The sequence below is a fragment of the Lissotriton vulgaris genome, chromosome 11, assembly GCF_964263255.1.
Source record: "Lissotriton vulgaris chromosome 11, aLisVul1.2, whole genome shotgun sequence".
Taxonomy (NCBI): domain Eukaryota; kingdom Metazoa; phylum Chordata; class Amphibia; order Caudata; family Salamandridae; genus Lissotriton; species Lissotriton vulgaris.
Window position 1 is genome coordinate 120,650,485 of NC_141699.1, and position 59,450 is coordinate 120,709,934.

General features: G+C 45.6%; 21 non-coding genes across 21 annotated transcripts; all 21 read right to left on the bottom strand.

The window, feature by feature from the left end:
• Window positions 1-10,562: 10,562 nt before the first annotated feature.
• On the bottom strand, window positions 10,563-10,702 carry LOC147679216 (U4 spliceosomal RNA). Its single transcript, XR_015301720.1, has one exon. It is a non-coding gene; the product is annotated as a U4 spliceosomal RNA (small nuclear RNA).
• Window positions 10,703-12,632: 1,930 nt separating this feature from the next.
• LOC147679217 (U4 spliceosomal RNA) lies at window positions 12,633-12,772 on the bottom strand. Its single transcript, XR_015301823.1, has one exon. It is a non-coding gene; the product is annotated as a U4 spliceosomal RNA (small nuclear RNA).
• A 1,930-nt stretch (window positions 12,773-14,702) lies between these two features.
• LOC147679218 (U4 spliceosomal RNA) lies at window positions 14,703-14,842 on the bottom strand. The gene has a single exon (XR_015301837.1). It is a non-coding gene; the product is annotated as a U4 spliceosomal RNA (small nuclear RNA).
• Window positions 14,843-23,968: 9,126 nt separating this feature from the next.
• LOC147679219 (U4 spliceosomal RNA) lies at window positions 23,969-24,108 on the bottom strand. The gene has a single exon (XR_015301868.1). It is a non-coding gene; the product is annotated as a U4 spliceosomal RNA (small nuclear RNA).
• A 1,930-nt stretch (window positions 24,109-26,038) lies between these two features.
• On the bottom strand, window positions 26,039-26,178 carry LOC147679220 (U4 spliceosomal RNA). The gene has a single exon (XR_015301721.1). It is a non-coding gene; the product is annotated as a U4 spliceosomal RNA (small nuclear RNA).
• Window positions 26,179-28,107: 1,929 nt separating this feature from the next.
• On the bottom strand, window positions 28,108-28,247 carry LOC147679221 (U4 spliceosomal RNA). Its single transcript, XR_015301811.1, has one exon. It is a non-coding gene; the product is annotated as a U4 spliceosomal RNA (small nuclear RNA).
• Window positions 28,248-30,177: 1,930 nt separating this feature from the next.
• LOC147679222 (U4 spliceosomal RNA) lies at window positions 30,178-30,317 on the bottom strand. Its single transcript, XR_015301793.1, has one exon. It is a non-coding gene; the product is annotated as a U4 spliceosomal RNA (small nuclear RNA).
• A 1,929-nt stretch (window positions 30,318-32,246) lies between these two features.
• LOC147679223 (U4 spliceosomal RNA) lies at window positions 32,247-32,386 on the bottom strand. Its single transcript, XR_015301691.1, has one exon. It is a non-coding gene; the product is annotated as a U4 spliceosomal RNA (small nuclear RNA).
• Window positions 32,387-34,316: 1,930 nt separating this feature from the next.
• On the bottom strand, window positions 34,317-34,456 carry LOC147679224 (U4 spliceosomal RNA). The gene has a single exon (XR_015301692.1). It is a non-coding gene; the product is annotated as a U4 spliceosomal RNA (small nuclear RNA).
• Window positions 34,457-36,387: 1,931 nt separating this feature from the next.
• LOC147679225 (U4 spliceosomal RNA) lies at window positions 36,388-36,527 on the bottom strand. Its single transcript, XR_015301800.1, has one exon. It is a non-coding gene; the product is annotated as a U4 spliceosomal RNA (small nuclear RNA).
• A 1,930-nt stretch (window positions 36,528-38,457) lies between these two features.
• On the bottom strand, window positions 38,458-38,597 carry LOC147679226 (U4 spliceosomal RNA). The gene has a single exon (XR_015301845.1). It is a non-coding gene; the product is annotated as a U4 spliceosomal RNA (small nuclear RNA).
• Window positions 38,598-40,527: 1,930 nt separating this feature from the next.
• LOC147679227 (U4 spliceosomal RNA) lies at window positions 40,528-40,667 on the bottom strand. Its single transcript, XR_015301660.1, has one exon. It is a non-coding gene; the product is annotated as a U4 spliceosomal RNA (small nuclear RNA).
• Window positions 40,668-42,597: 1,930 nt separating this feature from the next.
• On the bottom strand, window positions 42,598-42,737 carry LOC147679228 (U4 spliceosomal RNA). The gene has a single exon (XR_015301801.1). It is a non-coding gene; the product is annotated as a U4 spliceosomal RNA (small nuclear RNA).
• Window positions 42,738-44,667: 1,930 nt separating this feature from the next.
• LOC147679229 (U4 spliceosomal RNA) lies at window positions 44,668-44,807 on the bottom strand. The gene has a single exon (XR_015301826.1). It is a non-coding gene; the product is annotated as a U4 spliceosomal RNA (small nuclear RNA).
• A 1,931-nt stretch (window positions 44,808-46,738) lies between these two features.
• On the bottom strand, window positions 46,739-46,878 carry LOC147679230 (U4 spliceosomal RNA). The gene has a single exon (XR_015301802.1). It is a non-coding gene; the product is annotated as a U4 spliceosomal RNA (small nuclear RNA).
• Window positions 46,879-48,807: 1,929 nt separating this feature from the next.
• Window positions 48,808-48,947, bottom strand: LOC147679231 (U4 spliceosomal RNA). The gene has a single exon (XR_015301736.1). It is a non-coding gene; the product is annotated as a U4 spliceosomal RNA (small nuclear RNA).
• A 1,930-nt stretch (window positions 48,948-50,877) lies between these two features.
• On the bottom strand, window positions 50,878-51,017 carry LOC147679232 (U4 spliceosomal RNA). Its single transcript, XR_015301693.1, has one exon. It is a non-coding gene; the product is annotated as a U4 spliceosomal RNA (small nuclear RNA).
• A 1,931-nt stretch (window positions 51,018-52,948) lies between these two features.
• LOC147679233 (U4 spliceosomal RNA) lies at window positions 52,949-53,088 on the bottom strand. The gene has a single exon (XR_015301803.1). It is a non-coding gene; the product is annotated as a U4 spliceosomal RNA (small nuclear RNA).
• A 1,930-nt stretch (window positions 53,089-55,018) lies between these two features.
• LOC147679234 (U4 spliceosomal RNA) lies at window positions 55,019-55,158 on the bottom strand. Its single transcript, XR_015301846.1, has one exon. It is a non-coding gene; the product is annotated as a U4 spliceosomal RNA (small nuclear RNA).
• A 1,930-nt stretch (window positions 55,159-57,088) lies between these two features.
• Window positions 57,089-57,228, bottom strand: LOC147679235 (U4 spliceosomal RNA). The gene has a single exon (XR_015301661.1). It is a non-coding gene; the product is annotated as a U4 spliceosomal RNA (small nuclear RNA).
• A 1,930-nt stretch (window positions 57,229-59,158) lies between these two features.
• On the bottom strand, window positions 59,159-59,298 carry LOC147679236 (U4 spliceosomal RNA). The gene has a single exon (XR_015301804.1). It is a non-coding gene; the product is annotated as a U4 spliceosomal RNA (small nuclear RNA).
• Window positions 59,299-59,450: the final 152 nt, after the last annotated feature.

The window sequence follows — 59,450 nt, forward strand, 5'->3', positions numbered from 1 at the left end:
TCTACTGACCAGCACCTGACTATCTCTGTCATCATCTGACTCACTGCTTTCCACCTCCTCCTCTTCTTCTTCTTCCTCTTCCTCTACATCTACTTGAGGAGCTCCAGTGGTGGAGGCTTCCTCATCTACTAGGATGATAGGGGTAGGGGTGTCTACAGTGTCATCCTCTGAAGGATGGCCTCCTTCAGCATTCCCTGTGGGGTTTGCTTTAGAGGTCTTTAGAGCTTCAGACTGATCCAAAAGCTCTCTTAGGTGGTCTGCAGTAGGGGAAGGCCCTGTCTTCAGACCCCTTAAGACACAAAGCTGTCTTAGTTCCTTAAAAGGAAAAATAGCAAACTGGGATGGTGCCCTTGGAGGGTCACTCTCAACAGGAGTAAGTCCACTGGACCCCTCTGTTCCAGACATTGCTCTAGTGTGGGTGGATGTGTTGCAATCTACCTACACTGGTGTTTACCTACTAAACCTATCTAGTAGTTGTAGCTAGGGTGTGCTACTCCCTTTGCTCTACAACAACTAAGTTCAGTAGAACTTAAGTATACTAGTCTTGTTTTATATGTACCTAGCAGGTACCTGTGTGATCTTTCAGATGATAATCTCAAAGATTGTAATGGTAAAACAACAGCAAGCTCAGATCCCAATCCGCTGCTCACCAATGTGAGAAGTTGGCCTGGTATATAATGCTCACTAATTCTAGTGATCACTTTGTACCATGCCAAGCAACCCTTATGATGATGGTTGTAATTCAACCTTGTAGACCAGTTATCCTAGTGGTAACGTGGACAAAGCAGTCTTAGGCTAAACTCTGAAAGGCATGTGAAGCCAGCTGTTATACCATACACAACCCCCTTGAATACCAAATGAAAGGGACACCACACAGATATATATTGAAAATATATATTGATTTATTAACTATTAAAATCCCCTGGACTCTTTATGAGCACAGAAGCACAAGCGTTAAATCACAAGACAGTTTAAAATACACAAAAGTTGCACAATATGGATGAGCCCTAGGGGCCACCTAAACCATATACTAAATAAGTGGTATAAGAGATACCAGGAGGAAAGTGAGGAGGCCTAGGGCCTTGGGAATCGCTGGAGCTATTCGAGACTGGAGTTAACTAAGTCGGGAAAGGCCCACGGGACTCGGGTGCAGTGTTCAAAGTGCACGCACTTTACAATACAAAGTCTATGGTGCGTAAAAAGCACAAAGTTAGAAAGTTAGGAACCTTCCGAGTGACCTACGGAGCTGAAACTTAAAACACAGGCCCTTGGGATGTGTACCAGTGCAGGAGCACCGGCGGAGCTGAGTTACCTCACCCACAGGAAGCGGGTGCACAGGGTCGAAGATGTGTCGGGTTTCGTCACGCTGGTCGATGGTGCTTGGAGCTGAAGAGGCTGCAGGCGGCTCGATGAGAAGAGTTCCGGTGGATCCAAGGGTGGATCTGAAGAGTTGAAGACCTGAAAGCAGAGGGGACAGTGTTCAAAGTCACTAGCCAGTGACTGCCGTGGAACCAGAGTGGAACCAGGTGATGTCGGGTGCAAACAGGCGTTGTCGGGTAGCTTCTTTCCGCAGCCACGTGGATACCCGGGGTCGAGGACGTCCAGGAGTCGGTCACGAGCTGTCCCACGTAGGCTTCTCGCTGTTGGCGGTGTCGGCGACCTGATCGGAGCAAACAGGCCTTGGCAAATGCAAGCCACGCAGAAGTTGAAAGATGCTGTTCACTCGGACCAGCAAGGTCAGAGCGGGTGCTCCTTTTTACAGGAGCTTGGGTAGGTCTGGAGCAACCAGACCTGCTGTTTAAATCTTCGGGTTCGTCGCCAAGATGGCCGCTGGCCGCGTGGCTAGTGGCCGGGATGGCGCGTCGAGTGGCACAGTGCAAAAGGGCCCCACGCAGATCGTGGAGATGCTGGGGGGCTGATCTTCGGTGCAAGGGCTGCTCGGTGGTGGGGGTTCTCAATCCCCAAAGCACAACGTCGAGGATGCCTCAGAAGCTGCGCAGTCAGCTTTTCGGGTGTCTTTCAAGAGGTCCGGTCCCACGTCACTCGGTGCCTCCACGGGTCCCTTCTTTGCAGGGACTGTGGATCGGGCTCTGAGAGGTCTGGGAATCTGGTTCTTGTCGGGCTCTGGGCTCGGGCTCCGGCGGGAGGCGGCGGCAAAGCAGACGTCGAGTTGCTGGTTGGTACCTGTGTTCACAGGGTGGTCACTCCTTGGCCACAAGGGAGATTCTTCTTCAGTCTTCTGTGCAGCAGAATGTCGAAGTCCAGTCTTCTTCTTAGTTTTAAGTTGATTTCGGGATGATCTGCTGTGCAATGGCACTGCTCCCCCTCTTATTCCAATCTAGGGGGTGGATCACCTACTAGGTCCCTCCTCTGGGAGGAACCAGGAAGGGGGGCGGTTACACCCCCTTTCCTTTGTCCAGCTCCGCGCCAGGACTGGGGCTGGAAGGCCCCAGAACCGGTTTGGGCTGGCCTATGCACGGGGACACCTTGTGTGCCCCGGGCATGTCTGATTCTATTCAGCCCTGTCCTACCCAATACACAAAATCCTGTCTGGGGTGGTGCTCGCACCTCCCAAGGCAGGAAACCCTTTGTCCAGGCCACCATCTGCCGAGTTTCGGTCAGCAGCAGGAGGCCAGACTTGTGTCTGTGGTGGCAGCGTCCATTTTGTGAAGCTGAGGCTCTGTTTAACTTTAACCGGGGTTAAGGCTACACACATGTCGTGTCCCTCTAGAAGGGTGGAATGCTATCCCCGTCGCCAGAATTGGCGAGGGGATAGTATTCCAATTCGTATGACACCTTACTCGACATGTTTTGATAAAGCCAAACCAAAGATAGCATTTAACCGCGAGGATTATAATGCACTTAAGAGTATATGGTATGGCAATATCCCGGAACAGCTTAGGGAGTTGTTCCCGACAGCTGCAGACAGGCTCAGCTCATGCTAGAGCACCATCTCACATATTTCCAAGCACTCTGCCTCCAGGATTGATGAGGCCTTCCATAGGAGTGGCTGATAGGAACATATGTGTCCAGTTTAGGGTTAGGCACAGACATACTGTACCTAAGTAAGAGGTGGTTACACCGACTTACCCCAGCTGAGTGATCAGCCAGTTGTGTCAAATATGGAGGCCAGGCCAGGGGTGGCATAATATATGCTGCAGCCCCTGGTAGGCCGTGGATACACCTATGCCCTGGGCACCTAGGGTGCACTTATACAGGGGCTCATAAGGTGAACCAGTTCCAATTCGTAATGCACCTAAAGTGCATTGGCAGTAATTTAGAGAGAGAACAGCAGGCTGTGGGTCTGATTAGCAGGCCCACAGCCACATTAAGTCAGAAACCAGTGAAGCAAAAAGCAAAAATTTGGGGTGACCATAGGATAGCAGACCCTACTCTCCTACAGAAGGTGAGAACAAAGAGGAAGAAATACAAGAATTATGGAAAGGGGCGACCACTCGTTCCCCCCGAACGTATGGCGGAGTACCACGATCCCCCCGGGAAGCCATCTTGGGCGGGAGGCGAGTCTCGGCTGGTATGCCCGAAGCGGCGTAGCCGGGGCGCGCCTTTTCCCGCCCTAGAGTGGGTTGGCCTAGACACTGACGCGGCTGGCCACGCCCTTGGGGCAGGCAGGGGCGGGTTTACGCCCGCCCTGAAGACGGATAAAAGGCGAAGCAAGATCAGAAGGCATCCTCTTGTTCCTGTGCTCTGAAGCTGCACCTCCTCGCTGCAGGTGAGCTCGAGACGGAACGAAGAGCCAATTTTGAGCGTTGTAATCGTTCTTGTTTGTTTTTCAGATACTCTGTTGGAGAATGCCGAAGAAGGCGGGAAAGCGCATGACTACTGACCAGATGCTGCGCGTTCTCATGAAAGAGATGACCGAACTAAAGAGGCGAATGGATAAAAACGAGGAAGGGGGACCGAAACGTCCTTTGGCGGGAGCAGCCCCGGGAGGGAAAAACAAGAGGCCCAGGAGGGGAGCAGCTGGGGAGGACATCCCGGATCCCAGTACCCCGCTCGAGGCACCCACTCCCGTGCCGGAGGAAGGGAATCCGATTCCCGTTGTGGTCACCCCCGTGTCCGGGGAAGATATGCCGCCCGAGCTGGCAGCACAATTAGCAGCGTGGTTGGGTAAAGGTAGCGAGGGCGCCACGGCTGTCGACGCACAGGTGCTGATGAAGCAACTGCGTGAGTCACGGGAAGCAGCGAAGGTGTCCACGCCGGCTGCAGCTGTAGAGAAGCCACAGGGGAGGGGTTCAGTAGCAGAGGCAGCGTCCGGTTCAGGTAAGCGGCCATTGCCGATTGCGAGGGATGAGTCAGCACCCTCTCGTAGGGAAAAGTTGGGTCAGCATGTTCCTTTGGCTATTAAAGAGAAGATATGGGCAGGGGAGTACGTAAACATCTTCTCGTTGCTTACTGATCACTATGAGATGGAGCATGTTAAGGGCCAGAAGGATCTCATGCATCCGAGTGTTTGGCGCGCAAAAATGGCCGCCTTTAAGGTAAATGAAAACATTGGCAATTGGGGCAAAGCGTGGGGGGTTTTTACATCGATCTTGGGGGAACGAAGGCCCGATCTGTTACCCGAATTGCCGATTTATCAGTCACGAATCATGGGGTACTCGGTATCACACGAGGGTAATCATTGGTTCTGCTATGATAATCTGTTTAGAAAGGCTAAAGAACATGATAAAAACTTAACGTGGGACTGTTATGATTCTGTGTCATGGTCCAAAATGGAGGATACTGGTATGTTAAAATTGCCGTTAGTAGGGAGTAACGTTGGCGAATCCTCCCGCCAGTATGCGGGGACGCCCTTTCGATCAGGTGCGGGTACCGACAATTACTCGAGGCCTGCCGGCAATACAGGAAAAAGGGGGGTTTGTTGGAACTTCAACAGGGGTAAATGTACTAGGCCCCAGGGATCGTGCAAATTTAGACACGAATGTAGTGGGTGTGGGCAATCATCCCATCCTGAGTCCACGTGCAGAGCCAAAACGGGTGATAACGGGGGTAGAGGAGGCGCCAAACAGGTCTAACATAGTCCGAGGGGCGCCTTTACCTACCCCGATTGATACCTTGGCAATGATTCCCTGGCTCAGTGAATACCCGGATCGTACTTCTGCTGGGGTGTTGCGGAACGGGTTTTCCTATGGTTTCCGCATCCCAGTGGGGGACTTTCAAGGTGTAGAGAAATGTAAAAATCAGCTATCGGTCTTCCAGCATACGACCGTGGTACAGGATAAGATCAGGAAGGAGGTTACTCGGGGTCGAGTCGCCGGTCCGTTTAGTGTACCACCGGTTCTTAACTTTGTTTGTTCCCCGTTAGGTGTGGTCCCAAAGAAGGACCCGGGTGAGTTTCGGCTGATACATAATTTATCAGCCCCACGTGGTCTTTCCGTAAACGAAGCGATAGACCCGGAAGTGTGTTCGGTGCGGTACGCATCCTTCGATGAGGCCGTAGCCATTTTGAATCGCCTGGGGCCCGGGGCGCTGATGGCAAAATCTGATATCGAGTCAGCATTCCGGTTGCTCCCGGTACATCCAGACGATCAGCGTCTCCTTGGTTTCATGTTTCAGGGTCATTATTACATGGATAGGTGTATGCCGATGGGGTGCTCTATATCTTGTGCCTATTTCGAAAAATTCAGTAGTTTTCTACAATGGGTCTTCACAAGGAAGACGGGTTTCCAGCATGTGATGCATTACCTTGATGATTTTTTGTTCCTGGGGGCAGCCGGGGATCCGGAATGTGGGCAGGCTTTGGCGCAATTTTGTGTCTTGATGAAGCAGTTTGGCGTGCCATTGGCACCAGGTAAGACTGTGGGGCCTTCCACTTGCCTCGAGTTTCTGGGGATCGAGTTAGACTCCGGAGAAGGTTGTTTTCGTTTACCAGCTGACAAAGTGTTAAAATTCAGGACATCCCTGCAAATGTGTATAAGGGGACCTAAAGTTAAGCTGCATCAATTACAGCAGTTAGTTGGCCAGTTGAATTTTGCCCTGAGGGTTATACCAATGGCCCGCCCCTTTTCCCGTTCGATTGCTCAAGCCATGGTCGGCCTGAAGGAGGGCCATCATCGCACAAGGCTCTCGGCAGAGGTCCGCCAGGACATGCGCATTTGGTTGGCATTTCTGGCGGATTTCAATGGTCGAGTCGTCTGGAACAAACCGGCCGTGTCCTCTGAGGAGCTGGGGCTGTGGACAGATTCGGCAGGGAGCATAGGTTTTGGTGCCATCTTCGGCACAAGATGGTCTGCACAAAAGTGGCCGACATGGTGGCATGACAATGGACTGACAAGTAACATTGCTTTCCTGGAACTTTTCCCCATTTTAGTGGCCCTGAGAACTTGGCCCGAAGGGTTCAAAGATCACTCTGTGGTATTTTGGTCTGACAATATGACCGTGGTCGAGTGTATCAATAGCCAGGCAGCACGATGCAAATGGATTTTGAGACTGCTCAAGGAAATTGTTTTACTGTGTATGCAATTGAATGTGCTATTCAGAGCAAGACATGTCCCAGGGGTAATGAACCAGGCGGCTGATGCACTGTCTCGTTTTCGTATGCAGGCTTTCTGGGGTTTTCTTCCCACAGCGGACCCGGAGCCGGCACCCTTTCCCGAAGCTCTCTGGTCTCTCGGTGCCCCGAACTTCGTAACCTCGTGGGAGAGAGTTTAGCACCCAGGACGAGGAAGGCATATGAAGGGGCGTTCCGGTCCTATTTAGCCTTTTTGGGGACTGATAGAGAGGAGCTTTGGGGCCAGGAGGAGTGGGTGGTAAATTTTCTGATGTCCTTACATCTGGTCGGGAAATCGGTGGCCACGGCTCAGAGGCACCGGGCTGCCATTTCCTTTGTTGCTAGGGCTCATGGGCTCCATGACCCGACAGCGTCTTTCGTAGTACAGAAAGCGCTACGGGGGTGGCAACGCCTTGAGGGTCGCAGAGTAGACGATAGGCGCCCGATAGGTTTGGATAGGCTGGCCCAGTTATTATCCAGACTCCCTGCTACGTGTTCATCTCAGTTTGAGACAGTGTTATTCCGAGCCGCTTTTACGCTGGCATTCCATGGGGCTATGCGGGTAAGCGAACTAGTGGCGAGGAACAAGCAGGATGTGACAGGAGGATTGTGCCAGGAGCACGTCCAGATCAGAGGGGAGACAATGACGGTCTCATTTGTCAGGTCCAAGACCGATCAAAGTGGGATGGGCGACTGCGTAATCATACGCAGGATTCCCGGGTCCTCCATGTGCCCGGTAAAGTGTTTAGAAGATTATTTAGCACGAAGGGTGGCATCATGGGGGGGGACCTTGTTGAGACACGCTGACGCCACCCCACTGACAAAGTTTCAGTTTCAGCGGGTGCTTGCGATGTCGATTGCCGCTGCGGGCTTGAACCCGGGCGAGTTTGGGACCCATTCCTTTCGGATAGGGGCTGCTACAGAAGCTACAGCCAGGGGTCTGAATGTGGAACAAGTTAAACGGGTGGGGCGTTGGTCCTCCAATTGTTATAAAAGGTATGTGCGGTTGCACATGTTGTGAAGCTGTAACGATGTACTCACGCTTCTTGTTTTTGTTTGGTTTTCAGTTGCGCAAGCCTACGAGGCGGGGCGGACTTTGCAGTCGACCCAACACCGGGCCAGCGGTCAGACATTACCGGCTGTGAAAAAGGAAGTGTGGGTCGTGGGCCACTCATACGTGAGACGTGCCGCAGACGTATTCAAGGCAGGTGACATGATTCACGTAGCTGGGGAATACGGGTACAGTGTGTCCTTCTACGGAAGAGGCGGTCTCTGTATTGACCAGTTTCAATCATTTTTTGAGGGTTTGCTAGGGCGGACGAGGTCACCGCCGTCTGTAGTCATAGTACATCTTGGGGGTAATGATTTGGTCACCACTGGTAGACGACTTCTTCTTGAGGCGATGCTTTCCACAGTAAGTTGGTTGGCAAGGAGAGTTCCAGGGTGCACAATTGCGTGGTCCCATATGATCCCACGAAAAGTGTGGCGGGGGGCTATTTCGGTTCCTGCTTTAAATCATTCTGTTAGAAAGCTTAATAACAAAGTGAGTAGGTTGTTCCGTTCCAAGACACTGCATTCTATTTCGCATGGGTGTATTAATGATGACAGTATGTATTTGGGGGATGGAGTGCATTTGTCTCGGGTGGGGAATGAGTTACTCATAGGAGACTTCTTAGCATGGCTAAAAACGTTATACCATGACCTTTAGGTAGGAGTGTTGTGGGGGGTCCGGATAGCCGGTCAACTATCCGGCCTGTGGCGGTAAGGTCATGATCGGTGAGCACTAATTGGAAGATCCCTATGAGTGGGCGTCACCCAGCACGGATGGGAGCGCTCGGGGGAGGTGGCCATTGGCCCCTCAACGGGGAGGCGGTCCCTTCTAAGGATGGGTCGCCGAAAGAAAAGGAAAGGCGGTCAAGGCCCCTTCCTGGGTAGGAGGGGTTACAGCCCCCTCCTGGGGAATTTCCCGGGGCCAGGACGTCTGCGACGGCAGATGTGGTAAGTTGTGTGGGGTTTGGGGGGGGGTCTACGTTACCTTCTAGATACCTCACACGAGTCCTCGTACGACCTCTAAGTGGCGTCGAGTTTTATTGGGGCCCCCGTCAAGTCAAGGGAAATTGGTAATTGCACTTGAGGTACGCCTCTGGGCCGCCCCTCACAAGTGAGGGCGATATTTCTGGGTTAGGGATCTTGACACCGGTTACGACCTTGCCGTTGGCCCTTAAACGTTAGGATGTACAATTTCAAAATTTCAAGTAAATGTTTTGTAGGATGTTAGTTCGGCTAGGAGAACCTTTGTATTAGAGAATCTGTTAAGGTTAGCCAAACATCGCAATGTGGTAATGAAATTGTACATAATATGAAACTGTTTATTTAATGTTTTAATTTTGTTTCATATTTTAATAAATACGGCCGGGAGGGTCACTCCCTCCCGTCTTCCAAAAACTTCAGAACTGTTTCCGGTTTCCCATCCTTGGGGATTGTGTTGAGAGGGGGTGGCGGGTATCTCAGCCATATGGAAAGGGGCGACCACTCGGTCCCCCCGAACGTATGGCGGAGTACCACGATCCCCCCGGGAAGCCATCTTGGGCGGGAGGCGAGTCTCGGCTGGTATGCCCGAAGCGGCGTAGCCGGAGCGCGCCTTTTCCCGCCCTAGAGTGGGTTGGCCTAGACACTGACGCGGCTGGCCACGCCCTTGGGGCAGGCAGGGGCGGGTTTACGCCCGCCCTGAAGACGGATAAAAGGCGAAGCAAGATCAGAAGGCATCCTCTTGTTCCTGTGCTCTGAAGCTGCACCTCCTCGCTGCACGTGAGCTCGAGACGGAACGAAAAGCCAATTTTGACCCACCCACCAGCCCCTGAGGACAGCAAGTGGTTTTTTTGAATAAAGTTGATGGATAACTCTGATTTTCGTTTACAGGTTGTGGTATTATTGTGATGATTTTGAGTATGTAATAAAGAATGGTCGATTTGTGTTACGTTTCGCAAATAAAGAAATTCTGCTTTAGTGTTCATTGGTAAGCATGCTTGTAATAAAATTGTAGTTGCTACTGTCTTTTTTAGTTTAGTCATTTAGTTAGCATTGTCGTATTTATTTTGGTCGGGCGGTAAGGTCATGATCGGTGAGCACTAATTGGAAGATCCCTATGAGTGGGCGTCACCCAGCACGGATGGGAGCGCTCGGGGGAGGTGGCCATTGGCCCCTCAACGGGGAGGCGGTCCCTTCTAAGGATGGGTCGCCGAAAGAAAAGGAAAGGCGGTCAAGGCCCCTTCCTGGGTAGGAGGGGTTACAGCCCCCTCCTGGGGAATTTCCCGGGGCCAGGACGTCTGCGACGGCAGATGTGGTAAGTTGTGTGGGGTTTGGGGGGGGGTCTACGTTACCTTCTAGATACCTCACACGAGTCCTCGTACGACCTCTAAGTGGCGTCGAGTTTTATTGGGGCCCCCGTCAAGTCAAGGGAAATTGGTAATTGCACTTGAGGTACGCCTCTGGGCTGCCCCTCACAAGTGAGGGCGATATTTCTGGGTTAGGGATCTTGACACCGGTTACGACCTTGCCGTTGGCCCTTAAACGTTAGGATGTACAATTTCAAAATTTCAAGTAAATGTTTTGTAGGATGTTAGTTCGGCTAGGAGAACCTTTGTATTAGAGAATCTGTTAAGGTTAGCCAAACATCGCAATGTGGTAATGAAATTGTACATAATATGAAACTGTTTATTTAATGTTTTAATTTTGTTTCATATTTTAATAAATACGGCCGGGAGGGTCACTCCCTCCCGTCTTCCAAAAACTTCAGAACTGTTTCCGGTTTCCCATCCTTGGGGATTGTGTTGAGAGGGGGTGGCGGGTATCTCAGCCATATGAAAACTGATCAAGGAGAAAAAATCTCTAAGTTACTGCCGTATTTAAAAAGCTGAGAAAACAAAAAGAACGTAAAGAGTAAACTGAAGCCAAATAAAGTCACAGTTTTCTCCTTGTCACAGATACCAATTATGCAAGTAAATCGCATTGAAAAATAAACTATCTTATTTTTTTATTACATATTCTCCAGTCTCCGAAGAGACTGTCAAAAATTGTCATTTCAACTATATTTCAAGTCTCCATGACGGGGTATTGGGTAAAGTTTTCAATAAGCAATAATCACGCCTCGGTTAAACCTCATTGGCTACGATACTGCCACTGCGCAAAGCTAACCAATTATAGTGTGAATTTCATGCCCACTCGCCCTAGCACCTCATGTTACAAAGAACATGAACCCTTTTCAAAAGATTTTATCTATTTATGCATAACTACACCTCCACTGCTTCTGACAGGCAATGTAAGACATATGTTGGCGTTGTTTTACTAATTTCCATCAGCTCTCTGCCCCAAACCGTCGCTAGCCACACGCAGAGAATTCTGGGAAATTGTATGCTAAATAGCTCTTCAGGTAAGCAGCACCCTCCCTAGGTATGGATTTGATGCTCAGACAGATATCCCTTCACACAAAGATGAGATCTAGGCTGCTAGCCATGGGTTGTGGAAAATATAAGAAGCACAAATTCATAATAGCATCCTCATAGGGCCCACTGTCTTCAAATGTTTACTAGAGGAGGAACAGCAATAATTTAAAGGAAAATAAATCATAGCTACATTTTTCCATTTTCCATACTGCAAGTCTGCCATTTCATTGCACTACATAGTTGCATTTGCTGCATTTCATTTTTAGCTTTAGGGGGTACAATATACTGGTTTCCTGGTTTTCAAAACATTCCAGGGGAAGATTCACAAGGATCTGACGCATCTGCATAGATGCATACTTTTCCTTGCGTCAGTGCTGAATGTCCTTGTGCCACTATGGATGTGCTGTATTTACAATACAGTGCTCCATGGTGCAAGGATTAACAGATGCATCAAAAATTCTGACACATGTGTTGGCACAAAAGTGACGCATTGCTGAAGTTGATCATGAAAGTGAAGCAAAAAGCCATGAGTCATTCCAAACGCTTGGTCTGTGCAGGCGTAGGGATTTTGCCGCAGTGAAGGCGTAAAGTGACGCAGTGAAATCTTGTAGATTTCAGTGCGTGAGTTCTACAAGGCTTTTTTTCGTGGAAACGCCCACCCTGCATACATTATGCCTGACGCAGGTATAATGTGATGCAGGGCTTTATAATGTGACGCATCTCCCTAGATGCGTCACATTGTAAAAGGGCCGCAACATTTACGCCGCAGCTGCGCCACAATACAGATTTTTATATGTGCCCTGTAAATGGCTGTGTGTACGTTGTGTGTCTCCGTCGGCATGCAGCATACAAATTTTCCCGGATCATGTAGCCCAGTTGGGCTGATGCAGCCACGCAAGACCTCTTTGCGTGACCTCATTGTCACCGATTCAAATCAGGGAGGATCCACGCAGCCTTTCATGGCTCTCAGGTGAAAAAATGGGCCTTAGGGCAAGGAAGGAAATAGGACCCCTTATTCATGTTTGAAATATAAAATACCGCAATAATCGGGGTTCAGTGGGTCCCGCAGGTCTGTGGGCGCCAGTGCCACTGCACCTGCTGCAACAATGGAAGCTACGCCCCTGTCATACAGCTGGGTAACATCAATTAGTCAGTGACTAAAAGAGCATTAAAAATACACTTTACATAATGTTAAATGACAAAAACAACAGCTTTGTCAGTTCTTGTTCTGTTTCAAGCACTCCATACAATCTGTATGAACCCTCTCCGCATTTCCCTACTGATAACAAACGCCTTTGCCACCAGAAATAAACTTTCTAGGTGGTTTGTGTACATTTGAATGGGAGATGAGACCTCGAAAGAGCCCAGCTCTGCAACGGACTGCGAGTCAACTCAGAGAGCGGAAACAAAGCCCGTACTCTGGCCATCAACTACCCGAGCGAATCCGGGGATCGAAGGTGAGAACAAAGAGGAAGAAATTCAAGAATTATGAAAACTGATCAAGGAGAAAAAATCCCTAAGTTACTGCCGCATTTAAAAAGCTGAGAAAACAAAAAGAACGTAAAGAGTAAACTGAAGCCAAATAAAGTCACAGTTTTCTCCTTGTCACAGATAACAATTATGCAAGTAAATCGCATTGAAAAATAAACTATCTTATTTTTTTATTACATATTCTCCAGTCTCCGAAGAGACTGTCAAAAATTGTCATTTCAACTATATTTCAAGTCTCCATGACGGGGTATTGGGTAAAGTATTCAATAAGCAATAATCGCGCCTCGGTTAAACCTCATCGGCTACAATACTGCCACTGCGCAAAGCTAACCAAGTATAGTGTGAATTTCATGCCCACTCGCCCTAGTACCTCATGTTACAAAGAACATGAACCCTTTTCAAAAGATTTTATCTGTTTATGCATAACTACACCTCCACTGCTTCTGACAGGCAATGTAAGACATATGTTGGCGTTGTTTTACTAATTTCCATCAGCTCTCTGCCCCAAACCGTCGCTAGCCACACGCAGAGAATTCTGGGAAATTGTATGCTAAATAGCTCTTCAGGTAAGCAGCACCCTCCCTAGGTATGGATTTGATGCTCAGACAGATATCCCTTCACACAAAGATGAGATCTAGGCTGCTAGCCATGGGTTGTGGAAAATATAAGAAGCACAAATTCATAATAGCATCCTCATAGGGCCCACTGTCTTCAAATGTATACTAGAGGAGGAACAGCAATAATTTAAAGGAAAATAAATCATAGCTACATTTTTCCATTTTCTATACTGCAAGTCTGCCATTTCATTGCACTATATAGTTGCATTTGCTGCATTTCATTTTTAGCTTTAGGGGGTACAATATACTGGTTCCCTGGTTTTCAAAACATTCTAGGGGAAGATTCACAAGGATCTGACGCATCTGCATAGATGCATGCTTTTCCTTGCGTCAGTGCTGAATGTCCTTGTGCCACTATGGATGTGCTGTATTTACAATACAGTGCTCCATGGTGCAAGGATTAACAGATGCATCAGAAATTCTGACACATGTGTTGGCACAAAAGTGACGCATTGCTGAAGTTGATCATGAAAGTGAAGCAAAAAGCCATGAGTCATTCCAAACGCTTGGTCTGTGCAGGCGTAGGGATTTCGCCGCAGTGAAGGCGTAAAGTGACGCAGTGAAATCTTGTAGATTTCAGTGCGTGATTTCTACAAGGCTTTTTTTTGTGGAAACGCCCACCCTGCATACATTATGCCTGACGCAGGTATAATGTGATGCAGGGCTTTATAATGTGACGCATCTCCCTAGATGCGTCACATTGTAAAAGGGCCGCAACATTTACGCCGCAGCTGCGCCACAATACAGATTTTTATATGTGCCCTGTAAATGTCTGTGTGTACGTTGTTTGTCTCCGTCGGCATGCAGCATACAAATTTTCCCGGATCATGTAGCCCAGTTGGGCTGATGCAGCCACGCAAGAGCTCTTTGCGTGACCTCATTGTCACTGATTCAAATCAGGGAGGATCCACGCAGCCTTTCATGGCTCTCAGGTGAAAAAATGGGCCCTAGGGCAAGGAAGGAAATAGGACCCCTTATTCATGTTTGAAATATAAAATACCGCAATAATCGGGGTTCAGTGGGTCCCGCAGGTCTGTGGGCGCCAGTGCCACTGCACCTGCTGCAACAATGGAAGCTACGCCCCTGTCATACAGCTGGGTAACATCAATTACTCAGTGACAAAAAGAGCATTAAAAATACACTTTACATAATGTTAAATGACAAAAACAACAGCTTTGTCAGTTCTTGTTCTGTTTCAAGAACTCCATACAATCTGTATGAACCCTCTCCGCATTTTCCTACTGATAACAAACGCCTTTGCTCCCAGAAATAAACTTTCTAGGTGGTTTGTGTACATTTGAATGGGAGATGAGACCTCGAAAGAGCCCAGCTCTGCAACGGACTGCGAGTCAACTCAGAGAGCGGAAACAAAGCCCGTACTCTGGCCATCAACTACCCGAGCGAATCCGGGGATCGAAGGTGAGAACAAAGAGGAAGAAATACAAGAATTATGAAAACTGATCAAGGAGAAAAAATCCCTAAGTTACTGCCGTATTTAAAAAGCTGAGAAAACAAAAAGAACGTAAAGAGTAAACTGAAGCCAAATAAAGTCACAGTTTTCTCCTTGTCACAGATAACAATTATGCAAGTAAATCGCATTGAAAAATAAACTATCTTATTTTTTTATTACATATTCTCCAGTCTCCGAAGAGACTGTCCAAAATTGTCATTTCAACTATATTTCAAGTCTCCATAACGAGGTATTGGGTAAAGTTTTCAATAAGCAATAATCGCGCCTCGGTTAAACCTCATTGGCTACGATACATCCACTGCGCAAAGCTAACCAATTATAGTGTGAATTTCATGCCCACTCGCCCTAGTACCTCATGTTACAAAGAACATGAACCCTTTTCAAAAGATTTTATCTATTTATGCATAACTACACCTCCACTGCTTCTGACAGGCAATGTAAGACATATGTTGGCGTTGTTTTACTAATTTCCATCAGCTCTCTGCCCCAAACCGTCGCTAGCCACACGCAGAGAATTCTGGGAAATTGTATGCTAAATAGCTCTTCAGGTAAGCAGCACCCTCCCTAGGTATGGATTTGATGCTCAGACAGATATCCCTTCACACAAAGATGAGATCTAGGCTGCTAGCCATGGGTTGTGGAAAATATAAGAAGCACAAATTCATAATAGCATCCTCATAGGGCCCACTGTCTTCAAATGTTTACTAGAGGAGGAACAGCAATAATTTAAAGGAAAATAAATCATAGCTACATTTTTCCATTTTCCATACTGCAAGTCTGCCATTTCATTGCACTACATAGTTGCATTTGCTGCATTTCATTTTCAGCTTTAGGGGGTACAATATACTGGTTTCCTGGTTTTCAAAACATTCTAGGGGAAGATTCACAAGGATCTGACGCATCTGCATAGATGCATATTTTTCCTTGCGTCAGTGCTGAATGTCCTTGTGCCACTATGGATGTGCTGTATTTACAATACAGTGCTCCATGGTGCAAGGATTAACAGATGCATCAGAAATTCTGACACATGTGTTGGCACAAAAGTGACGCATTGCTGAAGTTGATCATGAAAGTGAAGCAAAAAGCCATGAGTCATTCCAAACGCTTGGTCTGTGCAGGCGTAGGGATTTTGCCGCAGTGAAGGCGTAAAGTGACGCAGTGAAATCTTGTAGATTTCAGTGCGTGAGTTCTACAAGGCTTTTTTTTTCGTGGAAACGCCCACCCTGCATACATTATGCCTGACGCAGGTATAATGTGATGCAGGGCTTTATAATGTGACGCATCTCCCTAGATGCGTCACATTGTAAAAGGGCCGCAACATTTACGCCGCAGCTGCGCCACAATACAGATTTTTATATGTGCCCTGTAAATGGCTGTGTGTACGTTGTGTGTCTCCGTCGGCATGCAGCATACAAATTTTCCCGGATCATGTAGCCCAGTTGGGGGGGGCGTGGCTAGCAAGCCACCATGGCGGACGGAGTTTGCTAGTGCTCCGGTGCCGCCGGGGGAGTTAATATCCTGATATCCACGCCGAGGGGCCGCTTTCATCCGAAAACGGCTGTATCCTGAAGTCAAGACCCCCCGCCTGCTCCGCTGACTGTCCTGGAGGTCTGGCGACTGGAGATCCGAAGATACGCCGTGGTCTGCATAGGGGGCCTCACATCAGGCTGCAGGCCGGGGCCTCGAGTAGAGAGGGTGCCTGGACAACGGAGACCGGGGGGCGGCGGTGCGCCGGACCCTCCGGGGCCAGAGGCGGCCCCCCGCGACAGTGACCTTGCCCCTGCGTGTGCCCGGGAATACGGACGGTGCCTTGGGGACCCTGGTGCCAGGAGGAGTGCAGAGACGGAGGACGGCCCTGCGCTGGGGGCTGGGGCTCCGGAGCACGGGCGCTGGGGACTGACTGCTCCCGCCGCTGGCGGCGCCTGTTTGCTGAGGTGCCCCCCGCCTGGCCTGCTGCACACCTGCAGGGATTAACGGTGAGGAGCCCGGAGGAGAGAGGAGGGGGACTCCTGAGGCCTTGCGCTGGGCGAGGGGCCGGGGGCTCTAGTGCAGATGCTGCCCTGAGTCTCGGAGAGGGTGGACTGAGGCGGGCAGGGATTCATGGCCCCGGGACCGGATCCTGTTACGGAGCCCTGATTGATCGGCTGACCAGCGGCGGGGCTGAGGTGGTGCGGGACCTGCCTCTGCGTGATGGGATGGAGCCTGGGGCGCTGATGAGACCTGGATGACACAGTGGATGCCACCAGAGCGCCAATAACGGTACACCACCGGCCGGCCCTCTTAGATCTGCCCCTCGTATATCCATAATCAGGAATCCAGGAGTGGCGGCGCCCATTTTACCCTACTGCCGCCCCTGGACCGCCGGAAATGGATTGGTGGAGGGGGAGTTATAACGCCTGAGGGTGGATGCCACTGCGGCAGACATCAACGCCATTATAGTCTGTGAGGGGTGAGAGGCAGCCCCCCCCGCGGACTCACTGAGAACTTTCAGCAGCTGCCCCCGGGTGTGAGTGCAGGGAGGGGCCAGCGGGGAGACTACCAGGGCATAGAACGCACATTGGGCGGCTGAAACTCGCCCTGTGACGCACCCCTGCCGCCAACCGGACATCCGTCGTACACCATGGTGCGCAAAGGCGTGAAGAATGCGGAGGGCAAGGAGGGAACGATCACGGGTCCCAATCTGGACGCGGACCCCGGGGGCTCTGCGCCGCTGACTCTGACCTCCACCATCTCGGAGAGCCAGCAAGGCGACAAGCTGGACCTTATCCTTAAAGAGATCAGGGACTCCAGGGCTGTGATGGAGACGCAGATGGGCACCCTCACCACTAACCTTTCCTTGCTTAAGGCGGATCATGAGAAACTAGCGGACAAGGTCAAAGATCAGGGACTGTCGATAGCTGAAATTGCCCCGGCAGTAGCGGAACATACGGACTCCATCCAACTGATCCAACATCAAGTAAAAACCCTGATGGAACGCGTGGAGGATGCGGAAGGGCGCAATCGGCGCAATAACATCCGCGTTATTGGCCTGCCGGAGAGAAGCGAGGGGACCCGCCCGGCGGAGTTCATGGAACAATGGTTTCAGGATAACGTTGCCTCTGAGGGTCTATCACCGTTCTTCTGTGTAGAGAGGGCTCACAGGATCCCAACTGGCCAACCAAAACCGGGACAATCACCGCGGCCACTTATTGTCAAAATCCTAAATTACCGGGACAGAGACATGCTGCTAAGCCAGGCCAGAATAAAATCGGTCATACAGTGGGAGAACAAACGGATATCACTGTACCCGGACTACACCACTCACGTGCAGAAACAACGGTCCTCTTACTATGAGGTGAAACAGAGACTCCAGAAGGCAAAACTGCGCTACGCCTTATTGTTCCCTGCGCGTCTGAAGGTGATCCACGACAAAAAAACTAATTTCTTCGAAAGCCCTACCGACGTGGAGGAATGGATGGAAGTGATGGAGATTGAGGAACGTTTGGACCCGACGCAGGACTCTACGGACAGCGGGTCCAAAGAAAATTCGACTCAGGAGGAGAACAGGAAAGGCAACCGACGCAATCACCCAAAACAATGCAAACCGACCGCCCACCAACAGAAGCAGGGACAAGATGATGCAGTGGCAGCGGTGGGCTCCTTCAGAGACGACCGAGAGACCATTAACACGGACACTGAGGATAGCACAATACACTCGGACTCGGACAACAGTATGGTCCTGTTCCCGACTGTGACACCTAGAGCCGCGGATGACCTTATAGACAATGCCTAAGAGTAATACCTCTTTTGGGCCTGACCTGAAGCTTGAATACAACCTGATATCCTTTTCTGTATGAACTAGGGGGGCGGCGGGGGTGTGGGAGCGGGAGGAATATGTTTACTTGGAATATATGTGTGGTCCTTATTTTGCTGGCGAATACCAGGTTGCCTGGACTCAGGGGGGGAAAGAGAATTCTGTACGGGGCTCGTGGGATGAGACTCACGCACCTCCTGTGCTCCTACGACATACGGCTGCAGCTTGTTGACTGTATCAGTAAAGGGCCACCCTTGTTCCCCCCCCTCCCCTCCCCCTTTCCTCTGTTTCCCCCCCCCTCCATAAGACGTGGCTACATATACCCAACACTTTCCGAGAGAACTCTCCCGGCGGCGCCGTTGAGCCGGCGGATGGACAGAGTATGACTCTATGGACCCGGCAAGTGCTTGGCCGACCCCCCACTAGCGTATGCAAAGTTACCAGTTTACTTACGTTTCACAGTTCATGGTTCGGCACAGCAAGGTTCAGAGGCTGCGCCTCCACAGTTGGGGTTTGGGATAGGGTGGGTACTGTCTCCTGGTTGACAATGAAGAATCGCTCGCTAAGACATATGGGAACACTCCTTGCGACACCTACAAAGGGTTATGGCTGACGTACAAGGAAAGTATAGGCTGGTCACCTGGAATGTGAGAGGGCTGGGGGCGGTGCAGAAGAGACACAGAGTACATGCTTTCCTGCTTAGACAAAAGGCACATATAGTGTTCCTACAGGAGTCACACATGACACACTCCGAGGCACTCCTGCTACGGAAGAAATGGAGGGGTACCATATTCTCTACAACATACTCTGCCTTCTCCAGGGGGGCCACGATATGGGTGCGCCACGGCACTCCGTTTGTGGAACTGGAAAGACGAACTGACGAACAAGGACGTTATGTACTGGTGAGGGGCACCCTGGACGGGGAGGTGGTAGTCTTGGGCAGCATTTATGCCCCGAATTTTGATCAGGATAGGTTCCTTGCTGCAGTGGGCCGGACGTTGGCGGACTGGGTAGACGTCCCCTGGATCTTGGGAGGTGACTGGAACATGATCTTAGACGTAGCCCTTGATAGATCACACCCCCCCCTTCAGGCGGCAGGAATACATAAACTATCGGAATCGTTTGGGACATGGCTCCAGGGCTGGCGGTTGGGCAACATCTGGCGCGTACTGCACCCAACACACAAAGAATACTCATGCTACTCCCCTGTGCACAACCTACATACCAGATTAGATAGGTTTGTATGCTCCACCTCTGTCACGGCTAGATGCGCCACATCGGAGTACCTTGCTAAAACATTTTCAGACCATCGGCCGCTAGTGCTGGACCTGCACTGGGGTAAGGTGCCCTCACCCGTCCCTACCTGGAGACTTAACCCCACGCTGCTTGAGGATGGCCCGTTTCGATCACATATAGCTGACACCTTAACTACTTATTTCGATACGAATTGGGACTCCGCGTCCTCGAATCTGATTGTGTGGGATGCAATGAAAGCTGTAATACGGGGGGCGGCTATAGGCCGACTAGTGGGAGCCAGACAGGAGATACATGGTAATTTGTGCGAGGTGGAAAAGCGCTTGTGTGACCTTGAAAATGCGGCAGGGCAGGACCCTGACCGAAAGGCTGACCTACAACAGTGTAATATCGAACATGCTGAACTGTTGGAAACCCTGAGAGTGATGGACTATGGGGCCTACCTGAAACGCCAACAGGCGGAGGCGGACAGATCCGGTGCTCTGCTAGCCCGGCTGGTTCGGGATGCCCCAGAGAGCCCTACTATAACAATTATCCGGAACGCAGAGGGTGAGCAGGTGCACACGCAACTAGGAATTAACGCTGTCTTTAAGGCTCACCTGGAGAACCTCTATGCTCCCCCCTCTGTAGATGCCGAGGACGAAATGACGGAATTCCTGGGAGAGCTAACGCTCCCAGTGCTGGCCCCGGAAATCCAGACGGCCCTAGCCGGGCCTATCACACAGCACGAAATAAAGATAGCAATCCACACCCTTAACCGAGGCAAGACACCGGGCATGGATGGCCTGCCAGGAGAATTCTATCAAACATATGCTGATGTGCTGGCTCCCGTACTAGAGAAAATATACCACACTGCTTACGAGGTGGGACATCTCCCGGCTACCACCATGCAGGCCTTGGTGATTTCTATCCCGAAACCTGGTAGGGACACTCAAGACGTAGGTAACTACAGGCCCCTCTCCATGCTCTCCACGGAGTATAAGATCCTCAGTAAGGCTATTGCCATGCGGATCCAACGCCACCTCCCTGGCCTGATCCATACAGACCAATGTGGCTTCCTCCCAGAGAGGAGCACCTCCCAGAATTCGAGACGACTCCACGCCCTCATGACAACCACCCCTCGCACCTTACCACAGGCTGGCTGTTTGGCCCTAGATCTCCGCCAAGCGTTTGATTCCCTGACGTGGAACTTCATGTTCGAAGTCTTGCATCGCTTTGGTTTCCCGGAGGCCCTTATAAAATGGATCCGCTTATTGTACACTGGTCCGACGGCTAGGGCACGCACGGGAAGACACACATCTGACAGTTATGGAGTCCATAGGGGCACCCGACAGGGCTGCCCACTGTCACCATTACTGTTCGTGCTGACGCTGGAACCCCTGGCTATTGCACTCCGCAATAGAGCCGAGGAGGAGGGCATACCGGTGGAAGGCACCGACCACATGATCTCTATATATGCCGACGACATCTTGGTGTTTCTCCGGAACCTGCGAGGTGACCACTCGCTCCTGGCGACTGTCTTCAGACGCTTTGAGACCATCTCTGGGTTGGCTATAAACCCGGGAAAGTCCCTAGGTTTCTATTTCCGAGATGGACAACAGCCCCCCCACATACGGTTTGGTACCTATGACATCCCAGTGGCACCGACCACGTTTAAATATCTCGGAATTCAGGTATACCGGGACCCTGAGGCCCAAATCGACGGTAATATCCGTAAAGCCATCACAGGCCTACGAGGTAGCATAGCCTTCTGGACGTCCCTACCCCTGTCGGTAATGGGGCGAGTGGCAGTCTCGAAGATGGTCCTGCTCCCCCGCATACTGTATTATTTCGTAAACCTACCGGTCCTGCTCCCGCGACACATCTTCACCACACTAAATACGTTGTTGATCAACCTCGTATGGGGTTCAGGGAGACGGCGAATCAGCCTTAAAAAATTGCAACTGAACACCAGACAGGGAGGCCTAGGTGTCCCGGACCTACAAAGCTACTACTACGCCAGCCAACTCCAATGGTTGACCCGATGGGTGGCGGGCAGGGGTTTACATGAGATCGCTTACACGACGGACAAAGTAGCACGTGGTGAATTACACTCCCTCCTCTTGCCCAATGCTAGGATTCCCAGGGACTGCCACCCCCTCCTGCATGTGGCTCTGACTTGTTGGAAGAAAGCACTGTCATACACGGCTGGGACCACTCCGTACGCAGACAATATACCCCTACTAGGGCTCCCGACACCACAGGGGACCCTGACACAACGCAGACTTCGGCCCTGGACGGAGACTGGGGTGGACAGAGTGGGAGACCTGTTCGGTGACGACACCATACTGGATCACGCGTCGTTTGTGCACGCCACGGGAGCGCCCTCACGCTTATACCTATTACACGCCTCGGTGACACACTACGTGCGGCGAGCTTGGGCCCCACAACGTACGAAACCGGAACAACATGAGTTAGTGCACCTCCTACACTATATGGGCACGGGGGGACACCTGGTGAAATGGCTGTATGTCGGTATCAGAGAACATGTGCCGTCACCGATCATTACACTTAGGGAGACCTGGACTGCTGACTCGGGAGAACACATAACGGACGGGGAGTGGAAAATTATTCTAGGCCATCATAGAAGGGTGTCTAGGAATGTTAAGTTTCAGTTCATACAGGCCATGATCCTCCATAGAGCTTACCTTACGCCCCAGAGACTTCATAGGATGTTCCCTGCCACTGCACACTGCTGCCCGAGATGTCAACAAGATGAGGCACATATTCTTCATATGCTATGGACATGCCCGAAGCTACATATTTACTGGGGAACGATCAAGCACACGCTACACTCCATAACAACACTTCGGATCCCTGAGGGGGCATTACCCTGTCTAATAGGGAACAGAAAACGGCCCAAAACATGTAAGGCACAATTGAAATTTACGGACCTGGCACTTGTGTTGGCGATCAGGGTGCTCACTATGAGATGGAAATCGCCCAGGGCCCCGCAGATAGAAATGTGGCGAGGCGACTTGCTGAAATGGGGCAAAGCCGAATCCGCGGCGTTGCGGGAAGAGGAGAGCAAGGGCCTTCGCAAATACCCTATAGCGCAGGACTGGGACGTAATGTTGATTGAACTAGAAGAGATAGACCTGGACAGTCCGAAAGACCCGGTGGGGTGAGCACACACATCTTGCAGGGGGCGGCTGAGACTCACGGGCACAGTGCCACTCACGGGAGTTAGACCAGGCCTGGAGCCTTTACCAAATTCCAGATACACTAAGACACCTTGGCCCGAAATGTAGAGTGTACAAGAAAGAACGACCAGGAGACAGGGGGTGGGCGGGAGGGGAGGGAGGGCAGTTGGGGACTAGTACTTATGTAAGTCATGATTATGATAACTATAGACCATACATGGGAAACATTCAGGGACAGATATGATAATTGAATCATGATTGATATGTTATACTCCCAAACGTTTATGGTTAAGAAAATGGAAAAGACTGATGTGTGATATGATGAGAAATGGTACAGAAATGTATAATATCCTGTAATAGTCACGAATAAAGAGTTTAAAAAAAAAAAAAAAAATGTAGCCCAGTTGGGCTGATGCAGCCACGCAAGAGCTCTTTGCGTGACCTCATTGTCACCGATTCAAATCAGGGAGGATCCACGCAGCCTTTCATGGCTCTCAGGTGAAAAAATGGGCCCTAGGGCAAGGAAGGAAATAGGACCCCTTATTCATGTTTGAAATATAAAATACCGCAATAATCGGGGTTCAGTGGGTCCCGCAGGTCTGTGGGCGCCAGTGCCACTGCACCTGCTGCAACAATGGAAGCTACGCCCCTGTCATACAGCTGGGTAACATCAATTACTCAGTGACAAAAAGAGCATTAAAAATACACTTTACATAATGTTAAATGACAAAAACAACAGCTTTGTCAGTTCTTGTTCTGTTTCAAGCACTCCATACAATCTGTATGAACCCTCTCCGCATTTTCCTACTGATAACAAACGCCTTTGCTCCCAGAAATAAACTTTCTAGGTGGTTTGTGTACATTTGAATGGGAGATGAGACCTCGAAAGAGCCCAGCTCTGCAACGGACTGCGAGTCAACTCAGAGAGCGGAAACAAAGCCCGTACTCTGGCCATCAACTACCCGAGCGAATCCGGGGATCGAAGGTGAGAACAAAGAGGAAGAAATACAAGAATTATGAAAACTGATCAAGGAGAAAAAATCCCTAAGTTACTGCCGTATTTAAAAAGCTGAGAAAACAAAAAGAACGTAAAGAGTAAACTGAAGCCAAATAAAGTCACAGTTTTCTCCTTGTCACAGATAACAATTATGCAAGTAAATCGCATTGAAAAATAAACTATCTTATTTTTTTATTACATATTCTCCAGTCTCCAAAGAGACTGTCAAAAATTGTCATTTCAACTATATTTCAATTCTCCATGACAAGGTATTGGGTAAAGTTTTCAATAAGCAATAATCACGCCTCTGTTAAACCTCATTGGCTACGATACTGCCACTGCGCAAAGCTAACCAAGTATAGTGTGAATTTCATGCCCACTCGCCCTAGTACCTCATGTTACAAAGAACATGAACCCTTTTCAAAAGATTTTATCTGTTTATGCATAACTACACCTCCACTGCTTCTGACAGGCAATGTAAGACATATGTTGGCGTTGTTTTACTAATTTCCATCAGCTCTCTGCCCCAAACCGTCGCTAGCCACACGCAGAGAATTCTGGGAAATTGTATGCTAAATAGCTCTTCAGGTAAGCAGCACCCTCCCTAGTTATGGATTTGATGCTCAGACAGATATCCCTTCACACAAAGATGAGATCTAGGCTGCTAGCCATGGGTTGTGGAAAATATAAGAAGCACAAATTCATAATAGCATCCTCATAGGGCCCACTGTCTTCAAATGAATACTAGAGGAGGAACAGCAATAATTTAAAGGAAAATGAATCATAGCTACATTTTTCGATTTTCTATACTGCAAGTCTGCCATTTCATTGCACTATATAGTTGCATTTGCTGCATTTCATTTTTAGCTTTAGGGGGTACAATATACTGGTTCCCTGGTTTTCAAAACATTCTAGGGGAAGATTCACAAGGATCTGACGCATCTGCATAGATGCATACTTTTCCTTGCGTCAGTGCTGAATGTCCTTGTGCCACTATGGATGTGCTGTATTTACAATACAGTGCTCCATGGTGCAAGGATTAACAGATGCATCAAAAATTCTGACACATGTGTTGGCACAAAAGTGACGCATTGCTGAAGTTGATCATGAAAGTGAAGCAAAAAGCCATGAGTCATTCCAAACGCTTGGTCTGTGCAGGCGTAGGGATTTTGCCGCAGTGAAGGCGTAAAGTGACGCAGTGAAATCTTGTAGATTTCAGTGCGTGAGTTCTACAAGGCTTTTTTTCGTGGAAACGCCCACCCTGCATACATTATGCCTGACGCAGGTATAATGTGATGCAGGGCTTTATAATGTGACGCATCTCCCTAGATGCGTCACATTGTAAAAGGGCCGCAACATTTACGCCGCAGCTGCGCCACAATACAGATTTTTATATGTGCCCTGTAAATGGCTGTGTGTACGTTGTGTGTCTCGGTCGGCATGCAGCATACAAATTTTCCCGGATCATGTAGCCCAGTTGGGCTGATGCAGCCACGCAAAAGCTCTTTGCGTGACCTCATTGTCACCGATTCAAATCAGGGAGGATCCACGCAGCCTTTCATGGCTCTCAGGTGAAAAAATGGCCCCTAGGGCAAGGAAGGAAATAGGACCCCTTATTCATGTTTGAAATATAAAATACCGCAATAATCGGGGTTCAGTGGGTCCCGCAGGTCTGTGGGCGCCAGTGCCACTGCACCTGCTGCAACAATGGAAGCTACGCCCCTGTCATACAGCTGGGTAACATCAATTACTCAGTGACAAAAAGAGCATTAAAAATACACTTTACATAATGTTAAATGACAAAAACAACAGCTTTGTCAGTTCTTGTTCTGTTTCAAGCACTCCATACAATCTGTATGAACCCTCTCCGCATTTTCCTACTGATAACAAACGCCTTTGCTCCCAGAAATAAACTTTCTAGGTGGTTTGTGTACATTTGAATGGGAGATGAGACCTCGTAAGAGCCCAGCTCTGCAACGGTCTGCGAGTCAACTCAGAGAGCGGAAACAAAGCCCGTACTCTGGCCATCAACTACCCGAGCGAATCCGGGGATCGAAGGTGAGAACAAAGAGGAAGAAATACAAGAATTATGAAAACTGATCAAGGAGAAAAAATCCCTAAGTTACTGCCGTATTTAAAAAGCTGAGAAAACAAAAAGAACGTAAAGAGTAAACTGAAGCCAAATAAAGTCACAGTTTTCTCCTTGTCACAGATATCAATTATGCAAGTAAATCGCATTGAAAAATAAACTATCTTATTTTTTTATTACATATTCTCCAGTCTCCGAAGAGACTGTCAAAAATTGTCATTTCAACTATATTTCAAGTCTCCATGACGGGGTATTGGGTAAAGTTTTCAATAAGCAATAATCACGCCTCGGTTAAACCTCATTGGCTACGATACTGCCACTGCGCAAAGCTAACCAATTATAGTGTGAATTTCATGCCCACTCGCCCTAGCACCTCATGTTACAAAGAACATGAACCCTTTTCAAAAGATTTTATCTATTTATGCATAACTACACCTCCACTGCTTCTGACAGGCAATGTAAGACATATGTTGGCGTTGTTTTACTAATTTCCATCAGCTCTCTGCCCCAAACCGTCGCTAGCCACACGCAGAGAATTCTGGGAAATTGTATGCTAAATAGCTCTTCAGGTAAGCAGCACCCTCCCTAGGTATGGATTTGATGCTCAGACAGATATCCCTTCACACAAAGATGAGATCTAGGCTGCTAGCCATGGGTTGTGGAAAATATAAGAAGCACAAATTCATAATAGCATCCTCATAGGGCCCACTGTCTTCAAATGTTTACTAGAGGAGGAACAGCAATAATTTAAAGGAAAATAAATCATAGCTACATTTTTCCATTTTCCATACTGCAAGTCTGCCATTTCATTGCACTACATAGTTGCATTTGCTGCATTTCATTTTTAGCTTTAGGGGGTACAATATACTGGTTTCCTGGTTTTCAAAACATTCCAGGGGAAGATTCACAAGGATCTGACGCATCTGCATAGATGCATACTTTTCCTTGCGTCAGTGCTGAATGTCCTTGTGCCACTATGGATGTGCTGTATTTACAATACAGTGCTCCATGGTGCAAGGATTAACAGATGCATCAAAAATTCTGACACATGTGTTGGCACAAAAGTGACGCATTGCTGAAGTTGATCATGAAAGTGAAGCAAAAAGCCATGAGTCATTCCAAACGCTTGGTCTGTGCAGGCGTAGGGATTTTGCCGCAGTGAAGGCGTAAAGTGACGCAGTGAAATCTTGTAGATTTCAGTGCGTGAGTTCTACAAGGCTTTTTTTCGTGGAAACGCCCACCCTGCATACATTATGCCTGACGCAGGTATAATGTGATGCAGGGCTTTATAATGTGACGCATCTCCCTAGATGCGTCACATTGTAAAAGGGCCGCAACATTTACGCCGCAGCTGCGCCACAATACAGATTTTTATATGTGCCCTGTAAATGGCTGTGTGTACGTTGTGTGTCTCCGTCGGCATGCAGCATACAAATTTTCCCGGATCATGTAGCCCAGTTGGGCTGATGCAGCCACGCAAGAGCTCTTTGCGTGACCTCATTGTCACCGATTCAAATCAGGGAGGATCCACGCAGCCTTTCATGGCTTTCAGGTGAAAAAATGGGCCCTAGGGCAAGGAAGGAAATAGGACCCCTTATTCATGTTTGAAATATAAAATACCGCAATAATCGGGGTTCAGTGGGTCCCGCAGGTCTGTGGGCGCCAGTGCCACTGCACCTGCTGCAACAATGGAAGCTACGCCCCTGTCATACAGCTGGGTAACATCAATTACTCAGTGACTAAAAGAGCATTAAAAATACACTTTACATAATGTTAAATGACAAAAACAACAGCTTTGTCAGTTCTTGTTCTGTTTCAAGCACTCCATACAATCTGTATGAACCCTCTCCGCATTTTCCTACTGATAACAAACGCCTTTGCCACCAGAAATAAACTTTCTAGGTGGTTTGTGTACATTTGAATGGGAGATGAGACCTCGAAAGAGCCCAGCTCTGCAACGGACTGCGAGTCAACTCAGAGAGCGGAAACAAAGCCCGTACTCTGGCCATCAACTACCCGAGCGAATCCAGGGATCGAAGGTGAGAACAAAGAGGAAGAAATACAAGAATTATGTAACTGATCAAGGAGAAAAAATCCCTAAGTTACTGCCGTATTTAAAAAGCTGAGAAAACAAAAAGAACGTAAAGAGTAAACTGAAGCCAAATAAAGTCACAGTTTTCTCCTTGTCACAGATAACAATTATGCAAGTAAATCGCATTGAAAAATAAACTATCTTATTTTTTTATTACATATTCTCCAGTCTCCGACGAGACTGTAAAAAATTGTCATTTCAACTATATTTCAAGTCTCCATGACGGGGTATTGGGTAAAGTTTTCAATAAGCAATAATCGCGCCTCGGTTAAACCTCATTGGCTACAATACTGCCACTGCGCAAAGCTAACTAATTATAGTGTGAATTTCATGCCCACTCGCCCTAGTACCTCATGTTACAAAGAACATGAACCCTTTTCAAAAGATTTTATCTATTTATGCATAACTATACCTCCACTGCTTCTGACAGGCAATGTAAGACATATGTTGGCGTTGTTTTACTAATTTCCATCAGCTCTCTGCCCCAAACCGTCGCTAGCCACACGCAGAGAATTCTGGGAAATTGTATGCTAAATAGCTCTTCAGGTAAGCAGCACCCTCCCTAGGTATGGATTTGATGCTCAGACAGATATCCCTTCACACAAAGATGAGATCTAGGCTGCTAGCCATGGGTTGTGGAAAATATAAGAAGCACAAATTCATAATAGCATCCTCATAGGGCCCACTGTCTTCAAATGTTTACTAGAGGAGGAACAGCAATAATTTAAAGGAAAATAAATCATAGCTACATTTTTCCATTTTCCATACTGCAAGTCTGCCATTTCATTGCACTATATAGTTGCATTTGCTGCATTTCATTTTTAGCTTTAGGGGGTACAATATACTGGTTCCCTGGTTTTCAAAACATTCTAGGGGAAGATTCACAAGGATCTGACGCATCTGCATAGATGCATATTTTTCCTTGCGTCAGTGCTGAATGTCCTTGTGCCACTATGGATGTGCTGTATTTACAATACAGTGCTCCATGGTGCAAGGATTAACAGATGCATCAGAAATTCTGACACATGTGTTGGCACAAAAGTGACGCATTGCTGAAGTTGATCATGAAAGTGAAGCAAAAAGCCATGAGTCATTCCAAACGCTTGGTCTGTGCAGGCGTAGGGATTTTGCCGCAGTGAAGGCGTAAAGTGACGCAGTGAAATCTTGTAGATTTCAGTGCGTGAGTTCTACAAGGCTTTTTTTCGTGGAAACGCCCACCCTGCATACATTATGCCTGACGCAGGTATAATGTGATGCAGGGCATTATAATGTGACGCATCTCCCTAGATGCGTCACATTGTAAAAGGGCCGCAACATTTACGCCGCAGCTGCGCCACAATACAGATTTTTATATGTGCCCTGTAAATGGCTGTGTGTACGTTGTGTGTCTCCGTCGGCATGCAGCATACAAATTTTCCCGGATCATGTAGCCCAGTTGGGCTGATGCAGCCACGCAAGAGCTCTTTGCGTGACCTCATTGTCACCGATTCAAATCAGGGAGGATCCACGCAGCCTTTCATGGCTCTCAGGTGAAAAAATGGGCCCTAGGGCAAGGAAGGAAATAGGACCCCTTATTCATGTTTGAAATATAAAATACCGCAATAATCGGGGTTCAGTGGGTCCCGCAGGTCTGTGGGCGCCAGTGCCACTGCACCTGCTGCAACAATGGAAGCTACGCCCCTGTCATACAGCTGGGTAACATCAATTACTCAGTGACAAAAAGAGCATTAAAAATACACTTTACATAATGTTAAATGACAAAAACAACAGCTTTGTCAGTTCTTGTTCTGTTTCAAGCACTCCATACAATCTGTATGAACCCTCTCCGCATTTTCCTACTGATAACAAACGCCTTTGCTCCCACAAATAAACTTTCTAGGTGGTTTGTGTACATTTGAATGGGAGATGAGACCTCGAAAGAGCCCAGCTCTGCAACGGACTGCGAGTCAACTCAGAGAGCGGAAACAAAGCCCGTACTCTGGCCATCAACTACCCGAGCGAATCCGGGGATCGAAGGTGAGAACAAAGAGGAAAAAATACAAGAATTATGAAAACTGATCAAGGAGAAAAAATCCCTAAGTTACTGCCGTATTTAAAAAGCTGAGAAAACAAAAAGAACGTAAAAAGTAAACTGAAGCCAAATAAAGTCACAGTTTTCTCCTTGTCACAGATAACAATTATGCAAGTAAATCGCATTGAAAAATAAACTATCTTATTTTTTTATTACATATTCTCCAGTCTCCAAAGAGACTGTCAAAAATTGTCATTTCAACTATATTTCAATTCTCCATGACAAGGTATTGGGTAAAGTTTTCAATAAGCAATAATCGCGCCTCGGTTAAACCTCATTGGCTACGATACTGCCACTGCGCAAAGCTAACCAAGTATAGTGTGAATTTCATGCCCACTCGCCCTAGTACCTCATGTTACAAAGAACATGAACCCTTTTCAAAAGATTTTATCTGTTTATGCATAACTACACCTCCACTGCTTCTGACAGGCAATGTAAGACATATGTTGGCGTTGTTTTACTAATTTCCATCAGCTCTCTGCCCCAAACCGTCGCTAGCCACACGCAGAGAATTCTGGGAAATTGTATGCTAAATAGCTCTTCAGGTAAGCAGCACCCTCCCTAGTTATGGATTTGATGCTCAGACAGATATCCCTTCACACAAAGATGAGATCTAGGCTGCTAGCCATGGGTTGTGGAAAATATAAGAAGCACAAATTCATAATAGCATCCTCATAGGGCCCACTGTCTTCAAATGAATACTAGAGGAGGAACAGCAATAATTTAAAGGAAAATGAATCATAGCTACATTTTTCGATTTTCTATACTGCAAGTCTGCCATTTCATTGCACTATATAGTTGCATTTGCTGCATTTCATTTTTAGCTTTAGGGGGTACAATATACTGGTTCCCTGGTTTTCAAAACATTCTAGGGGAAGATTCACAAGGATCTGACGCATCTGCATAGATGCATACTTTTCCTTGCGTCAGTGCTGAATGTCCTTGTGCCACTATGGATGTGCTGTATTTACAATAAGTGCTCCATGGTGCAAGGATTAACAGATGCATCAAAAATTCTGACACATGTGTTGGCACAAAAGTGACGCATTGCTGAAGTTGATCATGAAAGTGAAGCAAAAAGCCATGAGTCATTCCAAACGCTTGGTCTGTGCAGGCGTAGGGATTTTGCCGCTGTGAAGGCGTAAAGTGACGCAGTGAAATCTTGTAGATTTCAGTGCGTGAGTTCTACAAGGCTTTTTTTCGTGGAAACGCCCACCCTGCATACATTATGCCTGACGCAGGTATAATGTGATGCAGGGCTTTATAATGTGACGCATCTCCCTAGATGCGTCACATTGTAAAAGGGCCGCAACATTTACGCCGCAGCTGCGCCACAATACAGATTTTTATATGTGCCCTGTAAATGGCTGTGTGTACGTTGTGTGTCTCCGTCGGCATGCAGCATACAAATTTTCCCGGATCATGTAGCCCAGTTGGGCAGATGCAGCCACGCAAGAGCTCTTTGCGTGACCTCATTGTCACCGATTCAAATCAGGGAGGATCCACGCAGCCTTTCATGGCTCTCAGGTGAAAAAATGGGCCCTAGGGCAAGGAAGGAAATAGGACCCCTTATTCATGTTTGAAATATAAAATACCGCAATAATCGGGGTTCAGTGGGTCCCACAGGTCTGTGGGCGCCAGTGCCACTGCACCTGCTGCAACAATGGAAGCTACGCCCCTGTCATACAGCTGGGTAACATCAATTACTCAGTGACAAAAAGAGCATTAAAAATACACTTTACATAATGTTAAATGACAAAAACAACAGCTTTGTCAGTTCTTGTTCTGTTTCAAGCACTCCATACAATCTGTATGAACCCTCTCCGCATTTTCCTACTGATAACAAACGCCTTTGCTCCCACAAATAAACTTTCTAGGTGGTTTGTGTACATTTGAATGGGAGATGAGACCTCAAAAGAGCCCAGCTCTGCAACGGACTGCGAGTCAACTCAGAGAGCGGAAACAAAGCCCGTACTCTGGCCATCAACTACCCGAGCGAATCCGGGGAACGAAGGTGAGAACAAAGAGGAAGAAATACAAGAATTATGAAAACTGATCAAGGAGAAAAAATCCCTAAGTTACTGCCGTATTTAAAAAGCTGAGAAAACAAAAAGAACGTAAAGAGTAAACTGAAGCCAAATAAAGTCACAGTTTTCTCCTTGTCACAGATAACAATTATGCAAGTAAATTGCATTGAAAAATAAACTATCTTATTTTTTTATTACATATTCTCCAGTCTCCGAAGAGACTGTCAAAAATTGTCATTTCAACTATATTTCAAGTCTCCATGACGAGGTATTGGGTAAAGTTTTCAATAAGCAATAATCGCGCCTCGGTTAAACCTCATTGGCTACGATACTGCCACTGCGCAAAGCTAACCAATTATAGTGTGAATTTCATGCCCACTCGCCCTAGTACCTCATGTTACAAAGAACTTGAACCCTTTTCAAAAGATTTTATCTGTTTATGCATAACTACACCTCCACTGCTTCTGACAGGCAATGTAAGACATATGTTGGCGTTGTTTTACTAATTTCCATCAGCTCTCTGCCCCAAACCGTCGCTAGCCACACGCAGAGAATTCTGGGAAATTGTATGCTAAATAGCTCTTCAGGTAAGCAGCACCCTCCCTAGTTATGGATTTGATGCTCAGACAGATATCCCTTCACACAAAGATGAGATCTAGGCTGCTAGCCATGGGTTGTGGAAAATATAAGAAGCACAAATTCATAATAGCATCCTCATAGGGCCCACTGTCTTCAAATGTATACTAGAGGAGGAACAGCAATAATTTAAAGGAAAATAAATCATAGCTACATTTTTCCATTTTCCATACTGCAAGTCTGCCATTTCATTGCACTATATAGTTGCATTTGCTGCATTTCATTTTTAGCTTTAGGGGGTACAATATACTGGTTTCCTGGTTTTCAAAACATTCTAGGGGAAGATTCACAAGGATCTGACGCATCTGCATAGATGCATACTTTTCCTTGCGTCAGTGCTGAATGTCCTTGTGCCACTATGGATGTGCTGTATTTACAATACAGTGCTCCATGGTGCAAGGATTAACAGATGCATCCAAAATTCTGACACATGTGTTGGCACAAAAGTGACGCATTGCTGAAGTTGATCATGAAAGTGAAGCAAAAAGCCATGAGTCATTCCAAACGCTTGGTCTGTGCAGGCGTAGGGATTTTGCCGCAGTGAAGGCGTAAAGTGACGCAGTGAAATCTTGTAGATTTCAGTGCGTGAGTTCTACAAGGCTTTTTTTCGTGGAAACGCCCACCCTGCATACATTATGCCTGACGCAGGTATAATGTGATGCAGGGCTTTATAATGTGACGCATCTCCCTAGATGCGTCACATTGTAAAAGGGCCGCAACATTTACGCCGCAGCTGCGCCACAATACAGATTTTTATATGTGCCCTGTAAATGGCGGTGTGTACGTTGTGTGTCTCCGTCGGCATGCAGCATACAAATTTTGCTGGATCATGTAGCCCAGTTGGGCTGATGCAGCCACGCAAGAGCTCTTTGCGTGACCTCATTGTCACCGATTCAAATCATGGAGGATCCACGCAGCCTTTCATGGCTCTCAGGTGAAAAAATGGGCCCTAGGGCAAGGAAGGAAATAGGACCCCTTATTCATGTTTGAAATATAAAATACCGCAATAATCGGGGTTCAGTGGGTCCCGCAGGTCTGTGGGCGCCAGTGCCACTGCACCTGCTGCAACAATGGAAGCTACGCCCCTGTCATACAGCTGGGTAACATCAATTACTCAGTGACAAAAAGAGCATTAAAAATACACTTTACATAATGTTAAATGACAAAAACAACAGCTTTGTCAGTTCTTGTTCTGTTTCAAGCACTCCATACAATCTGTATGAACCCTCTCCGCATTTTCCTACTGATAACAAACGCCTTTGCTCCCACAAATAAACTTTCTAGGTGGTTTGTGTACATTTGAATGAGAGATGAGACCTCAAAAGAGCCCAGCTCTGCAACGGACTGCGAGTCAACTCAGAGAGCGGAAACAAAGCCCATACTCTGGCCATCAACTACCCGAGCGAATCCGGGGATCGAAGGTGAGAACAAAGAGGAAGAAATACAAGAATTATGAAAACTGATCAAGGAGAAAAAATCCCTAAGTTACTGCCGTATTTAAAAAGCTGAGAAAACAAAAAGAACGTAAAGAGTAAACTGAAGCCAAATAAAGTCACAGTTTTCTCCTTGTCACAGATAACAATTATGCAAGTAAATCGCATTGAAAAATAAACTATCCTATTTTTTTATTACATATTCTCCAGTCTCCGAAGAGACTGTCAAAAATTGTCATTTCAACTATATTTCAAGTCTCCATGACGAGGTATTGGGTAAAGTTTTCAATAAGCAATAATCGCGCCTCGGTTAAACCTCATTGGCTACGATACTGCCACTGCGCAAAGCTAACCAATTATAGTGTGAATTTCATGCCCACTCGCCCTAGTACCTCATGTTACAAAGAACTTGAACCCTTTTCAAAAGATTTTATCTGTTTATGCATAACTACACCTCCACTGCTTCTGACAGGCAATGTAAGACATATGTTGGCGTTGTTTTACTAATTTCCATCAGCTCTCTGCCCCAAACCGTCGCTAGCCACACGCAGAGAATTCTGGGAAATTGTATGCTAAATAGCTCTTCAGGTAAGCAGCACCCTCCCTTGTTATGGATTTGATGCTCAGACAGATATCCCTTCACACAAAGATGAGATCTAGGCTGCTAGCCATGGGTTGTGGAAAATATAAGAAGCACAAATTCATAATAGCATCCTCATAGGGCCCACTGTCTTCAAATGTATACTAGAGGAGGAACAGCAATAATTTAAAGGAAAATAAATCATAGCTACATTTTTCCATTTTCCATACTGCAAGTCTGCCATTTCATTGCACTATATAGTTGCATTTGCTGCATTTCATTTTTAGCTTTAGGGGGTACAATATACTGGTTTCCTGGTTTTCAAAACATTCTAGGGGAAGATTCACAAGGATCTGACGCATCTGCATAGATGCATACTTTTCCTTGCGTCAGTGCTGAATGTCCTTGTGCCACTATGGATGTGCTGTATTTACAATACAGTGCTCCATGGTGCAAGGATTAACAGATGCATCCAAAATTCTGACACATGTGTTGGCACAAAAGTGACGCATTGCTGAAGTTGATCATGAAAGTGAAGCAAAAAGCCATGAGTCATTCCAAACGCTTGGTCTGTGCAGGCGTAGGGATTTTGCCGCAGTGAAGGCGTAAAGTGACGCAGTGAAATCTTGTATATTTCAGTGCGTGAGTTCTACAAGGCTTTTTTTCGTGGAAACGCCCACCCTGCATACATTATGCCTGATGCAGGTATAATGTGATGCAGGGCTTTATAATGTGACGCATCTCCCTAGATGCGTCACATTGTAAAAGGGCCGCAACATTTACGCCGCAGCTGCGCCACAATACAGATTTTTATATGTGCCCTGTAAATGGCTGTGTGTACGTTGTGTGTCTCCGTCGGCATGCAGCATACAAATTTTCCCGGATCATGTAGCCCAGTTGGGCTGATGAAGCCACGCAAGAGCTCTTTGCGTGACCTCATTGTCACCGATTCAAATCAGGGAGGATCCACGCAGCCTTTCATGGCTCTCAGGTGAAAAAATGGGCCCTAGGGCAAGGAAGGAAATAGGACCCCTTATTCATGTTTGAAATATAAAATACCGCAATAATCGGGGTTCAGTGGGTCCCACAGGTCTGTGGGCGCCAGTGCCACTGCACCTGCTGCAACAATGGAAGCTACGCCCCTGTCATACAGCTGGGTAACATCAATTACTCAGTGGCACAAAGAGCATTAAAAAATACACTTTACATAATGTTAAATGACAAAAACAACAGCTTTGTCAGTTCTTGTTCTGTTTCAAGCACTCCATACAATCTGTATGAACCCTCTCCGCATTTTCCTACTGATAACAAACACCTTTGCTCCCAGAAATAAACTTTCTAGGTGGTTTGTGTACATTTGAATGGGAGATGAGACCTCAAAAGAGCACAGCTCTGCAACGGACTGCGAGTCAACTCAGAGAGCGGAAACAAAGCCCGTACTCTGGCCATCAACTACCCGAGCGAATCCGGGGATCGAAGGTGAGAACAAAGAGGAAGAAATTCAAGAATTATGAAAACTGATCAAGGAGAAAAAATCCCTAAGTTACTGCCGCATTTAAAAAGCTGAGAAAACAAAAAGAACGTAAAGAGTAAACTGAAGCCAAATAAAGTCACAGTTTTCTCCTTGTCACAGATAACAATTATGCAAGTAAATCGCATTGAAAAATAAACTATCTTATTATTTTATTACATATTCTCCAGTCTCCGAAGAGACTGTCAAAAATTGTCATTTCAACTATATTTCAAGTCTCCATGACGGGGTATTGGGTAAAGTATTCAATAAGCAATAATCGCGCCTCGGTTAAACCTCATTGGCTACAATACTGCCACTGCGCAAAGCTAACCAAGTATAGTGTGAATTTCATGCCCACTCGCCCTAGTACCTCATGTTACAAAGAACATGAACCCTTTTCAAAAGATTTTATCTGTTTATGCATAACTACACCTCCACTGCTTCTGACAGGCAATGTAAGACATATGTTGGCGTTGTTTTACTAATTTCCATCAGCTCTCTGCCCCAAACCGTCGCTAGCCACACGCAGAGAATTCTGGGAAATTGTATGCTAAATAGCTCTTCAGGTAAGCAGCACCCTCCCTAGGTATGGATTTGATGCTCAGACAGATATCCCTTCACACAAAGATGAGATCTAGGCTGCTAGCCATTGGTTGTGGAAAATATAAGAAGCACAAATTCATAATAGCATCCTCATAGGGCCCACTGTCTTCAAATGTATACTAGAGGAGGAACAGCAATAATTTAAAGGAAAATAAATCATAGCTACATTTTTCCATTTTCTATACTGCAAGTCTGCCATTTCATTGCAATATATAGTTGCATTTGCTGCATTTCATTTTTAGCTTTAGGGGGTACAATATACTGGTTCCCTGGTTTTCAAAACATTCTAGGGGAAGATTCACAAGGATCTGACGCATCTGCATAGATGCATGCTTTTCCTTGCGTCAGTGCTGAATGTCCTTGTGCCACTATGGATGTGCTGTATTTACAATACAGTGCTCCATGGTGCAAGGATTAACAGATGCATCAGAAATTCTGACACATGTGTTGGCACAAAAGTGACGCATTGCTGAAGTTGATCATGAAAGTGAAGCAAAAAGCCATGAGTCATTCCAAACGCTTGGTCTGTGCAGGCGTAGGGATTTCGCCGCAGTGAAGGCGTAAAGTGACGCAGTGAAATCTTGTAGATTTCAGTGCGTGATTTCTACAAGGCTTTTTTTCGTGGAAACGCCCACCCTGCATACATTATGCCTGACGCAGGTATAATGTGATGCAGGGCTTTATAATGTGACGCATCTCCCTAGATGCGTCACATTGTAAAAGGGCCGCAACATTTACGCCGCAGCTGCGCCACAATACAGATTTTTATATGTGCCCTGTAAATGTCTGTGTGTACGTTGTTTGTCTCCGTCGGCATGCAGCATACAAATTTTCCCGGATCATGTAGCCCAGTTGGGCTGATGCAGCCACGCAAGAGCTCTTTGCGTGACCTCATTGTCACTGATTCAAATCAGGGAGGATCCACGCAGCCTTTCATGGCTCTCAGGTGAAAAAATGGGCCCTAGGGCAAGGAAGGAAATAGGACCCCTTATTCATGTTTGAAATATAAAATACCGCAATAATCGGGGTTCAGTGGGTCCCGCAGGTCTGTGGGCGCCAGTGCCACTGCACCTGCTGCAACAATGGAAGCTACGCCCATGTCATACAGCTGGGTAACATCAATTACTCAGTGACAAAAAGAGCATTAAAAATACACTTTACATAATGTTAAATGACAAAAACAACAGCTTTGTCAGTTCTTGTTCTGTTTCAAGCACTCCATACAATCTGTATGAACCCTCTCCGCATTTTCCTACTGATAACAAACGCCTTTGCTCCCAGAAATAAACTTTCTAGGTGGTTTGTGTACATTTGAATGGGAGATGAGACCTCGAAAGAGCCCAGCTCTGCAACGGACTGCGAGTCAACTCAGAGAGCAGAAACAAAGCCCGTACTCTGGCCATCAACTACCCGAGCGAATCCGGGGATCGAAGGTGAGAACAAAGAGGAAGAAATACAAGAATTATGAAAACTGATCAAGGAGAAAAAATCCCTAAGTTACTGCCGTATTTAAAAAGCTGAGAAAACAAAAAGAACGTAAAGAGTAAACTGAAGCCAAATAAAGTCACAGTTTTCTCCTTGTCACAGATAACAATTATGCAAGTAAATCGCATTGAAAAATAAACTATCTTATTTTTTTATTACATATTCTCCAGTCTCCGAAGAGACTGTCCAAAATTGTCATTTCAACTATAGTTCAAGTCTCCATAACGAGGTATTGGGTAAAGTTTTCAATAAGCAATAATCGCGCCTCGGTTAAACCTCATTGGCTACGATACATCCACTGCGCAAAGCTAACCATTTATAGTGTGAATTTCATGCCCACTCGCCCTAGTACCTCATGTTACAAAGAACATGAACCCTTTTCAAAAGATTTTATCTATTTCTGCATAACTACACCTCCACTGCTTCTGACAGGCAATGTAAGACATATGTTGGCGTTGTTTTACTAATTTCCATCAGCTCTCTGCCCCAAACCGTCGCTAGCCACACGCAGAGAATTCTGGGAAATTGTATGCTAAATAGCTCTTCAGGTAAGCAGCACCCTCCCTAGGTATGGATTTGATGCTCAGACAGATATCCCTTCACACAAAGATGAGATCTAGGCTGCTAGCCATGGGTTGTGGAAAATATAAGAAGCACAAATTCATAATAGCATCCTCATAGGGCCCACTGTCTTCAAATGTTTACTAGAGGAGGAACAGCAATAATTTAAAGGAAAATAAATCATAGCTACATTTTTCCATTTTCCATACTGCAAGTCTGCCATTTCATTGCACTACATAGTTGCATTTGCTGCATTTCATTTTTAGCTTTAGGGGGTACAATATACTGGTTTCCTGGTTTTCAAAACATTCTAGGGGAAGATTCACAAGGATCTGACGCATCTGCATAGATGCATATTTTTCCTTGCGTCAGTGCTGAATGTCCTTGTGCCACTATGGAAGTGCTGTATTTACAATACAGTGCTCCATGGTGCAAGGATTAACAGATGCATCAGAAATTCTGACACATGTGTTGGCACAAAAGTGACGCATTGCTGAAGTTGATCATGAAAGTGAAGCAAAAAGCCATGAGTCATTCCAAACGCTTGGTCTGTGCAGGCGTAGGGATTTTGCCGCAGTGAAGGCGTAAAGTGACGCAGTGAAATCTTGTAGATTTCAGTGCGTGAGTTCTACAAGGCTTTTTTTCGTGGAAACGCCCACCCTGCATACATTATGCCTGACGCAGGTATAATGTGATGCAGGGCTTTATAATGTGACGCATCTCCCTAGATGCGTCACATTGTATAAGGGCCGCAACATTTACGCCGCAGCTGCGCCACAATACAGATTTTTATATGTGCCCTGTAAATGGCTGTGTGTACGTTGTGTGTCTCCGTCGGCATGCAGCATACAAATTTTCCCGGATCATGTAGCCCAGTTGGGCTGATGCAGCCACGCAAGAGCTCTTTGCGTGACCTCATTGTCACCGATTCAAATCAGGGAGGATCCACGCAGCCTTTCATGGCTCTCAGGTGAAAAAATGGGCCCTAGGGCAAGGAAGGAAATAGGACCCCTTATTCATGTTTGAAATATAAAATACCGCAATAATCGGGGTTCAGTGGGTCCCGCAGGTCTGTGGGCGCCAGTGCCACTGCACCTGCTGCAACAATGGAAGCTACGCCCCTGTCATACAGCTGGGTAACATCAATTACTCAGTGACAAAAAGAGCATTAAAAATACACTTTACATAATGTTAAATGACAAAAACAACAGCTTTGTCAGTTCTTGTTCTGTTTCAAGCACTCCATACAATCTGTATGAACCCTCTCCGCATTTTCCTACTGATAACAAACGTCTTTGCTCCCAGAAATAAACTTTCTAGGTGGTTTGTGTACATTTGAATGGGAGATGAGACCTCGAAAGAGCCCAGCCCTGCAACGGACTGCGAGTCAACTCAGAGAGCGGAAACAAAGCCCGTACTCTGGCCATCAACTACCCGAGCGAATCCGGGGATCGAAGGTGAGAACAAAGAGGAAGAAATACAAGAATTATGAAAACTGATCAAGGAGAAAAAATCCATAAGTTACTGCCGTATTTAAAAAGCCGAGAAAACAAAAAGAACGTAAAGGGTAAACTGAAGCCAAATAAAGTCACAGTTTTCTCCTTGTCACAGATAACAATTATGCAAGTAAATCGCATTGAAAAATAAACTATCTTATTTTTTTATTACATATTCTCCAGTCTCCGAAGAGACTGTCAAAAATTGTCATTTCAACTATATTTCAAGTCTCCATGACGGGGTATTGGGTAAAGTTTTCAATAAGCAATAATCGCGCCTCGGTTAAACCTCATTGGCTACGATACTGCCACTGCGCAAAGCTAACCAATTATAGTGTGAATTTCATGCCCACTCGCCCTAGTACCTCATGTTACAAAGAACATGAACCCTTTTCAAAAGATTTTATCTATTTATGCATAACTACACCTCCACTGCTTCTGACAGGCAATGTAAGACATATGTTGGCGTTGTTTTACTAATTTCTATCAGCTCTCTGCCCCAAACCGTCGCTAGCCACACGCAGAGAATTCTGGGAAATTGTATGCTAAATAGCTCTTCAGGTAAGCAGCACCCTCCCTAGGTATGGATTTGATGCTCAGACGGATATCCCTTCACACAAAGATGAGATCTAGGCTGCTAGCCATGGGTTGTGGAAAATATAAGAAGCACAAATTCATAATAGCATCCTCATAGGGCCCACTGCCTTCAAATGTTTACTAGAGGAGGAACAGCAATAATTTAAAGGAAAATAAATCATAGCTACATTTTTCCATTTTCCATACTGCAAGTCTGCCATTTCATTGCACTACATAGTTGCATTTGCTGCATTTCATTTTTAGCTTTAGGGGGTACAATATACTGGTTTCCTGGTTTTCAAAACATTCTAGGGGAAGATTCACAAGGATCTGACGCATCTGCATAGATGCATATTTTTCCTTGCGTCAGTGCTGAATGTCCTTGTGCCACTATGGATGTGCTGTATTTACAATACAGTGCTCCATGGTGCAAGGATTAACAGATGCATCAGAAATTCTGACACATGTGTTGGCACAAAAGTGACGCATTGCTGAAGTTGATCATGAAAGTGAAGCAAAAAGCCATGAGTCATTCCAAACGCTTGGTCTGTGCAGGCGTAGGGATTTTGTCGCAGTGAAGGCGTAAAGTGACGCAGTGAAATCTTGTAGATTTCAGTGCGTGATTTCTACAAGGCTTTTTTTCGTGGAAACGCCCACCCTGCATACATTATGCCTGACGCAGGTATAATGTGATGCAGGGCTTTATAATGTGATGCATCTCCCTAGATGCGTCACATTGTAAAAGGGCCGCAACATTTACGCCGCAGCTGCGCCACAATACAGATTTTTATATGTGCCCTGTAAATGGCTGTGTGTACGTTGTGTGTCTCCATCGGCATGCAGCATACAAATTTTCCCGGATCATGTAGCCCAGTTGGGCTGATGCAGCCACGCAAGAGCTCTTTGCGTGACCTCATTGTCACCGATTCAAATCAGGGAGGATCCACGCAGCCTTTCATGGCTCTCAGGTGAAAAAATGGGCCCTAGGGCAAGGAAGGAAATAGGACCCCTTATTCATGTTTGAAATATAAAATACCGCAATAATCGGGGTTCAGTGGGTCCCGCAGGCCTGTGGGCACCAGTGCCACTGCACCTGCTGCAACAATGGAAGCTACGCCCCTGTCATACAGCTGGGTAACATCAAGTACTCATTGACAAAAAGAGCATTAAAAATACACTTTACATAATGTTAAATGACAAAAACAACAGCTTTGCCAGTTCTTGTTCTGTTTCAAGCACTCCATACAATCTGTATGAACCCTCTCCGCATTTTCCTACTGATAACAAACGCCTTTGCTCCCAAAAATAAACTTTCTAGGTGGTTTGTGTACATTTGAATGGGAGATGAGACCTCGAAAGAGCCCAGCTCTGCAACGGACTGCGAGTCAACTCAGAGAGCGGAAACAAAGCCCCTACTCTGGCCATCAACTACCCGAGCGAATCCGGGGATCGAAGGTGAGAACAAAGAGGAAGAAATACAAGAATTATGAAAACTGATCAAGGAGAAAAAATCCCTAAGTTACTGCCGTATTTAAAAAGCTGAGAAAACAAAAAAAACGTAAAGAGTAAACTGAAGCCAAATAAAGTCACAGTTTTCTCCTTGTCACAGATAACAATTATGCAAGTAAATCGCATTGAAAAATAAACTATCTTATTATTTTATTACATATTCTCCAGTCTCCGAAGAGACTGTCAAAAATTGTCATTTCAACTATATTTCAAGTCTCCATGACGGGGTATTGGGTAAAGTATTCAATAAGCAATAATCGCGCCTCGGTTAAACCTCATTGGCTACAATACTGCCACTGCGCAAAGCTAACCAAGTATAGTGTGAATTTCATGCCCACTCGCCCTAGTACCTCATGTTACAAAGAACATGAACCCTTTTCAAAAGATTTTATCTGTTTATGCATAACTACACCTCCACTGCTTCTGACAGGCAATGTAAGACATATGTTGGCGTTGTTTTACTAATTTCCATCAGCTCTCTGCCCCAAACCGTCGCTAGCCACACGCAGAGAATTCTGGGAAATTGTATGCTAAATAGCTCTTCAGGTAAGCAGCACCCTCCCTAGGTATGGATTTGATGCTCAGACAGATATCCCTTCACACAAAGATGAGATCTAGGCTGCTAGCCATTGGTTGTGGAAAATATAAGAAGCACAAATTCATAATAGCATCCTCATAGGGCCCACTGTCTTCAAATGTATACTAGAGGAGGAACAGCAATAATTTAAAGGAAAATAAATCATAGCTACATTTTTCCATTTTCTATACTGCAAGTCTGCCATTTCATTGCACTATATAGTTGCATTTGCTGCATTTCATTTTTAGCTTTAGGGGGTACAATATACTGGTTCCCTGGTTTTCAAAACATTCTAGGGGAAGATTCACAAGGATCTGACGCATCTGCATAGATGCATGCTTTTCCTTGCGTCAGTGCTGAATGTCCTTGTGCCACTATGGATGTGCTGTATTTACAATACAGTGCTCCATGGTGCAAGGATTAACAGATGCATCAGAAATTCTGACACATGTGTTGGCACAAAAGTGACGCATTGCTGAAGTTGATCATGAAAGTGAAGCAAAAAGCCATGAGTCATTCCAAACGCTTGGTCTGTGCAGGCGTAGGGATTTCGCCGCAGTGAAGGCGTAAAGTGACGCAGTGAAATCTTGTAGATTTCAGTGCGTGATTTCTACAAGGCTTTTTTTCGTGGAAACGCCCACCCTGCATACATTATGCCTGACGCAGGTATAATGTGATGCAGGGCTTTATAATGTGACGCATCTCCCTAGATGGGTCACATTGTAAAAGGGCCGCAACATTTACGCCGCAGCTGCGCCACAATACAGATTTTTATATGTGCCCTGTAAATGTCTGTGTGTACGTTGTTTGTCTCCGTCGGCATGCAGCATACAAATTTTCCCGGATCATGTAGCCCAGTTGGGCTGATGCAGCCACGCAAGAGCTCTTTGCGTGACCTCATTGTCACTGATTCAAATCAGGGAGGATCCACGCAGCCTTTCATGGCTCTCAGGTGAAAAAATGGGCCCTAGGGCAAGGAAGGAAATAGGACCCCTTATTCATGTTTGAAATATAAAATACCGCAATAATCGGGGTTCAGTGGGTCCCGCAGGTCTGTGGGCGCCAGTGCCACTGCACCTGCTGCAACAATGGAAGCTACGCCCATGTCATACAGCTGGGTAACATCAATTACTCAGTGACAAAAAGAGCATTAAAAATACACTTTACATAATGTTAAATGACAAAAACAACAGCTTTGTCAGTTCTTGTTCTGTTTCAAGCACTCCATACAATCTGTATGAACCCTCTCCGCATTTTCCTACTGATAACAAACGCCTTTGCTCCCAGAAATAAACTTTCTAGGTGGTTTGTGTACATTTGAATGGGAGATGAGACCTCGAAAGAGCCCAGCTCTGCAACGGACTGCGAGTCAACTCAGAGAGCAGAAACAAAGCCCGTACTCTGGCCATCAACTACCCGAGCGAATCCGGGGATCGAAGGTGAGAACAAAGAGGAAGAAATACAAGAATTATGAAAACTGATCAAGGAGAAAAAATCCCTAAGTTACTGCCGTATTTAAAAAGCTGAGAAAACAAAAAGAACGTAAAGAGTAAACTGAAGCCAAATAAAGTCACAGTTTTCTCCTTGTCACAGATAACAATTATGCAAGTAAATCGCATTGAAAAATAAACTATCTTATTTTTTTATTACATATTCTCCAGTCTCCGAAGAGACTGTCCAAAATTGTTATTTCAACTATAGTTCAAGTCTCCATAACGAGGTATTGGGTAAAGTTTTCAATAAGCAATAATCGCGCCTCGGTTAAACCTCATTGGCTACGATACATCCACTGCGCAAAGCTAACCATTTATAGTGTGAATTTCATGCCCACTCGCCCTAGTACCTCATGTTACAAAGAACATGAACCCTTTTCAAAAGATTTTATCTATTTCTGCATAACTACACCTCCACTGCTTCTGACAGGCAATGTAAGACATATGTTGGCGTTGTTTTACTAATTTCCATCAGCTCTCTGCCCCAAACCGTCGCTAGCCACACGCAGAGAATTCTGGGAAATTGTATGCTAAATAGCTCTTCAGGTAAGCAGCACCCTCCCTAGGTATGGATTTGATGCTCAGACAGATATCCCTTCACACAAAGATGAGATCTAGGCTGCTAGCCATGGGTTGTGGAAAATATAAGAAGCACAAATTCATAATAGCATCCTCATAGGGCCCACTGTCTTCAAATGTTTACTAGAGGAGGAACAGCAATAATTTAAAGGAAAATAAATCATAGCTACATTTTTCCATTTTCCATACTGCAAGTCTGCCATTTCATTGCACTACATAGTTGCATTTGCTGCATTTCATTTTTAGCTTTAGGGGGTACAATATACTGGTTTCCTGGTTTTCAAAACATTCTAGGGGAAGATTCACAAGGATCTGACGCATCTGCATAGATGCATATTTTTCCTTGCGTCAGTGCTGAATGTCCTTGTGCCACTATGGAAGTGCTGTATTTACAATACAGTGCTCCATGGTGCAAGGATTAACAGATGCATCAGAAATTCTGACACATGTGTTGGCACAAAAGTGACGCATTGCTGAAGTTGATCATGAAAGTGAAGCAAAAAGCCATGAGTCATTCCAAACGCTTGGTCTGTGCAGGCGTAGGGATTTTGCCGCAGTGAAGGCGTAAAGTGACGCAGTGAAATCTTGTAGATTTCAGTGCGTGAGTTCTACAAGGCTTTTTTTCGTGGAAACGCCCACCCTGCATACATTATGCCTGACGCAGGTATAATGTGATGCAGGGCTTTATAATGTGACGCATCTCCCTAGATGCGTCACATTGTAAAAGGGCCGCAACATTTACGCCGCAGCTGCGCCACAATACAGATTTTTATATGTGCCCTGTAAATGGCTGTGTGTACGTTGTGTGTCTCCGTCGGCATGCAGCATACAAATTTTCCCGGATCATGTAGCCCAGTTGGGCTGATGAAGCCACGCAAGAGCTCTTTGCGTGACCTCATTGTCACCGATTCAAATCAGGGAGGATCCACGCAGCCTTTCATGGCTCTCAGGTGAAAAAATGGGCCCTAGGGCAAGGAAGGAAATAGGACCCCTTATTCATGTTTGAAATATAAAATACCGCAATAATCGGGGTTCAGTGGGTCCCACAGGTCTGTGGGCGCCAGTGCCACTGCACCTGCTGCAACAATGGAAGCTACGCCCCTGTCATACAGCTGGGTAACATCAATTACTCAGTGGCACAAAGAGCATTAAAAAATACACTTTACATAATGTTAAATGACAAAAACAACAGCTTTGTCAGTTCTTGTTCTGTTTCAAGCACTCCATACAATCTGTATGAACCCTCTCCGCATTTTCCTACTGATAACAAACACCTTTGCTCCCAGAAATAAACTTTCTAGGTGGTTTGTGTACATTTGAATGGGAGATGAGACCTCAAAAGAGCACAGCTCTGCAACGGACTGCGAGTCAACTCAGAGAGCGGAAACAAAGCCCGTACTCTGGCCATCAACTACCCGAGCGAATCCGGGGATCGAAGGTGAGAACAAAGAGGAAGAAATTCAAGAATTATGAAAACTGATCAAGGAGAAAAAATCCCTAAGTTACTGCCGCATTTAAAAAGCTGAGAAAACAAAAAGAACGTAAAGAGTAAACTGAAGCCAAATAAAGTCACAGTTTTCTCCTTGTCACAGATAACAATTATGCAAGTAAATCGCATTGAAAAATAAACTATCTTATTATTTTATTACATATTCTCCAGTCTCCGAAGAGACTGTCAAAAATTGTCATTTCAACTATATTTCAAGTCTCCATGACGGGGTATTGGGTAAAGTATTCAATAAGCAATAATCGCGCCTCGGTTAAACCTCATTGGCTACAATACTGCCACTGCGCAAAGCTAACCAAGTATAGTGTGAATTTCATGCCCACTCGCCCTAGTACCTCATGTTACAAAGAACATGAACCCTTTTCAAAAGATTTTATCTGTTTATGCATAACTACACCTCCACTGCTTCTGACAGGCAATGTAAGACATATGTTGGCGTTGTTTTACTAATTTCCATCAGCTCTCTGCCCCAAACCGTCGCTAGCCACACGCAGAGAATTCTGGGAAATTGTATGCTAAATAGCTCTTCAGGTAAGCAGCACCCTCCCTAGGTATGGATTTGATGCTCAGACAGATATCCCTTCACACAAAGATGAGATCTAGGCTGCTAGCCATGGGTTGTGGAAAATATAAGAAGCACAAATTCATAATAGCATCCTCATAGGGCCCACTGTCTTCAAATGTATACTAGAGGAGGAACAGCAATAATTTAAAGGAAAATGAATCATAGCTACATTTTTCGATTTTCTATACTGCAAGTCTGCCATTTCATTGCACTATATAGTTGCATTTGCTGCATTTCATTTTTAGCTTTAGGGGGTACAATATACTGGTTCCCTGGTTTTCAAAACATTCTAGGGGAAGATTCACAAGGATCTGACGCATCTGCATAGATGCATACTTTTCCTTGCGTCAGTGCTGAATGTCCTTGTGCCACTATGGATGTGCTGTATTTACAATAAGTGCTCCATGGTGCAAGGATTAACAGATGCATCAAAAATTCTGACACATGTGTTGGCACAAAAGTGACGCATTGCTGAAGTTGATCATGAAAGTGAAGCAAAAAGCCATGAGTCATTCCAAACGCTTGGTCTGTGCAGGCGTAGGGATTTTGCCGCTGTGAAGGCGTAAAGTGACGCAGTGAAATCTTGTAGATTTCAGTGCGTGAGTTCTACAAGGCTTTTTTTCGTGGAAACGCCCACCCTGCATACATTATGCCTGACGCAGGTATAATGTGATGCAGGGCTTTATAATGTGACGCATCTCCCTAGATGCGTCACATTGTAAAAGGGCCGCAACATTTACGCCGCAGCTGCGCCACAATACAGATTTTTATATGTGCCCTGTAAATGGCTGTGTGTACGTTGTGTGTCTCCGTCGGCATGCAGCATACAAATTTTCCCGGATCATGTAGCCCAGTTGGGCAGATGCAGCCACGCAAGAGCTCTTTGCGTGACCTCATTGTCACCGATTCAAATCAGGGAGGATCCACGCAGCCTTTCATGGCTCTCAGGTGAAAAAATGGGCCCTAGGGCAAGGAAGGAAATAGGACCCCTTATTCATGTTTGAAATATAAAATACCGCAATAATCGGGGTTCAGTGGGTCCCACAGGTCTGTGGGCGCCAGTGCCACTGCACCTGCTGCAACAATGGAAGCTACGCCCCTGTCATACAGCTGGGTAACATCAATTACTCAGTGACAAAAAGAGCATTAAAAATACACTTTACATAATGTTAAATGACAAAAACAACAGCTTTGTCAGTTCTTGTTCTGTTTCAAGCACTCCATACAATCTGTATGAACCCTCTCCGCATTTTCCTACTGATAACAAACGCCTTTGCTCCCACAAATAAACTTTCTAGGTGGTTTGTGTACATTTGAATGGGAGATGAGACCTCAAAAGAGCCCAGCTCTGCAACGGACTGCGAGTCAACTCAGAGAGCGGAAACAAAGCCCGTACTCTGGCCATCAACTACCCGAGCGAATCCGGGGAACGAAGGTGAGAACAAAGAGGAAGAAATACAAGAATTATGAAAACTGATCAAGGAGAAAAAATCCCTAAGTTACTGCCGTATTTAAAAAGCTGAGAAAACAAAAAGAACGTAAAGAGTAAACTGAAGCCAAATAAAGTCACAGTTTTCTCCTTGTCACAGATAACAATTATGCAAGTAAATTGCATTGAAAAATAAACTATCTTATTTTTTTATTACATATTCTCCAGTCTCCGAAGAGACTGTCAAAAATTGTCATTTCAACTATATTTCAAGTCTCCATGACGAGGTATTGGGTAAAGTTTTCAATAAGCAATAATCGCACCTCGGTTAAACCTCATTGGCTACGATACTGCCACTGCGCAAAGCTAACCAATTATAGTGTGAATTTCATGCCCACTCGCCCTAGTACCTCATGTTACAAAGAACTTGAACCCTTTTCAAAAGATTTTATCTGTTTATGCATAACTACACCTCCACTGCTTCTGACAGGCAATGTAAGACATATGTTGGCGTTGTTTTACTAATTTCCATCAGCTCTCTGCCCCAAACCGTCGCTAGCCACACGCAGAGAATTCTGGGAAATTGTATGCTAAATAGCTCTTCAGGTAAGCAGCACCCTCCCTAGTTATGGATTTGATGCTCAGACAGATATCCCTTCACACAAAGATGAGATCTAGGCTGCTAGCCATGGGTTGTGGAAAATATAAGAAGCACAAATTCATAATAGCATCCTCATAGGGCCCACTGTCTTCAAATGTATACTAGAGGAGGAACAGCAATAATTTAAAGGAAAATAAATCATAGCTACATTTTTCCATTTTCCATACTGCAAGTCTGCCATTTCATTGCACTATATAGTTGCATTTGCTGCATTTCATTTTTAGCTTTAGGGGGTACAATATACTGGTTTCCTGGTTTTCAAAACATTCTAGGGGAAGATTCACAAGGATCTGACGCATCTGCATAGATGCATACTTTTCCTTGCGTCAGTGCTGAATGTCCTTGTGCCACTATGGATGTGCTGTATTTACAATACAGTGCTCCATGGTGCAAGGATTAACAGATGCATCCAAAATTCTGACACATGTGTTGGCACAAAAGTGACGCATTGCTGAAGTTGATCATGAAAGTGAAGCAAAAAGCCATGAGTCATTCCAAACGCTTGGTCTGTGCAGGCGTAGGGATTTTGCCGCAGTGAAGGCGTAAAGTGACGCAGTGAAATCTTGTAGATTTCAGTGCGTGAGTTCTACAAGGCTTTTTTTCGTGGAAACGCCCACCCTGCATACATTATGCCTGACGCAGGTATAATGTGATGCAGGGCTTTATAATGTGACGCATCTCCCTAGATGCGTCACATTGTAAAAGGGCCGCAACATTTACGCCGCAGCTGCGCCACAATACAGATTTTTATATGTGGCCTGTAAATGGCTGTGTGTACGTTGTGTGTCTCCGTCGGCATGCAGCATACAAATTTTGCTGGATCATGTAGCCCAGTTGGGCTGATGCAGCCACGCAAGAGCTCTTTGCGTGACCTCATTGTCACCGATTCAAATCATGGAGGATCCACGCAGCCTTTCATGGCTCTCAGGTGAAAAAATGGGCCCTAGGGCAAGGAAGGAAATAGGACCCCTTATTCATGTTTGAAATATAAAATACCGCAATAATCGGGGTTCAGTGGGTCCCGCAGGTCTGTGGGCGCCAGTGCCACTGCACCTGCTGCAACAATGGAAGCTACGCCCCTGTCATACAGCTGGGTAACATCAATTACTCAGTGACAAAAAGAGCATTAAAAATACACTTTACATAATGTTAAATGACAAAAACAACAGCTTTGTCAGTTCTTGTTCTGTTTCAAGCACTCCATACAATCTGTATGAACCCTCTCCGCATTTTCCTACTGATAACAAACGCCTTTGCTCCCACAAATAAACTTTCTAGGTGGTTTGTGTACATTTGAATGAGAGATGAGACCTCAAAAGAGCCCAGCTCTGCAACGGACTGCGAGTCAACTCAGAGAGCGGAAACAAAGCCCATACTCTGGCCATCAACTACCCGAGCGAATCCGGGGATCGAAGGTGAGAACAAAGAGGAAGAAATACAAGAATTATGAAAACTGATCAAGGAGAAAAAATCCCTAAGTTACTGCCGTATTTAAAAAGCTGAGAAAACAAAAAGAACGTAAAGAGTAAACTGAAGCCAAATAAAGTCACAGTTTTCTCCTTGTCACAGATAACAATTATGCAAGTAAATCGCATTGAAAAATAAACTATCCTATTTTTTTATTACATATTCTCCAGTCTCCGAAGAGACTGTCAAAAATTGTCATTTCAACTATATTTCAAGTCTCCATGACGAGGTATTGGGTAAAGTTTTCAATAAGCAATAATCGCGCCTCGGTTAAACCTCATTGGCTACGATACTGCCACTGCGCAAAGCTAACCAATTATAGTGTGAATTTCATGCCCACTCGCCCTAGTACCTCATGTTACAAAGAACTTGAACCCTTTTCAAAAGATTTTATCTGTTTATGCATAACTACACCTCCACTGCTTCTGACAGGCAATGTAAGACATATGTTGGCGTTGTTTTACTAATTTCCATCAGCTCTCTGCCCCAAACCGTCGCTAGCCACACGCAGAGAATTCTGGGAAATTGTATGCTAAATCGCTCTTCAGGTAAGCAGCACCCTCCCTTGTTATGGATTTGATGCTCAGACAGATATCCCTTCACACAAAGATGAGATCTAGGCTGCTAGCCATGGGTTGTGGAAAATATAAGAAGCACAAATTCATAATAGCATCCTCATAGGGCCCACTGTCTTCAAATGTATACTAGAGGAGGAACAGCAATAATTTAAAGGAAAATAAATCATAGCTACATTTTTCCATTTTCCATACTGCAAGTCTGCCATTTCATTGCACTATATAGTTGCATTTGCTGCATTTCATTTTTAGCTTTAGGGGGTACAATATACTGGTTTCCTGGTTTTCAAAACATTCTAGGGGAAGATTCACAAGGATCTGACGCATCTGCATAGATGCATACTTTTCCTTGCGTCAGTGCTGAATGTCCTTGTGCCACTATGGATGTGCTGTATTTACAATACAGTGCTCCATGGTGCAAGGATTAACAGATGCATCCAAAATTCTGACACATGTGTTGGCACAAAAGTGACGCATTGCTGAAGTTGATCATGAAAGTGAAGCAAAAAGCCATGAGTCATTCCAAACGCTTGGTCTGTGCAGGCGTAGGGATTTTGCCGCAGTGAAGGCGTAAAGTGACGCAGTGAAATCTTGTATATTTCAGTGCGTGAGTTCTACAAGGCTTTTTTTCGTGGAAACGCCCACCCTGCATACATTATGCCTGACGCAGGTATAATGTGATGCAGGGCTTTATAATGTGACGCATCTCCCTAGATGCGTCACATTGTAAAAGGGCCGCAACATTTACGCCGCAGCTGCGCCACAATACAGATTTTTATATGTGCCCTGTAAATGGCTGTGTGTACGTTGTGTGTCTCCGTCGGCATGCAGCATACAAATTTTCCCGGATCATGTAGCCCAGTTGGGCTGATGAAGCCACGCAAGAGCTCTTTGCGTGACCTCATTGTCACCGATTCAAATCAGGGAGGATCCACGCAGCCTTTCATGGCTCTCAGGTGAAAAAATGGGCCCTAGGGCAAGGAAGGAAATAGGACCCCTTATTCATGTTTGAAATATAAAATACCGCAATAATCGGGGTTCAGTGGGTCCCACAGGTCTGTGGGCGCCAGTGCCACTGCACCTGCTGCAACAATGGAAGCTACGCCCCTGTCATACAGCTGGGTAACATCAATTACTCAGTGGCACAAAGAGCATTAAAAAATACACTTTACATAATGTTAAATGACAAAAACAACAGCTTTGTCAGTTCTTGTTCTGTTTCAAGCACTCCATACAATCTGTATGAACCCTCTCCGCATTTTCCTACTGATAACAAACACCTTTGCTCCCAGAAATAAACTTTCTAGGTGGTTTGTGTACATTTGAATGGGAGATGAGACCTCAAAAGAGCACAGCTCTGCAACGGACTGCGAGTCAACTCAGAGAGCGGAAACAAAGCCCGTACTCTGGCCATCAACTACCCGAGCGAATCCGGGGATCGAAGGTGAGAACAAAGAGGAAGAAATTCAAGAATTATGAAAACTGATCAAGGAGAAAAAATCCCTAAGTTACTGCCGCATTTAAAAAGCTGAGAAAACAAAAAGAACGTAAAGAGTAAACTGAAGCCAAATAAAGTCACTGTTTTCTCCTTGTCACAGATAACAATTATGCAAGTAAATCGCATTGAAAAATAAACTATCTTATTATTTTATTACATATTCTCCAGTCTCCGAAGAGACTGTCAAAAATTGTCATTTCAACTATATTTCAAGTCTCCATGACGGGGTATTGGGTAAAGTATTCAATAAGCAATAATCGCGCCTCGGTTAAACCTCATTGGCTACAATACTGCCACTGCGCAAAGCTAACCAAGTATAGTGTGAATTTCATGCCCACTCGCCCTAGTACCTCATGTTACAAAGAACATGAACCCTTTTCAAAAGATTTTATCTGTTTATGCATAACTACACCTCCACTGCTTCTGACAGGCAATGTAAGACATATGTTGGCGTTGTTTTACTAATTTCCATCAGCTCTCTGCCCCAAACCGTCGCTAGCCACACGCAGAGAATTCTGGGAAATTGTATGCTAAATAGCTCTTCAGGTAAGCAGCACCCTCCCTAGGTATGGATTTGATGCTCAGACAGATATCCCTTCACACAAAGATGAGATCTAGGCTGCTAGCCATTGGTTGTGGAAAATATAAGAAGCACAAATTCATAATAGCATCCTCATAGGGCCCACTGTCTTCAAATGTATACTAGAGGAGGAACAGCAATAATTTAAAGGAAAATAAATCATAGCTACATTTTTCCATTTTCTATACTGCAAGTCTGCCATTTCATTGCAATATATAGTTGCATTTGCTGCATTTCATTTTTAGCTTTAGGGGGTACAATATACTGGTTCCCTGGTTTTCAAAACATTCTAGGGGAAGATTCACAAGGATCTGACGCATCTGCATAGATGCATGCTTTTCCTTGCGTCAGTGCTGAATGTCCTTGTGCCACTATGGATGTGCTGTATTTACAATACAGTGCTCCATGGTGCAAGGATTAACAGATGCATCAGAAATTCTGACACATGTGTTGGCACAAAAGTGACGCATTGCTGAAGTTGATCATGAAAGTGAAGCAAAAAGCCATGAGTCATTCCAAACGCTTGGTCTGTGCAGGCGTAGGGATTTCGCCGCAGTGAAGGCGTAAAGTGACGCAGTGAAATCTTGTAGATTTCAGTGCGTGATTTCTACAAGGCTTTTTTTCGTGGAAACGCCCACCCTGCATACATTATGCCTGACGCAGGTATAATGTGATGCAGGGCTTTATAATGTGACGCATCTCCCTAGATGCGTCACATTGTAAAAGGGCCGCAACATTTACGCCGCAGCTGCGCCACAATACAGATTTTTATATGTGCCCTGTAAATGTCTGTGTGTACGTTGTTTGTCTCCGTCGGCATGCAGCATACAAATTTTCCCGGATCATGTAGCCCAGTTGGGCTGATGCAGCCACGCAAGAGCTCTTTGCGTGACCTCATTGTCACTGATTCAAATCAGGGAGGATCCACGCAGCCTTTCATGGCTCTCAGGTGAAAAAATGGGCCCTAGGGCAAGGAAGGAAATAGGACCCCTTATTCATGTTTGAAATATAAAATACCGCAATAATCGGGGTTCAGTGGGTCCCGCAGGTCTGTGGGCGCCAGTGCCACTGCACCTGCTGCAACAATGGAAGCTACGCCCATGTCATACAGCTGGGTAACATCAATTACTCAGTGACAAAAAGAGCATTAAAAATACACTTTACATAATGTTAAATGACAAAAACAACAGCTTTGTCAGTTCTTGTTCTGTTTCAAGCACTCCATACAATCTGTATGAACCCTCTCCGCATTTTCCTACTGATAACAAACGCCTTTGCTCCCAGAAATAAACTTTCTAGGTGGTTTGTGTACATTTGAATGGGAGATGAGACCTCGAAAGAGCCCAGCTCTGCAACGGACTGCGAGTCAACTCAGAGAGCAGAAACAAAGCCCGTACTCTGGCCATCAACTACCCGAGCGAATCCGGGGATCGAAGGTGAGAACAAAGAGGAAGAAATACAAGAATTATGAAAACTGATCAAGGAGAAAAAATCCCTAAGTTACTGCCGTATTTAAAAAGCTGAGAAAACAAAAAGAACGTAAAGAGTAAACTGAAGCCAAATAAAGTCACAGTTTTCTCCTTGTCACAGATAACAATTATGCAAGTAAATCGCATTGAAAAATAAACTATCTTATTTTTTTATTACATATTCTCCAGTCTCCGAAGAGACTGTCCAAAATTGTCATTTCAACTATAGTTCAAGTCTCCATAACGAGGTATTGGGTAAAGTTTTCAATAAGCAATAATCGCGCCTCGGTTAAACCTCATTGGCTACGATACATCCACTGCGCAAAGCTAACCATTTATAGTGTGAATTTCATGCCCACTCGCCCTAGTACCTCATGTTACAAAGAACATGAACCCTTTTCAAAAGATTTTATCTATTTCTGCATAACTACACCTCCACTGCTTCTGACAGGCAATGTAAGACATATGTTGGCGTTGTTTTACTAATTTCCATCAGCTCTCTGCCCCAAACCGTCGCTAGCCACACGCAGAGAATTCTGGGAAATTGTATGCTAAATAGCTCTTCAGGTAAGCAGCACCCTCCCTAGGTATGGATTTGATGCTCAGACAGATATCCCTTCACACAAAGATGAGATCTAGGCTGCTAGCCATGGGTTGTGGAAAATATAAGAAGCACAAATTCATAATAGCATCCTCATAGGGCCCACTGTCTTCAAATGTTTACTAGAGGAGGAACAGCAATAATTTAAAGGAAAATAAATCATAGCTACATTTTTCCATTTTCCATACTGCAAGTCTGCCATTTCATTGCACTACATAGTTGCATTTGCTGCATTTCATTTTTAGCTTTAGGGGGTACAATATACTGGTTTCCTGGTTTTCAAAACATTCTAGGGGAAGATTCACAAGGATCTGACGCATCTGCATAGATGCATATTTTTCCTTGCGTCAGTGCTGAATGTCCTTGTGCCACTATGGAAGTGCTGTATTTACAATACAGTGCTCCATGGTGCAAGGATTAACAGATGCATCAGAAATTCTGACACATGTGTTGGCACAAAAGTGACGCATTGCTGAAGTTGATCATGAAAGTGAAGCAAAAAGCCATGAGTCATTCCAAACGCTTGGTCTGTGCAGGCGTAGGGATTTTGCCGCAGTGAAGGCGTAAAGTGACGCAGTGAAATCTTGTAGATTTCAGTGCGTGAGTTCTACAAGGCTTTTTTTCGTGGAAACGCCCACCCTGCATACATTATGCCTGACGCAGGTATAATGTGATGCAGGGCTTTATAATGTGACGCATCTCCCTAGATGCGTCACATTGTATAAGGGCCGCAACATTTACGCCGCAGCTGCGCCACAATACAGATTTTTATATGTGCCCTGTAAATGGCTGTGTGTACGTTGTGTGTCTCCGTCGGCATGCAGCATACAAATTTTCCCGGATCATGTAGCCCAGTTGGGCTGATGCAGCCACGCAAGAGCTCTTTGCGTGACCTCATTGTCACCGATTCAAATCAGGGAGGATCCACGCAGCCTTTCATGGCTCTCAGGTGAAAAAATGGGCCCTAGGGCAAGGAAGGAAATAGGACCCCTTATTCATGTTTGAAATATAAAATACCGCAATAATCGGGGTTCAGTGGGTCCCGCAGGTCTGTGGGCGCCAGTGCCACTGCACCTGCTGCAACAATGGAAGCTACGCCCCTGTCATACAGCTGGGTAACATCAATTACTCAGTGACAAAAAGAGCATTAAAAATACACTTTACATAATGTTAAATGACAAAAACAACAGCTTTGTCAGTTCTTGTTCTGTTTCAAGCACTCCATACAATCTGTATGAACCCTCTCCGCATTTTCCTACTGATAACAAACGTCTTTGCTCCCAGAAATAAACTTTCTAGGTGGTTTGTGTACATTTGAATGGGAGATGAGACCTCGAAAGAGCCCAGCCCTGCAACGGACTGCGAGTCAACTCAGAGAGCGGAAACAAAGCCCGTACTCTGGCCATCAACTACCCGAGCGAATCCGGGGATCGAAGGTGAGAACAAAGAGGAAGAAATACAAGAATTATGAAAACTGATCAAGGAGAAAAAATCCATAAGTTACTGCCGTATTTAAAAAGCCGAGAAAACAAAAAGAACGTAAAGGGTAAACTGAAGCCAAATAAAGTCACAGTTTTCTCCTTGTCACAGATAACAATTATGCAAGTAAATCGCATTGAAAAATAAACTATCTTATTTTTTTATTACATATTCTCCAGTCTCCGAAGAGACTGTCAAAAATTGTCATTTCAACTATATTTCAAGTCTCCATGACGGGGTATTGGGTAAAGTTTTCAATAAGCAATAATCGCGCCTCGGTTAAACCTCATTGGCTACGATACTGCCACTGCGCAAAGCTAACCAATTATAGTGTGAATTTCATGCCCACTCGCCCTAGTACCTCATGTTACAAAGAACATGAACCCTTTTCAAAAGATTTTATCTATTTATGCATAACTACACCTCCACTGCTTCTGACAGGCAATGTAAGACATATGTTGGCGTTGTTTTACTAATTTCTATCAGCTCTCTGCCCCAAACCGTCGCTAGCCACACGCAGAGAATTCTGGGAAATTGTATGCTAAATAGCTCTTCAGGTAAGCAGCACCCTCCCTAGGTATGGATTTGATGCTCAGACGGATATCCCTTCACACAAAGATGAGATCTAGGCTGCTAGCCATGGGTTGTGGAAAATATAAGAAGCACAAATTCATAATAGCATCCTCATAGGGCCCACTGCCTTCAAATGTTTACTAGAGGAGGAACAGCAATAATTTAAAGGAAAATAAATCATAGCTACATTTTTCCATTTTCCATACTGCAAGTCTGCCATTTCATTGCACTACATAGTTGCATTTGCTGCATTTCATTTTTAGCTTTAGGGGGTACAATATACTGGTTTCCTGGTTTTCAAAACATTCTAGGGGAAGATTCACAAGGATCTGACGCATCTGCATAGATGCATATTTTTCCTTGCGTCAGTGCTGAATGTCCTTGTGCCACTATGGATGTGCTGTATTTACAATACAGTGCTCCATGGTGCAAGGATTAACAGATGCATCAGAAATTCTGACACATGTGTTGGCACAAAAGTGACGCATTGCTGAAGTTGATCATGAAAGTGAAGCAAAAAGCCATGAGTCATTCCAAACGCTTGGTCTGTGCAGGCGTAGGGATTTTGTCGCAGTGAAGGCGTAAAGTGACGCAGTGAAATCTTGTAGATTTCAGTGCGTGATTTCTACAAGGCTTTTTTTCGTGGAAACGCCCACCCTGCATACATTATGCCTGACGCAGGTATAATGTGATGCAGGGCTTTATAATGTGATGCATCTCCCTAGATGCGTCACATTGTAAAAGGGCCGCAACATTTACGCCGCAGCTGCGCCACAATACAGATTTTTATATGTGCCCTGTAAATGGCTGTGTGTACGTTGTGTGTCTCCATCGGCATGCAGCATACAAATTTTCCCGGATCATGTAGCCCAGTTGGGCTGATGCAGCCACGCAAGAGCTCTTTGCGTGACCTCATTGTCACCGATTCAAATCAGGGAGGATCCACGCAGCCTTTCATGGCTCTCAGGTGAAAAAATGGGCCCTAGGGCAAGGAAGGAAATAGGACCCCTTATTCATGTTTGAAATATAAAATACCGCAATAATCGGGGTTCAGTGGGTCCCGCAGGCCTGTGGGCACCAGTGCCACTGCACCTGCTGCAACAATGGAAGCTACGCCCCTGTCATACAGCTGGGTAACATCAAGTACTCATTGACAAAAAGAGCATTAAAAATACACTTTACATAATGTTAAATGACAAAAACAACAGCTTTGCCAGTTCTTGTTCTGTTTCAAGCACTCCATACAATCTGTATGAACCCTCTCCGCATTTTCCTACTGATAACAAACGCCTTTGCTCCCAAAAATAAACTTTCTAGGTGGTTTGTGTACATTTGAATGGGAGATGAGACCTCGAAAGAGCCCAGCTCTGCAACGGACTGCGAGTCAACTCAGAGAGCGGAAACAAAGCCCGTACTCTGGCCATCAACTACCCGAGCGAATCCGGGGATCGAAGGTGAGAACAAAGAGGAAGAAATACAAGAATTATGAAAACTGATCAAGGAGAAAAAATCCCTAAGTTACTGCCGTATTTAAAAAGCTGAGAAAACAAAAAAAACGTAAAGAGTAAACTGAAGCCAAATAAAGTCACAGTTTTCTCCTTGTCACAGATAACAATTATGCAAGTAAATCGCATTGAAAAATAAACTATCTTATTATTTTATTACATATTCTCCAGTCTCCGAAGAGACTGTCAAAAATTGTCATTTCAACTATATTTCAAGTCTCCATGACGGGGTATTGGGTAAAGTATTCAATAAGCAATAATCGCGCCTCGGTTAAACCTCATTGGCTACAATACTGCCACTGCGCAAAGCTAACCAAGTATAGTGTGAATTTCATGCCCACTCGCCCTAGTACCTCATGTTACAAAGAACATGAACCCTTTTCAAAAGATTTTATCTGTTTATGCATAACTACACCTCCACTGCTTCTGACAGGCAATGTAAGACATATGTTGGCGTTGTTTT